Below are 72,089 nucleotides of genomic sequence, written 5' to 3'. Positions count from 1 at the left end.
GCACTCCCTGCCCCGCCAACTAAGAAACCTTACACAGGAAACCAACCCTTTTGCACAACCTGTAGACTTCACCACCCACCTCAAGTCCCATGTCGACAATGTAACCGATGTGGCCGCGTTGGCCACTCTGCTGAGTACTGTAGAGTCCCTTCCACCAATCCAATTGCGCCAACACCACCAGTCTACCCGCAGAACCCACAACCAACCTACCAAAACCCACGACCCAGATCGTGCTTTAACTGCGGTGATCCCAGTCATTTCCGGAACGCGTGCCCGAGACTACAAGTGCAAATCACACAAGCGAATCCGGTGAACCAGATTTCGAACCAAGTGACGCGTGGCCGAGCTTTTAACATAACCGCGCACCAAGCGCAAGCGAATAATGACGTAGTTAATGGTACATTTTTGCTTAACGGATTTTATGCTTCTGTACTTTTTGATACTGGCGCCGATCGAAGTTTTATTTCTCGCGCGTTTGAGCAGAAGCTTGCGCGACCGCGCAGCGATTTAAAAGAAATTTTTTCAGTTGAATTGGCTAATGGCGAAACTGTTTTAATTAACTCGGTGATTAAAAATTGCACGCTTAACCTTAACGAAAACGATTTTCTGATCGACCTCATCCCCATGCCTATTGGAAGCTTTGATGTTATTATTGGTATGGACTGGCTCTCGAATAATCGCGCCGAAGTTATTTGCGCCAAGAAGATGATTCGCATACCTAGAGAAAATGGTGATCTTCACATCTACGGCGAAAAACCCTCCAGTGGTCTTAAGCTTATGTCTTGCGCCGAAGCCCAAAGACTCATGCGGAAGAAGTGTATTGCATTTTTAGCCCATGTGGTCAAACCTGCTGAAGAAAAGAAGAAGCTTCGCGGTATCCCTGTTGTGCGTGATTTCCCTGAAGTTTTTCCTGATGATCTTCCTGGTATCCCTCCCGCTCGCGAAGTCGAGTTCCGTATTGATCTTGTCCCTGGTGCTTCCCCCGTAGCTAAATCTCCTTACCGTCTTGCGCCCGCTGAGATGCAAGAATTGGCAAGTCAACTTCAAGAGTTGACCGCTAAAGGATTCATTCGCCCTAGCTCTTCGCCCTGGGGTGCTCCGGTGTTGTTTGTTAAAAAGAAAGATGGTTCGTTTCGCATGTGTATTGATTACCGCGAGTTGAACAAGCTCACCATTAAGAACCGGTATCCCTTACCACGTATTGACGACCTCTTTGATCAACTCCAAGGTGCCTCTTGTTTCTCCAAGATTGATCTCCGCTCTGGCTATCACCAGTTGCGCATCCGCGATGAAGATGTTCCGAAGACTGCTTTTCGAACTCGCTATGGCCATTTTGAATTCTTGGTCATGTCCTTCGGTTTAACCAACGCACCCGCCGTTTTCATGGATCTAATGAATCGGGTGTGTAGGCCTTTCTTGGATAAATTCGTGATTGTGTTTATCGATGACGTTCTGATTTATTCTAAGACCAAGGCCGAGCATGAGCAACATCTTCGGTTGGTGTTGCAAAAGCTTAGAGCCGAGCAGCTCTTTGCCAAGCTCTCCAAGTGTGAATTTTGGTCGGATGAAGTACAGTTTCTTGGTCATGTTGTAAACAAGATGGGTATTCATGTCGACCCATCCAAGATTGAAGCAATCAAGAACTGGATTACGTCATCCACTCCTACCGAGATCCGTTCCTTTCTGGGCTTAGCTGGTTACTACCGGCGATTCATTTCGAACTTCTCAAAGATCGCATTGCCTTTAACAGCTTTAACGCACAAAGGTAAACCGTATATTTGGGGCTCGAAGCAAGAAGAAGTCTTTCTGACGCTCAAGCGTTTGTTGTGTGAAACTCCTGTTCTTGCGCTACCTGAGGGTAATGATGATTTTGTCGTATATTGCGATGCATCCAACCAAGGTCTCGGTTGTGTTCTTATGCAACGAGGCAAGGTTATCGCTTACGCATTAAGGCAACTCAAGGTTCATGAAAAGAATTATACAACTCACGACCTCGAACTAGGCGCAGTGGTATTTGCCTTGAAGATCTGGAGACACTACCTTTATGGTACTAAGTGTATCCTCTACGCTGACCATAAAAGCCTTCAGCACATTTTTGATCAAAAGGAACTCAACATGAGGCAACGCCGATGGAACGAACTCATCAGCGATTACGATTGTGAGATCCGATATCATCCTGGTAAGGCTAATGTGGTAGCCGATGCGCTCAGCCGCAAACCCAGCCAGCTTAACTGTATTTTGCCGCGCACGCAGCTTCACTTTGCGCCGATTCAGAGCAATCTTGAATCACGCATTCGTGACGCGCAGCGCGCATCCATCAGTAATGGTAACCTTCGCGCCGAGTTAGCGTGTGGCGCGGAAGCGCACTTTGTCCCTAATCTGAGTGGAATTCTCTGCTATCTCAATCGCATCTGGATTCCCTTTGATGAGAATCTTCGCGCTGATATCCTGAGTGAAGCGCATAAATCTCGGTATTCTATTCATCCCGGCGCTGATAAAATGTACAAGGATTTGCGCATTACTTATTGGTGGCCCGGTATGAAGAAGGATATTGCTGTGTTCGTAGCTAGATGCCTGACTTGTTCTAAAGTAAAAGCTGAACACCAACGCCCATCTGGTTTGCTCGAACAACCAGAAATTCCTACGTGTAAATGGGAAAGTATAGCGATGGACTTTATTACCAAGTTACCTTTGACAGCAAGCAAACATGATAGCATTTGGGTAATAGTGGATCGTTTGACTAAGTCTGCTCACTTTCTGCCCATTCGTGAAAACTACCGTGTTGAGCAACTCGCGCAGCTTTATGTCAAAGAGATTGTCTGCCGTCATGGTACTCCTTTGAGCATCATATCCGATCGCGATGGCCGTTTTATATCTCGCTTTTGGAAATCTCTCCAATCTGCGCTAGGAACTCGCTTGGACATGAGTACTGCATATCATCCTCAGACTGACGGACAGTCTGAGCGAACTATTCAAACTCTTGAGGATATGCTCCGATCTTGTGTTCTTGATTTTGGAGGTAATTGGGATTCGCACCTGCCTTTGATCGAGTTCTCCTATAATAACAGCTATCATTCCAGTATTGGTATGGCCCCATTTGAAGCACTTTACGGTCGTAAGTGCCGCTCCCCGATTTGTTGGAGCGAAGTGGGTGAAACTCAAATCACAGGACCCGAACTTGTTCAAGAGACAACCGATAAAATCGCCAAGATCCGTGATCATCTGCTGACTGCCAGAAGCCGACAGAAGAGTTACGCAGATCGTAGGCGAAAGCCTCTCGAATTTCAAGTTGGTGATCTTGTTCTCCTCAAAGTGTCGCCCTGGAAGGGTGTTGTCCGCTTTGGGAAGAAAGGTAAGCTTGCTCCTCGATATGTTGGACCGTTTAAGATTCTCGCGCGTGTGGGAAAAGTTGCCTACAGACTTGACCTGCCGCCCGCGCTCAGTAATGTGCATCCAACGTTCCATGTATCCAATCTCAAGAAGTGTTTAGCTGACGAGAACCTTCACATTCCACTTGATGAAGTTCAAGTTGATGAATCCATGCAATTCGTTGAGAAGCCTGTTGAGATTATGGACCTCGAGGTTAAGCAAACCAAGCGCAGTCGCATCCCTATCGTGAAAGTTCGCTGGGAGTCCAAGCGCGGAGCCGAGTTTACATGGGAAAGGGAAGATCAAATGAAGATCAAGTACCCGCACCTGTTCTCTGCGCAACCTACTTCGAGATAAATTTCGGGACGAAATTTCTTAAAGTAGGGGAGACTGTGACATCTGCCCGACCCAGGTACCCGTTTCTCCGATCCGATCTCTTTCTTTTATGATTTAATATTTATTTATACTTATACTTTATTTTCAATAATAATAATATATTTTCCTTTCCGCCTCTTCCTCTCTTTTCCTTTCCGCCGTCCCGTCCCTCTTCTCTCTTTCCGCCTTCTTTTTCTCTCTTGTCGCCGTCCCGCCCTTAAGCCTTGAACCCCTTCTTTTTTTTGTGTCCTTTGTTTCTTCCCGCCTAAGGTTGTCTGCGCAGCTCCACGCGCCAGACTCCTTACAAGGAAGCCTGCGCGAAGACCTGTTGTTCCTGCGATACGCGAGGCGAACTGTTCTCGCAGCGAACTAAGAATTGTAGTTCTTCCCGCGACGCGCTAAGAATTGTAGTTCTTCTCGCAGCGCGCTAAGAACGGTAGTTCTTCCCGCGACGCGCTAAGAATTGTAGTTCTTCTCGCAGCGCGCTAATGATAGTTCTTCCCGCGACGCGCTAAGGATTCTAGTTCTTCCCGCGGCGCGCTGTGGACTGTTCTCTGTCTGCCTTCACCCTCGCGCGTGCGCTCGAGCCTTCTCGCGCTAAACCCTTTGAATTTTCTTCTGTTTAATCTAGCCGTTTGCTTTTGTGATGTCTTATCTTCTGTGCTGTTGACCTGACCTATCTTATGTCTGAAAAGTTACTTTCGGCGCAGCATGCGCACCAACCCCATTGGTTGGCAGAAAAAGTGACTGACTATCTTTTGAGATCTGCTTTTTCCATGCTTGACCAGTACCTTTATCTGACCCGCCCATGCTTTTACTGTTCCCTGTCAGCTTTTCCTTGTCCCCTGCAGCTGCCATATCTTTTGATATCTTTTGCTTTTGGAATCTTTTACTTTTTGGAGATCTTTTCCCCTTTTTTAGGGATTGTGTTCCCTAGGGTTTCCCTATAAATAATAATGTTATCTTCTTAACACTACACACACAAACACTTAATTTAACCTCCTCCTTGCTCTCTCTGCCGCCTCCCTCTCTGCCTCCGTCTTCCTCCCTGTTCTGCCCTGCTTTTCCGGTAATATATATTATATATAATAATTTACTTATTAATTATGCTAACTGATAATCAAGACTTAAAGCAAATCGTTAAAACAATAATCTTTAATTATAGGTTAACTTGTGCTTGTTTAAAGTTGGTTCTTGCTTTATCTTTCACCGCATCGTTTATCAAGTGAGTAATCTCGTACCTAATCCCTTTTTATTTTTAATGTTTTGGGATGTTCATGTGTTCATACAAACTTAGAGTCTTAAACTTGTTTATGAACTTTAGTCGCGCAGTATCCCATGTGTTGAGGACGTTTACTTGGCTGTTTATTTGTATGTGTGTATCATTAACCGCTTTGTTCGGCCTATTCCGAAGTTTTCATGGATCCATTAGATGAACACGGGAGACCTATCGTTTACGGTTTTCTTTGTTTTACACTTGCACAGATGTTTTCTCGTTTTTGTGCTCATTTGGGAGCACGGATTGAACTATGAACTATGAGCTATGATCTATTTAGGCTTGATCACAATCTGATTGCACCCTTGTTAAACACCAGACATACACGTGTTGCGCGCAGATTTATTGTTATCTATGTATTGTATTAAACTTGATTTCTCACCAACACGCAAGTGTTTGACGTTTTATTTTAACACATGTTCAGGTTTGCTGTAGCTACATTTGGAGCTTGTGGACACGTAGGACGTTTTTACTTTTGGACCTAGATTAAAATGTATCAAGACAAGTTATTGTTGTTCGAATATTTTGCCTTATAATATATTGATTTATGTTGATTTATGTTATCTTGTGTTTACGTTGCGCGTGCGTGAATGAATATATTTATTAAATATTGACACCCAATAGTGTCACGAGTAATGAAACAATATGTGGCGCCCCGATGTATAATCCGCCTTTGGTCGGGGTGTTACACTTTCAGTCGCGTTCCTAGCAGTCTCCTTAGCCAGCCGAAGCTGTTCATTAACAGCTTGGGCAGCCTTGGAGCGAGCCTCGAGACGGGCCTGAACCTCAACTTCAAGGGCCTTGAACGCCTTCTCCTTCTCCGCAGCCGCGGCGGAAAGCCTCCTATTCTCCTCCCGGACAGCCCGCGCCTGAGCTACTTCCTGAAGGCGAGCTGCTTTTAACTTGTCGTTTTCACGACAAAGCAGCTCGACGCGCGGCTGCATCCGGGCCAGGAGAACCCGAAGCTCATTGCTCAGCCTACCCTCCTGGTAGCTAGCCATGGCTTCCCCCAACGCACCACTGGGAGCAGCGTGACTAGTCCACTCCACGCACTCTACAGGTGTGCGAAGGGTTGTTCCTCGGCGAATGTTCCATCGTGGAACATACACTTCATTGGAATCCGACACTGCAAAAAACAAATAGCAGTTAGGAAAAGATGATTGAAAAATATAAAATAGGCCAAAAGAACCCTACGCACCTGTAGGGTCAATAACAGGCCGATAGCCGCCGAACCCATCACCTGAACCCAAGGGAAATCCATCCAAGAGGTCAGGCAGATGGGAAGGTGGCAGAGTTCGGCGATACGCCCCATGCATACCTGAAGGATCGGCCGTCGTTGCCGATGACGGAGGAGGCATGGTAGCGGCCGCCGCGGTCGCCGCTGCGGAATCCGCAGCAATAGTAACCGCCGGCTCGGTGAAAGATGCTGTAAAAATAGCACTCACAGCCGGCGGTGACGTCATCACAGCTGGAACAGTCGGCTCAAAGGAGTGAGCAACTGAACCAGCGGAAGCAGGCGCAGGCGCCTGGGTCGTCGCCTCAGGTAGGCTGACCAAGCCTACCGTCATTGGCGGAGAGGTACTCCTCTGCGCTCCACCCTGGAATGCGTCAACATCCACGCCTGCGTAAAGAAGATAAGTGTTGATGATATTAAGCTATGAAGTTAAAGAAAGGAAGTTTGCACTTACGGGTTTTCTTGAGCCTAAAGGTACGGAGAGGCGGGGACGAACCCGATGGAGCCGGCCTCTTTGCGCCGCTCACCGTCGTCTTCTTGGGCTCTCCGGAGGTGACAGTCGCAGCCTCCGGAGCGGTGGTCTTATCACCACCGGGATTCCCCGCCACCTCTTCGCTCTCGGTCTCCGAATCAGACCGAGGCACCGGATCGGCAGTGGAGGCCACCTTCTCCTTCCCCTTCCCGCCGGCAGCCTTCTTCTTCCGCACCAACGGAGGACCATCTGCGGATTCCTCATCAGAACATACGATTAGAGGAATTCCAGCAGAGGTTTCAACATTGAGGGGTCGAGGGTTGAATAGCGCCTTACCTGGCCGCCTGGCGCTCAGGATCTCATGGCCTAGCGGGTAGACCTCCACGAACCGATCCGCCGTTTGTTCTAGGATGGGCAACTCGTTCTCGTCTAGAGCGCGAGTACCCATCCGAGCGGGACCGTCAGCCTCCCGCGGGTTCAGGAACGACTGCAAGTCGTTCACCTCTGAAATAAACAGGAAAAAAGTTAGAAGAAATTCAGAATCAACAAAAAGAAACAAAGCATACCGTAAGGGACAGAGTTCGAACCGTATTCGAGGACGATCGGAATCTTTCGCGCATCCGCCTCCTTCCACACCCGGCTCATCCCCAGCATCACCATCCCGGACTCCGCAAACCGGTAAACCGGAGATTGGACTTGGGATATCTTCGAAAACCATTCCGCCTCCTCGTAGTTGGAGGCGTGAAGGCTGGGAAGTGCTTGCCCGTTCTTGAATTTCATGGCAAGGGGGATGGCGCGAGCGGATATGTAGAAGAACTCCCGCTTCCACGAGCGAAGACTACGCTCGGTTGCGCAGATCTTCAAACCCTTAATCCGGGTTATCAATGTATACCACCCCTGGATGCACCTCCAAGTGTAGAAGGTCATCAGGCGGTCAACATAGGGCTCAATGCCCAGAATCCGGCACACCCACTCGAAGTGCCGAATCTTGGCAATCGCCATCGGGTACACCTTGGTCAGGTGCACACCGTGCCTCTCCAGGACACGGTAAACAAACTTTGTCAATGGGAACCTAAGATTCCCATAAACAAAGAATGCAGCATATACCCCGATCTTGCCTCTGGGGGCATCGTACACTGTCTGATGGGGTTCAGGAAACTCAGGCTCGAGAGACTCGAGCATGAACTTCCTGACGACGTACTGGTACAGATCGACAGGCAGAGCACACTGGCACTCGCCAGCAGTACTCTTGTCATCGACTGAAGACTCAAGATCACGAGACGACATCTTGCAGATGAAAGAAAACGATTTCGAGAAAAGGCTCGACTGAAAAGTTGAGTATTCACCGGAAATCGTTCTAAAGATGAAGAGAAAAGTGAAAGTGTGAATTACAAAGAACCCTCTCCCCCTTTATATACTAATCGTAATTAATGCGATGAATTTAATGCGGAGGAGAGAGAAATCGAAGGTGCAATGAAACTATGACACGTGGCAAAAAGCTAGCTGGCAACAGCTGTTGAAAGGACGCATACCATTAATTTCGCGGCTACGCGCCCGAAAAATCGGGCCCACGCGCCTGAAAAAGCGTCTGGAATGACCAGGTACTGTCACGTCACCATAACTTCCTGCACGTCCTGACACAGTCAGAAGAAACCGTCGCACGACGTTTCAGAGGTTTGGACTGTTCTTATCCTTTCACCAACTCTTCGAATTTCAAAAAAATTCAAAAAGATTCAAAAGTAAGCGGGAAAATACCCCTTACCTTGGCAACCAAGTAACCATAAGACGGGTGCGGGTACAGTGTCAAGGCAAAACCCTTCACATACTGAGCACCCGCAGGGAATTGACGCCAGGAATACCTTGGAAGTAAAGTAACCGTAAGACGAGTGCGGGTACAGTGTCAAGGCAAAACCCTTCACATACTTTAGCACTCTGCAGGGAATTCAAACCAAGAAGGATCTTCTGGGCCATGCTTGCGGAAACGGGAATAACATCCCCGCATGACGGGAACGTCGAGAACTATATTGTTTGAAACCCCATGATGGGATTGGTGGTTTTAGCATAATTGATCAATATGTTGAAAACTACCAAAACCCCATGGAGAATCCACACAAGTGGGACTCAACGCTCCTGACGTGCGAGGAGGTTACAAACCTACCCGCTTCACACCCAAAGATCAAGCAGAAAAGTCGGGAATTTCTGCGTGACATCAGGAAAACCGCGGGAAGAATCACCACGGAAAACCTAAAAACTAAACCCTTTTCAAAACCCCTTGCTAAGTCCAAAAATTCACCTCACTTATTAATAATTCATGAGAAGAACATTGGACTGGAGGGACTTGAAGAGGTAGGTCCCAGCAGAGCCCAGTTGGACCCGCAAGACTCACCTTGAACAGGGACGTCTGCGCAACGACCAACTGCTCCCGCAGGACCCACCATGCTCAAAGAACCTTACGCGCAGTACGCCAGCTGTACCCGCAGGGAAAGCCTCCCAATGGTGAAGTACCCCGCCTGTTCCCGCAGTTGCGGGTACAAGCCATCAGGGAAGGCTACCCGCACTGATAGCAAGGCTACACGCACAAGGCACTAGCTACTTCAGTAGTCACATGAAGGAATGAGCAAGGCGGGAATTCTCCCGCCTAAATGAGCCAGTCCGTATGCTTCTGGAAGATCTTTTGTACTATACCTACTAAGGTATGGGCAGAACAGACGATTTGACCAGAACAGCCCATGAACCAATCACAGGGTGACAGCTCACCGACAACAGTACGAGGAGGAGCACCCTTTAGTACTGTTTGTCACTATTAGCCGCTGCCTACTCACCAACCCTTACAATGGGACGTGCGCAGCCTACAGTTGGTGGAACAGTGCGTAGCTGGCAGTAAAGGAACAGTGTACAGCCGACCTTGTTACTGTTGGCCGTAGCCTATCCACCAACCAGCATGGCCTGTGCGTAGTCCACTGTTGGTAGAACAGGAATACTATTCAGCCGGCTGTACCTTCTAGGAAACCTACCTTCGGCTATAAATACTCCAACACCTTGGAATGGTAAGGACATCATCTGATATCTCAATCTTATCTAGCAATCTCTTAATATACACTTATATTCAGAGCAATCTAGTCTGATTCTCACGCCGGAGGGTGGTCACAAGGAGGAACCCCCCCTTCTCAGTGACGAGCTTACGGTGTCTGTTTTGCAGGTCCCCTGAAGAACAACCTTCTCTGCTGGACCTCATCCTCGTGGGAAACATTACTTAACCCCCAGATTATCTATAATCTGCCCAGGGTTCACTTAGTGTTTCTTCAAGTTTTAACGTTATTTGAAATAAACCAACCTTGGTGAAGATGCCAACACCACATTCAATTCCAACTTTGGTCAAAAACAGATCATCAGCAAGCAAGCGCTCCTTAAAGCCACTGAACTGAAGCAGCCAGCGAAAGACGGCCGACTTCTCGAGCTCCAAGTACCTCTCGACAATCACTCCGGGTATCTTCCCGGCCTGGATGGATGCGGCAATGTCCTTGGGAATACTCTCCGGAGTCCTCCCAGCTTCAGCTAATACAAGAAACGCCTCCGCTTTATTCTTCTCTTCCGCATCACCATCACCTTCGTAGTTGTTTCCTCCACCTCCACCGTTGTGGTTGTTTCCGTTTCCATTGGAATATGTGATGGTGAGTGGAATAAGTGGACGGCTGTTGAGGATGAATGGATGGGGTTTGTGGGTGAGGGGGCGGTGGAAGGTGGTGGTGGGTGGTGGGTGAGTGGATGTAGAAGGATCGGACGGTGGTGGCCACGAGGGCTAGAGAGAGAGTATAATAACCCGAACTTTGATATTGGATAATAAATATATATATATATGATAATAATAATAATAATAATAAATAATAATACTAAGACATTACCATCCAGCCGAACATATACAGGAAGAAAGAAATTGATCATCATCATCACAACCTCATTAATAATAATAATAATAATAATAATAATAATAATAATAATGGATGGGTTCAAACTCAAGACTAACCACATGTGCATTATTTTAAATTTCCATTTATCATCAAGTTGGCTTCTTCAAATTCAAACTTTCGGATATATCTGAGATGATCGATTCGTTTCTTTTTAAGCACCCTCAAACTCTATCAAATCACATCCTCCCGTTTTTAACTACCACCCATGTAAATAGCTAGAAACGACACCGGAGCCGCCACCCCTCGGACACAGATTTGCTTTCCAGGTCTGTTCGATTCATGAACCAAGTACTTAAGTTCGGTTTGTTCCCTCAAATTCATCTTCCATGAAATTTAATTCGGATGTATGTTGATTCGTTTTGGTGATCACCGAAGCCTGTGGCATTCCCGGGCTACCACGCTGTTGCCTCCTTGATTTGCTCATGTTTGACTACATATGGAGGTGATTGAATTTGGTCTTTTATTTATAGTTTTGGATTATAAGTTCTAGGATATTGATCGATTCCGGCGACAAAGTTATCATTTAATCTAAAATTGAGATGTGAAGAACATGCTAATAATTTCAATACATCAAGAATTATGTTTGTTTTCTGTTTGTTTGTTTGTCTTAAGACTTGTGATCGACACAATACGTAGGTTAACTACTATATCCATGAACTACTACTACTTTCTTGTTTACACCATGAAATCATACCCCAAGAACACTTTTAACATAAAAATAATACTAAGTTTTGAATATGAAGGATATTAATATCTAAGTTGGCTGATAAGTCAGTAAGTATATTGATTGTAGTTTTCATAACTTATAATATAATATGCTTTGTTATTGAAGAGTGAAACTATTTTATTAAGTATTCATTCAAGAGACTATTCAACAGGAGAAAAAGAAAACTTGGTATGATTTATGGAGAGCGATAACTTGTTGTATCGTATAAAAATATTAAAAGCTTTTGTCGCCGGAAAAGCAATAAGTAAACACATTAAAGTTCTATAAATCTAATTCGAACCATAAATAAAAATGTAGATTTTCAGTTTGGTTGAAGACAATTTGATTTGTTTGCTATGTGTAAGGTACGGATTCTGGTTTCTATCACTCATAGTATAAATTTTATTTTGTTACTTTGTAGTACGGTTTCTGTTTTTGTTCACTTTTAGTATTGACTCTATTCCGTTACTTTGTAGTACGGATTTTCGTTACGCGTCGGTTATATTTTGAGTTCAGTTATTTTATATAATATATTTTAGTTATACAACTTTAGTTCAGTACTCTGTTACCCGAGCATTTCTGACTTGTCGTTGGGGCGTCAACGACATGGCACTTATCGTGACAGTGCGTAATCAAAGTTCACGGCGTCTCTGAAAGTACTCATGTAGTACCTTGGCCACTTAGAGGCGTATAGATCGATCTTAGCTCCGACTCCTAACTCCTGACATGGCACTTATCGTGACAGTGCGTAATCAAAGTTCACGGCGTCTCTGAAAGTACTCATGTAGTACCTTGGCCACTTAGAGGCTTATAGATCGATCTTAGCTCCGACTTCTGACTCCTGACTCCTGACTCCTGACTTCTGTTTGAGATGGAACAATGTGTGCACGCCACCCACACCGTCTCCTTGGTGCATGGACTAGCTAGCTGTGTACCCCTCTGTTTAGGCTCTGGGTGCTTCCGTATTACACGACCTATTTATTTTAACATCATCGTCGTGTATTTTAGTAATTATATTTTGTTTCGCTATATTTCTGGTCCGTTTTGATATGTGTATATGCATTTGATTAAATTTGAGTATATTCAGATTACGTCCCGATCGTGTATCGGATTATGTTTCGCATTTAATTATAGTTCAGTTAAATGTTACACGTTATATGTTACACGTCACACATTATATGTTACAAGTTATATGTTTCTGGCTCTGGGTGTTTTTGTTATAGTTCTGATATATTTCCGCATGCGTTTGACCATGTTTTGGCCAAGTGTCGGATCATACATCCGAATTTTATTAAGTATATGTTTCGGTAAAAAGGGTTGGTTTCGAGTTTGAATTGAAGTTCGTATATTTATTATCTTACGTCTGTCCTTACCTATACTATTGTTCTTTCCGTTACTGGGCAATTTTTGGCTCAGCCGTGTTTTCTTGTTTTGTTTTTCTTATTTTGTTTTCAGGTAATCCGGGATTCGGGGAATTTAGTGATGAGAGATAAAAATGAAGTTCAAGCCTCTAAAAGTTAATTCATTTTGTTTAATAATATGACGTAGGTTGCATTAATTTTTGTTGTATTTTGGATTGTGGCGTTGATTTGATATCTGTAATAGTAACACGTTAGCCTGTTCCGGGTTGGGGTGTTACAGAGAGAGAATGGAAGAAGGAAGACAGAGTGAGTGGAGGATCCAAAGCCAAAGGTCATTCATTTTCATTACAGGTCAACCGTCGAATCTTACCCTTTCGTAGCCTATAAACCACACACACACACACACACACACATATATATATATATATATTTATTATTACGGGAAAACAATCCAAAACCCAAAAAGGCAATCAAGGAATTCTTTTTCTTTTTAACGTTCGATCTATACTAATTAATAAATAAAAGTTTTATTTGTCACATGTCCTCAAATTAGCCATCCTCAGTCACAAAATCCCGCCTAAACCTACAACCGTTTACAATGGTGCGCGGATCCTTGCTCCAACCCGTTTGTCATTTTAAACTTGAGATATACTATTAATCGTTACAGATTCACAAACCCTAAATGATTATTTCCTTTTCTTCTACACTTCTACAGAATAATTATCAAACTATTATCTCGTAAAAGAATCCGTGTTCTTGGATCTTAATTTTCATCAGGATGCATAGCTATTCCAAAACCCTAGATCATTATCCCCAGTCAATTCATGACATTAGATCAAGTGTGATTTTTCATCATCACTTATTTGTCAAAATTTGAGGCTGACATTGAAGGCTATGATTCTATGAAGCTTCAATTGCAGTTGCAGATTAAGGATCAATTTTGTGAACAAAGCCTAGCCATTTCAAAAGCTAATGTAAGTTATATCAAACATCAATTTCAAGGTACTATTATTGTAATTAGTACTAATTTCGTATGATTATGATGTGGTCATGTGACCTTAATTTTTTTTGTTTTTGCCACAAATACAACCTTAATTTAAAAACTAAGCATTAAATAAATAAATTTAGGTTTCATTCGTTGTATGTTTTACTACTTGCTAATAAATATATGTTTACATTCGCTTGCATTTAGGTTTGTTTGTTTTCGTAGCTCGGTTTAATTGATATGTGGATTGTGGAATTAAAACTTGATGTAGTTTTTTTTATATCATAGAGTATTTTTTTATCTATTTGCAATTGTCTCGGACCAAGGTGTTGTCTGAGCCCTCTTCATATGATTTGATACTCACATTCTTTAATAAAGTTAATTTTATTTCATTATAGATCATACTTGATTTTGGTTTTACTATTTCAATTTTGTGTGGTGATTTATGCTATTTCAATCCAACTGTTAGGGATTTTGCTTTTTGTTTGGCTTAGGGATTAAATAATTGTTGATATGTTACGGGTTAAGTTTTCATTATTTTGCTCTCTTTTTTAGCGATTTGACGTGTTGTAACTTAAGTTTATTTGGTTAATTAGGAAATGCATATTTTCTGCTATGAGAAAATTGCATCTCATATAGTCACTTCATTGATTCATATTGAAATTTTTAGATATTCTGCTTGGTAATATACTGTGGACTAATTCAACAAAAAATTATACTTTAAATTATTATTTTATATTGCTTTATATGAGTGATGTAGTTGAAACTGAGAGTTGGTGTCAATGTGAAGGAAGAATCGGGACTAGATGTGATTGGATTATTAAAGATCAAGCCCATGATCAGGTCATCAGAACGAATACAAGTCATGTTTTTTTGTTTTTTTACCTATGCTTCTGTTTAATAGATTTATGGGATTTGACCAATTACAAATTTTGTTCAATTCTAATGGTTATTGGGATTTGATTATATTATTCATTATTAGGTTAAGCTATAAGGTTTGAAGTTTGTGTAAATTATATTATCTTTAAGTACCTGAATATTAACAACTCCCTTCACAGTCACACAACATACACAAAGTTAGCTTTACTTAAGACATGTCCTTTTTTATCATAAAGATTTGTGTTTGGTTTCCATCTTATTGTCTTTTTGATAGTTACATTATCTTTAATGGATTGGTCAAGTTGGATTTGGTTTTTGACACCTACAACTGCAACTGTATAATGAGCAGTTAGAGGTATGTCAAGTTGGATTTGGTTTTTGATTCATGGGGTTATAATGGAAAATCTTGATGTGCATATTTTGGTTTTTGATCGACATGTATTGGTGTAGATATTGGTTTATGATTTTTGGGTTCTACCCGAACCTCCATTGTGGAAAACAACTTCATATATCAGATTTGTTTTGATAATGTGTTTGAGATGTACCATATAGACAATGTTTGATTATTATGTTCTTCTCTATATATATTTTGCATATTCTTTCTTTAACTTGTATATATGTATATAGTTATTTAATTCTCATTTATCACGAGAAAGTTAAATGTTCACCTACAACTTTGTAGCTACAAATTATTTGTTCAAGATTCTAAATTATTGGTTTGCTTTATAAATGAGCAGGAAAACACAACTAATTGGGGATTGTAAGGGACGGGATAGATGGAACCACAAGATGGAAAAATATGTCATTGTGGACTCTAATCGACCTTACAATGGCGTATACCGGTACCCACTACCCACCACCTTCAGAAAGGTAAAAAAGTCTTGGCTCACATTATACTAATTTTGGATTTGACCATGTTAACCAAAGGGGATACTAATTATCAATAGCACAAATATATGTAAATATATTAGTGTCCTTTCATTATCAGTGAAAATTTCAATCATTTATGTGAAATTAAATTATTTTGAGTTATATTTTATTGCTCATGTTTTGGATAGAGTAGAGTTTAAAAAATTAGATAGGGATGAAATTTACTCCCTCTTGTAATGCTTTAACAAAACAATGGAATGTTGTTTTGATTTGATTTCTTATAATCATGTGTTCGACTTCAACTTCAACTTCATGAATAAAGATTATTTATTAATGTGTCTATGTTTCTTTTTGACAGGTAAATCCACATACCCATTAGGTCAAGCTATTAGCTATGGTCTTTTAGAAGTGCTTTAGTAATTTTTGTATCAATATTTATTCATTAACCATTTCCTTCCTTTTGTGTTGCAAAACTAAATATTTAGATCTGTATGCAAAAATAAAATAAAACATTTAGATCTTTAATTATAACGGTAATTTAACTATGTTATTGTATAATGTAATATACAACTTTATTTATCGAGTTTTTATGTATAAAGTTCTGATTTATATATTTTAAATTGTTCAACCCGTGTAGTACACGGGTACCTAACCTAGTGTTATTTATATATGTGGGTTTATGATGCATTAACCTTTCGATTCGAAAAGGCTATACTCATCTAGAGTTACGATAGTATATTAACATAAAACTCAACTATTCAACTAGTGAATCTAAACCTCTCACCTGATGATACTAAAACTGAATTATGGAGACATGAATCGAACTTGGGTCACATAAAACATCAAGTTTCTTCCTTACCGCTTCACCATCAACTCATTGGCATTTTAGTACGTCACATCACATTAAATTCAAACTAACCTATAAAAAATTTTATTTATCCTTTGATAGTTATTACTCGTCATTGTTTTAAACCACAACCTCACCATTTTGTCCCATCACCAACTTTTCTCTTTATTTAATGTATGTTAATATATATCTTTTATAATTAATTATTTTATATTTCAGATATATTAAAGAAATTAAATAATAACAAAACACATAAAATTAAAAATAAATACTAGAAACAACACATAAATTTATTATTTTTTTTTAAAGCATTATTTCTTAACTAATATAGGACTAGGCCATGACGTTTTCTTATCGTCTCACACAACTTCTCATGCGTTGTTTTTTATTCCAGGTGCATAGTTGATTGGTTCGTTGTAAAAATTTGGTAATCTCGATTTTTAAGAAACAGAGACAATAGACCAATGAATTGTCCATGGTTTCTTCTCGTTTGTCCATGTAATGATTCATCCAAAGCTTGACGTCTCGCATTGGATCTGATTCCGATGTCTCACTCATTCTTCTTTTCCTTTTTGCCCTCACCTCCTTCACCTTCTTTTGGCCAATTGGACGAGGTGGTTCTTTGCACTCAGGTCGTGTGTCATTTTCCCCGATATCGATATTGAAATTCACCATCAAGGTCATAGTGTTAAGTGGGTCAAGGTCGACTGCATCAGAAATTGATGTGGTATAGTTGCCTGATTCCAATGTCTTCATTCTCTTTGAAACTAATGGCACTGGCGCATGCCATTTTGGAAACGTGCTCATACTTGAAGTATTGTTTGGTTTCTTATGGCCACCACCTGACCACCACCGTCACCATCACCACCACCACCCGACCACCATCGCCACCACTGTAGTCGCCTCCTCTGCCGTTACCTTTTTTTGGTAAATTTTCTTTATCTTGAGGCAAGGGCATGTTTGTCATTTGTGTTTCATTTATTCGCCTTTTTCTTGCCTACCAAATATCACAAATTAATGATTCATTCCAATCGCATTTATTAACCAAACATGACAATGAAATTGTAATGACTTCATTCCCTCTACCATTTCATTCTCATGTCAATTCCATTACTTCATATCAAACAAACCCTTCGAGTTTTGATTAGGGTTTTACGGTTTCACCCAAATTGATATTTTTGTGTAAGAGGATGCATAGAACACATTTGGTGGCATACAATGAGGAAGTATGATTACTAGTTTTGCAATATGGGTGAAGTTTTACTAAACGTTTCTATAGAATTCATAACTTGTTTAGAGAATTGTCTTAGAAAATCATTAAAAATTGCAAATCTTACTGGTGTGTACTTTTTCTTGTTAGAGCGGTGTGAAAGTTTGTTTTGTTCTAGTTTCCTCACGAAAATTTCATTTTGGACAATAAGATCACAACATGTATAGAAGTGAGTCTGTGCGGTAAGAATAAAAGGTAAAAACAAAAGTATAAATTGTATATAACTTGTTATTATCTTCCCCTCGTGATGAACTGGGAAGATATTTATGTAAAATATGTTAGTGAAAGCAAATGACAAAGCACTAACATACTCCAAAAGATATCATATTTGCGCATATAGGGCAGTTTGGCATAAAATAGTAGTAGTACATAGTAGCAGTAACAAATACGGAAAGATATCGTCATGTATTATACATAGATGACAACCAGATTGACTCGTTAAAGCAGCAAGGGCCTTAGTTAACATAACATGATAGCAGTATTAATAATCATAATAATATTATAGTATTTAACACAATTAAATTTAATATATATACATAAAGATTCGTTGAATATCAGTATTCAATAATATGTAAAACATTAACTTATTTAAATTTAAAATATTATCATTAGTGGGGGCGTGAGGTAAATCGGTATCAAGCCGGTATCGATACCCTGATTTTTTAAAAAATGGGTATCGAATGTACCGCATTTATTGATACGACGCAGGTGCTCGACTGCTCGTTACAAAAATTCGGTACTGTATGGTATTGGTATCGAAAATACCGATACCAAAATGATACAGGTTCTATATTATGTTGATATAAGTAGTGATAATTGGTACCAAATGCTTATCCTTGTAGTAAGCCGTGGTTTAATGGAATATATTTGTGAACTAAGGTGGGGGTGGGGGTGGGGGGGGGGGGGGGGACGTTCTGGATTGGGATGGCAGTTGATTTATATTTGTTAAGCTTAGTCGTTTAGTAGTAAACCACATGTTAAAATTTTGTTAATTTTGATAATGTATAATTGATATGTTTAGTCATTTAACTATTAAACCAGGCGTCAAAATTTTGCTAATTGTGATAAGACAAGTATTTGGTGGTATATGCATAAAATATAAAAGGGAAATTCTCAAAATAACCTTTTTTTGAGTGAGAATCTTTAAAATAGTCCTTTTTTCTTCAAAATTTTTTAGTATTTCACGCATTGAGAAAAGATAATAATATAGGGGTAGCAGGCCAAATTTCTAAGGAAAGTTAGGGAGGAGACCAAATTTGAGAAAATAATGAAGGGAAAGTCCAAATTATTTAAAATCTTTGAGTAAAAGTTCAGATTTTTACAAAACTTTTTTTCTCAAAAAACCGTCTTGAGAGACTGTTTTTTTATGTTTCCTACATTTTCCCTCCATATTTTCAAATTTTAGGAAAAAGAGATTTTGAAATCTCGTCTTGAGAGACGAGATTCAACCACCACCACTCACCGTTCGCCTTCTACCACCACCACCACCACCCACCGTTCGCCACCAACCACCACCATCGTCCGCCACCACCATCCATCACCACCGCCCACCGTCATCCACCACCTTCTTCTTCTTCTTCTTCTTCTTCTTCTTTGAAATTTGGTGGTGGGTGGTGATCCACCCTTCTTCTTCCTCCTCCTCCTCCTCCTCCTCCTTGATGATGATGAAATAATGTCTACAATCTTATTATATGTAACAAAATCAAAGCTACAAGCATAAAGTTGCAAGTTATAAATTTACGTTGCGGTATGTATGATAAAGTACCACTTTAGTATCGGACTATCAGTATATAGTAAATAATACTTAAACTAACATGTATCAAAACAAAAACCATAAAAACAAATATCGCGACCGCTATCAATGTTGTTTGAAGGTACTGGTTTGGTTGATTAGGTAAAAAGATTTTGTGTTACAAATAAAAGTCTATTTACAATGTTTGATTAGAAAATGTTGTATAGCATAACCAAAAAAAAAGTCATGGTATGCTCAGAAAGATAATGAGATGTATTTTACACCAAACGAAAACCATAAAAAACGAATTCTGATGCCGGTTTCGATAACATCGACACCAGTATCAATATTGTTCAGTCAATATCAGTATCGTTTCTCTATGGTATCAGTATGGTTTACTATACTAAAATAAAATTATTCGAACACAACTGTGGTTTTAATAAAATTGATATCAAAATGTTGAGAAAAAAACTAATCAGTGCTCACATATATATTTATTTAAAGTTAACGTACGCAAGTTATTAAAATAATTACGTTAAAGTCGTATATTATTTAGGATGTATGGGTGTAGTTGAAACTTTTATTGATTCACAAATATTCTAGTTTTTATAAAAAATACAAATTATTTTATGAAAACATACAATTTTTTAAAAAAATTAATTACAAACATCCTGTTATAAAATCAGATATACATATATAGTTATAAATATATTTAACAGTTATGTTCTTGTATATATATTCTTATATAATATACATCTGCTGATTGATCTGATTCAATACTATACAAAATCTCTGAATTCTCTGGTTTATTTTGTACCAGTCTATTTATTTATTCATGCAATATTATGTTGGCCCCACTGTAGTCATGAGGAGGACATCACATCACACTCGGTAATGCCTCCACCAGAGTCGAGATTACGACATCAATCATCTCGGCCCACATCCATCACATGGACCATTTGGTGTCTTCTAACTTTTGCCATATGTGGTCACTCGTTTGTAATTTTTAATTTATAGGATGGGAATTAGCCAATGAGATGAGTTTAAAACCGTATTAGTAATTTTTGATTTTTTTTCCCATGCCAAATTGTTATGTGTTGTCCTCTAACCGGTCTTATACCGATCGGGTATCTGATTACTTAATACTTGCAAGTTTAATAAAAATCATCTTACGATTCTCTAATGTATTTCTTGCTATACTATGTTTTAAACATATTATTGATCAAGGAAATTAGAAAATATAAAAAACTAATTAGTGGTTGGATTAATAGATTTCTCCACTAATGTGGGTAAAGATAAATTAAGAAAGTGTACATTAAATTTAACCTAACTTAGACACCCTAGTTTTAAGTTTATAAACCTAGACTCTTCTAATGCTAGACCACTAGACAAGCAAGTGTACTTATCGATTGTAGTAAAGCCTAATGAAGTATGGATATCGAACCCAAGACCGAAGACGCTATCTTCTTTTCCACCTCCATGCCTAGGTATTAACCCGGTTATCGAAGCAATCGGCTACCATATTGCTCTTTTTCAAAACGTTTGCAAATAAACTAGGGAAAACCTCTCTAAGAGACTCGGTGGTTATCCAAGAATCCACCCAGAACCTTACACTCGTATATGGATCAGCAAATTCGGTACTACCAATTGGTACTGGTTCAGAAATTGGTACGATTTGGTACTGTCGGTATCGAATCAGTACCAAAGTTTTGAATTTCGTATCAATTCTGGTACCGGTATTTCCCAAATTTTTTACCTTCAATACCGATAGCGTCCCAGTACCGGTACCGAACCGAAGACTTCGGTACCAGTACCAAAAATGCGATTTTCGGGACTGGGATTTTCGGTACCGATACGGTACTGATCTCATCCCTATACTCGTACATCCCCAAGGACCCTTTTGATCAAATTACACAAATTTAGGTTGGATACGGAAAGGTAATTTTCAAGCTTAGCTACGGAATTCCAGACTCCCAAAATACATGTAGCATGTAGTAAAATGAGGAACCGTGAATGGCTAGAATCACTTTTCTCCACAACGAGTCGGGTTCAGTTTTAAACCGCCACCATCACTTTGATAAAAGGGCAATATTTGCATCCTGCAATGGAGTGAGCCAAATACATGTAGACCAAATACATGCCCAACCTATTTTCATCCATCATGCATGCGCAATATAGAGTCGTGGATAGCTACTGCATCAATGTTTATTGCATCCATCGGCTGCTATATGCTATTGGCATCGCATATACATCGTTGGATCTCTTATTTAATTTAAATACTTCATTTATAAAACAAATAATTAATTAATTAATGCAATATCATATATGAATGTTTTTAAACGTGTTTTGAGTCATGGTTTAGTTACCATTTAGAATCACGCATGAATAACGTTGTCATGATTTTTAGACAAATAAACAAAATAATTAGTAAACATGTCATACAGGACCACACACAAGCCAAAACTCGAAACTCTTTAATAGTACCAAAACTAAGTTAACCCAACGAAACATAACATAATGAATTATAATAAGCCGAGCTATACAAACAAGACTCTAAACAAAACAAGACGAGCTCAAGCCATGTTCAACCGGGGTACATTAACATCTTTTTACACAAACACCATACAAATTTATGCCTCCAACAAGCCCATTACCATGTACAGTTTAGAGAAAGCACTTACATGCTCTTTAGCATAACTGTTTAGTCTCACAAAAAGAAGGATAAATTAATGAGATTAAGTCTCTAATATTGCCTTTCATTGTCCTCATGCTAGAGATGGGCAAAAAAACCGGTTGGTGAACCGGTTCAACGGTTTAAACCGAAAACCGGTTTTTACAAAAACCGGTTATTTAAAAACCGGTTTGACCGGTTTAGTAACCGCCGGTTCGTATATCGGTTACAAGTTCTAGAGAAAAAACCGGTTACTGAACCGGTTATGGAAAAAACCGGTTAATTTTAAAACCGGTTATTATGAAAAAAACCAGTTATTAACCGGTTATTTTAAAAAAAAAACCGGTTAATTAAAAAAACCGGTTATTAACCGGTTTCTAAACCGGTCCTAACCGGTTAGACCGGTCCGAGTTTTGCACCAAAAAAACCGGTTAATAAACCGGTCCGGTTATTTAAAAACCGGTTTTTTTCCAGGCCAAGAAAAACCGGTCCGGTTATTAACCGAACCGGTTTTTTTAAAAAAACCGATTTGTGCACCTCTACCTCATGCGCTCATTGATTTGACTCAATGGCTTTCTCCCAATAATCCCATCACAGATGCCCAACTTCCTCCAAATTTCCATACTGCAAAAGAGTTAACAAGTTTGACTTTCACTTTACGGATATTATTATCAACTGATGATACTCAAATAGACATGGTAATATAATGGGATTAAATTGTAATTTTGACCTTCAGATGGCCGGCCAATCCACGGTCCATTCATTACAGTCAGAATCGTGAACGCCTCACCATATTCCAAATCAGATAACAGTTTTGGAGTTAGCAAAAAGCACCTAAACACAATACACAAAAAGTCTAGTCAGCATATGCCAAACTTTGACCTAAGAAAAGTCAAAGGTAAGTGCCTTACTGTGGAGTATTGGGTTGACTTGCGGCTCGGACTAATTGCTGGAACATCTTTCTCTCATTAATAGGATCCATTCCTTACAGAATAATACATCGATATATTAAATTTATATAAAAGAAAATAATAAAAATAAAAACTCGCAAACCTTGATTTATCTCATCGACCACTCTAAATGGGCAGTTAGTAAGATCTTGAAGTGAAACAAGATAAAGAATTGTTGAAACCGAACGCTCCTAAACAAGGACAACGAAGACGAATGACAATTTATATAAAAAGAAGTGTGTGTGTGTGTGTGTGTGTGTAATTAATAGCTCATTGTCATACCCCACCAGACTGATGGTGAGCACTTAAAACTTGCAGTTCGCCTGCTTGCCTGGTAATTATTGTGAAAACAAAAGTAAATGTAAGTGTGGTTTTCAAACAGGTTTGTTATGATTATACATTTCAATAGTATATGAAATTACATAAGAAAAGAAGCATTAAAAAGAAATCACCTGAACTTCACTTTAATAAGAATTCCATAGCTATCAAACTCATTCCCGCGTTCATCTGATCACCAAAATCTAATAATTACTGTAATTGATGATTGATAAACATGCATGGGTCGGTTTTGGGATCAAACCAAAAGAAAAACCCAAAATATGGTTTTTGGAAACTGTTGGTTTCAGTTCAGTTTGATTTTTCCATTTGGGTAGAAATTTTTGGGCTGAAAAAGGAAAGTCTGAAAATAATGCACTTGTGTTTAAACCGAACCAAAAAGTAGATTTTTTGTTTCTGAAATCGTTCGTTTTCAGTTTTCAAATTAGGTTTGGTTCGGTCACGATTTTATCGAATTTGCCATTTGGGCTTGAAATTTTTGGGATGAAAAAGAAATTGTCCCAAATAATGAATTTGGGCTTAAAACTTTGAGCCTAAAATATTTTGTCAAATAATAATTAACTAATTATTACACATTGTATTTAATATTTTAAGCTACACTTTATTATTTATTTACAAAATACGTAGCATTCAAAATTAAAAATTACAAACCAAAAAATCAATACAAAAGTCGGTTTGTTTTTTTTCTGTTTTCTAGTACATGCAAAACCAAAAACCAAACCAAAAATTCTGTTTTTAAAAAACATAAAACCAAACCATCAATTTGGGGTTCGATTATTTCAGTTCTGTTATGTACTTATGTCACTTAATTCGGTTTTATGCACACCCCAATAACGTATTAGAAAATTGCTGAGGTGATGTTTAACATACCAAGCGACACCTCTCCTGCCACCGCCATTTCTTGAAAATTTTTACTGAAAGTCTCGTTTATTTGAGCAACTAGGTTTCTAAGTGTCGGAAGCCATTTCCCCTGCAGGCAGCAAAATCAAAAGATTCTATGATTTTAGCAAAAACAATGTTGTTGAACTGAAAACGAGATGAACTTCTTAACCTTCAAATTGCTCAATTCTTCTAGCCGGGCAGACAACTCTTTTTCATCTGATTCCAGTTTGACTGAAAGCTCCTCTATCTATCATGAAAATAATATTGATTGGATAAAACATAATAACATAATGTGATTATTAAATAGATACTTGAGTCAATCAGAAGTTTACTTTCTTTTGGCGTCGTTCATATTCTTCTAAAATATTGTGGTTCAGAAAGAGAATAGAATTGGCTTGAGAGGTAATATCTTGAATTGCAGCATTTAGTTCCTCAATTGTAGAAGGCATCTACAAACCACCATCAAATTTATAAAATTAATATCACCCTCTATAATTCGCATCTCAGAATGGATATTTAGATTGCACAATAAATAAAACAAGATTGATATTTAATAATTGAAAAAATAAAATCTAAAAACAAACCTGAAGAAACTCCTGTTCAAGAGCCGGAGTAATAATCGTAACTGATTCTGCAGCTCTCTTGGCGGCTGCCAATTGTTGTCTATGATCTTCCATCTCCTTTTTACCTTTATAAATTATTAAAAACAAATAAGTACCAATTGTTAAATAGAACATAAAAATAGTTGAGATGCGTAAGAAGTAACATACATCGTTCAAAATGTAAAGAAGCTTGCAATGCAAGCTTTTCTTGCTGCTTGATGAACGCTTCCATCTCTTTAATCTAACAAACATACAACAAGCATGCATTAAATCATTATGATTAAATACATGCAACGGTAAAGTAATTATGTTGCATTTGGCTCCAAGTGAACAAAATTATTTAAGATCATGTTGAAATAATTAGGCCTGTAAACCAGTGAACAGTTTGGCGGAAAGTTCGTATGTTCGTATATTTAATATACAAACGAGCATGAAAAAAATTGTTAATTTAGTCAAACAAACAAACATGAACACGTGTTTCGTTCATTTATGTTCGTGAATGTTTCGTCAGTTTATGTTCATTAATATATTTATTTATGATCTTAACAATACTTTTAACTGGTTATAGCTCAGTTATGTTCGTTCATCCATGTACTGTTAACGTTTGTGAACCGTTCGTTTATACAGTTAACGAACAAGAATAACGAACACAAACAAGAGAATTCCGTCTGTTTAATTGTTCATGTTCGATCATTCGTCAGTTAAAATTAAACAAAGAGCACGAACATGCTCGATTCGTATTTTTCAGATTAGTTTACAAGCCTACAAATAATGAAAAAATCATAAAACTTCAAAAATGTTTTACTATTCTGCATTTTTTAATTTTTAATAAAAAATTAAAACATTAAAGGAAACCTTTATCTCAAGTTCAGTAGAAGCCATGAACTTTTCAGCATAACTTTTTCTGTAACCAGTAGCTTGAGTGAGAAGTTTCTGCAAACACAAAACCAAATATTATTTTGTTATGTTGGTGAAAAAACTGTTGCTGTTAAACTTGTGGGCCCACCGATATGCTCCATGATAACCTACCTTAATCTCTATTGCGCATTTGAATCTTTGAATATTGAAGTTCTCAACATCTTGAACCAGTTTTGACATTGCAGAAGCCATGTCTTCTTCTTTTCCCATGGATTCTAATTTTAACCTTCTTTGATCTAAAACAATAATAATGTATGTTCATATGTTTGACTTTGAAGAATATAAAAGTTCATAATTCGATTAGAATGCAAAAAAGGGTTGGTTACTCACTAACTCTGATTTGAAGCTCCTTTTGTTTCCTTTTTTCAAGTTGAGCTTCGTTCACAAGGTTATCCTGCAAGAAAAAGAAATTGATGCATAACCCATAAAAGAATATGTTATGCACACATACATATATATACAAAGTGATTTCGCATGAGAAGTGTGAGAAGCAATCTAGGGTTATTATCAAATCAATTTAGTTGTTAATATTAACACGGTTGAGAAGGAAAACAAAAGAATTTGCCCTTTGTGTTGACTTTTTTATTTAAATATATTGATATATGTTTTCTTAAAAAATATACCACAAAATTGAGCCTTTTATTTTCTTTAGTAAGGGTATATTATTGCTGTATCTTTGTATAAAAAGAATGACCATATTTTAATGTGCTGTTATACCATTTACACGATGGGGTTATCTCATTTTTAACAATGAGAATACATGAGTAATAAATTTACACAGCGCGCTTGTGTGTCCATGTGTGAAATGGTATTTTGATTAAAGACAGTAGATTGCGGTAATCGAAATATGCGTTCGTAAATGAACGTAAACACCCTGTCCAGAAAACCCACATACACATATACGCGCGCACACACACACACACACATACATGCACATTGCTTCTTACACTTTTTAGGCAAAAATCACTTTGTGCAGTAGATGAAGTAATGGACTATATATACACATACACACACACATATATATACATGCATACACATACAGGGGGAGGTTCATTAGGGAACCACAAAAAAAGTGGGAAACCGGAGATCCATCGATCAAACGAACTCCGAATTAACTCATTCCAGCAGCGTTCAACCGGCTCGTCGAAGTGCATCCACCAACAGGTTCAATAGGTTCGACAAGCCAGTTTCAACGTCGCTAATCCGCAATAACGATTTCAATCAGAGTTTGTTAGATAGATGGTTCCCCACTTTTTTGTGGTTCCCCAGTGACCCCCGCCCCCCAAACCAACCACCAACACACACGTATATACACAGACACGTATGCGTGTGTGTGTGTGTGTATATAGACACATACAGAAGCATATTTATATATACACGTATAAACACAGCCATATATATACACATGCAAACACACACATAGCATACACACCTATAGATGTGTGTCTGTGTGTGTGTGTGTTAATGATGTTAATTAGCATACACGAAGTTTTCGAAGTTGAGCAGCCGAATCTTCCAACTCATTAATCTCACTCTGCATTGACTTAAGACTTGCTTCTAGACCAGAAATGGTCTCATCAAACTCTCTTTTCTTTGCCCTAAGTGTGTTCAATTCGTCACCTTCGGTATCTGAAAACAGCCGAATAAAATTATTATCCGCTAACCTTTTACGGAATTTAAAAACCCTTTAAACTTTTGAAATAGCAATTAATAATATCAGGTTCAGACTTACTGGACAAAAGAAGGCGAGTATCACTCACTGCTTCCACAGATGCTGACACATGACCACCGTATCTTGACTTCGACCATCGGTAGTGATTATCAGGAGTCCATAGATCCATTATTCCAAAACTATGTGCCTTGTCAGCGTTTTCATCACTCTTTTTAGACCCTATGTACTGGTACAATTATTCAAAGAACAAATGTTTTGGCATAAGGTTTATAATAACTACTACTGAAAACTCTAGAACATACGGGTGTGCATGAAACCAAAATAACCGAACCATAACCAAAATACCTAATCAAGCCCAACCCAAAACCGACATTCTGACTTTATATTTTCTCAAAAAACGAATTCCCGGTTCACTTTTGGACTTTGGTTTTGCATGTGCTTGTCAGCAAAAAAAACAAACCGAACCGACTTTTATAACCAAAATAACCGAACCCGTATAACTCTTAAAAATTAATTGATTACTACACATTTTTGCCTAAAATTTTGGCTATGCCATTTATTAATATTTTATAGGTTACTTAACATTCAAAAACTTTTTAATTAACAAAAAATACAGACCCAAGTTTCAAACCCAAAGTAATTATTTGAGCCTTTTTTCAGCCCAAAACTTTCGAACCCAAATGGCAAAACCGTAAAAATTAAAACCGAACCCATCATGAAAACCGAAAGCCAAAAAACTGAAACTGAACACTTTTCAAAAACCCAAAACTTTTATGGTTTTTGGTTCGTTTTGAGCCTAAAACCGACCCATGCTAGAACTCATCACGGGTTTTAATGTGTTAAACAGGATGAGAACAAGAACGCACCGAATGTTCTAGACTAGATTGGCCAATCAAAACCTCTTTGATGGCATATGGAGCATCAAAAACTTGGTCAAGTCTTGAATATAGGCCCATGGATGACATCTGCTTGTTTCATCAAACTGGAAACTAATTAGTGCCAAAAAAAATTAGAAACAAATTAAAAAAATGACATCACATGCCTGTTGAGTTATATTAAATGGCTCCGGGTGGCGGTTACCATCAGGAACATGATTAATAACTGCAACATCAAATGACTTAAGGTTCCTGAACAATAAGTCACGGTCAGTAGAATCCTGAGTAATAAACGCCTGCGTTTAAAAAAAAAGGAGGTCAGCAATATTTATAACTAAAAAAAATCTAGAGGTGAGTTTGTGAAGATACTTTTTAGACATGTCTTTTAAATCCTATACATGTTTGCAAAAAAAAAAATTGAGTGCATTTTTATACCTTAAAATGAAGACTAGAATCTGTACGTATATTTTGAACATATTACTCTACACTATAAAAAAATATTTCATATTCTTCATTAAGCAAAAAAACAAAACAAAAACAAAAGCAAAGAGAGAGAAAAAAAACATAACTTTTGCAGATTTTAAGGTACCTTCCAAATGTAATAAGGAACATGGCTCTCTAAGTATCCAGCATGAAGCTGGTTTGAGATGTTGACCTAAAGCATGATTAAAAGAAATAAGAAAATAAACAAAATATACAAAGAATATTCAAAATTCAGAAGAGAACATGAAGTAACCTCGACTAACACGGGGCCATAAACTTCCCTCTTAAATTCATTTCGGTGTGCTTGCACCCATTGATAAGCGTCAAATATTTTTTCAGCTCCAGAATTTCTTAATGCCTGTAAACGTTTATTTTTTATATTTTCCATCTCCCGTAACCTACAAAAGATGCAGGCGACAGTTGTGTGAAATCCATATAAAGAGATACTATGTGCATACAATGCTGACATTAAGGGTGTAAATGAGCCAAGCCACTCATGAGCTACTCGAGATCAGCTCACTAAAAGCTCGATTTAAACGAGCTCGAGCCTAAAAATAAGCTTTATTAAATGAGCTTTACCTTCACTTATCGATCTCGAACTGGCTCGCAAACCTAAACGAGACTGTTATTTGCATAGCTTTTGTTAAATATATATTTATACAATAGCTATTATTATAGTTCGAAAAATGATTAAAATAACTAAACAATATATATCATGTTATATATAAATAATATAACCATTAAAAAAGCTGTTCACGAGCCAAGCTCAACCTTTAGAAATAAAGCTCAAAACAAGACGAGCTCAAAGCCTCTTGTTTATATAACTTTTATTTAATATATTAAATATATAGTTATATGATAAAATTATTAATTATTTATAAAAGTATGATAAAAATAACTAAAAATATATATATTTTGTTGTGTATAAAAACTATAATGAAGATATACATAAAATTTAATTAAAAATGTATATAAACTATGAATAACAAACAAGCAAGCTCAAGCTTTGAAAACTACTCAAAAGCCAAGCTCAAGCTTTAAAAATACAGCTCGGAAAGAGCTCGAGCTAAAGCTTGGGCTTAGCTCGGCATGTTTACACCCCTAGCTGGCTAGCTGACGTGACATTAAACTCAGTATCCACCTTTCTGCAGTCTGCCTTGCGGATACTCTATTTCGGTCTAAAAGCTTCTCTTTTTCTTTCTTTTGATATCTTTTCTCTCGTGCAGAAGCTTCCAACTCCAATATTTCAGCACCTAACTTTTCCTGCAAAAGCATTTGATTTATGCAAAACAATTATCTAATAGTAAATATATATTCAATACTTAAGTGAACAAAAGTTTTGACTAACAATTTTCTCTTTAGGAGGTTCAAAAGGTGGAAGGTTTTGCAGTTCCAGCTCAGCATCCGCTAAATCTTTCTCGGCTCTTGCTATTTTTTCTTGACGCGTGTGTTCTTGCTTCTCTAAATCCTCCATATCCTTATACTTTCCGTTCACTTTAACACTCTATATAATATATTATTAAAAATCAGTAAATTATTCATACAATATTAATAAGAATGCAAGAAAGAATATAGAGGAAGCCCAATCATAAATTCACAATACCAGCTGGTTTTCTTTATCCAGCATTTGCTTAAATGAGTTTTCAATGTTATCCAAACGGTCCCTGAACTTTTTGCATTGCACATCTTGCTCCTTTTTTTCGTGTTGTAGTTTCCTACAAAAAGATTTTCGCGTTACCATATTGTAACTAAATTTTGTATATTAGATAAATGCATAAAAACTTTTCATACACGCTCGGTTCTCTAATATTATTTAACAATTTGGCTGCATCATCAAGCTTCTTCTTAGCATCCTTCTCTTGTTCTTTAGCTTCTAGAAACTCAGCCTTCTTCATGTCATATTTCAACCATGGTAATTTCTTCTTCATAAACTCAGCCTAAAAATTTTTTTAACTAATTAAAAAAATTCAATAATTATATGAGACAAAATATCATAATAAATAATAATAATAATAACCTTGGCTAACAGTTCATCCCGTTGCCTAACACGTTCAACATCTCTTTCTTGTTCAGCATTAAGTGCCTTTAACTGATTGAGAGTTTCTTTGTTTTTTTCAACAGCCTATAAAAAGTACAAAACGATAGTATTATTTGGAAAATGTATATCAGTATTCACAAATTTTATAAATTTATGAGGATTGCCTGTTCAGATCTCTGCAATTCTGCACTTTTATCAACAAGAGAACGATGCAGGACAGGAAGTTCAGGATCACCTACGGCTTTCTCGGTTTCTTCTAGAAGTCTCACTGGAGTTAGTTTCGCAAACTCGCAAACACGATCTTGTGGTAAGAACTAAAACAAGAGAAAAACAATATAATCACAAAAGAAACTGTAGTTGTAGCTGAAAAGTGTAAAATGACATGCTTGTAACTATATTTATATAACAATTTATACATGTTATTAAATCTATGTGAAATAAAAAAAATCATATAAGCAAAAAGTATTCTCTCCGCAAGCCTGCTTAAAAACTCAAATGGCAGACACAATTTATTGAAAATGACATAAAAATTAGAGCTTTCTTAAAAAAAAGTACTAACTGATGAAACAGAAAGGTAAAAGTAAATATTTGCTTATCTAGTAGCTGAATCTTATTTTGAAATCTTAACGTATTAGCTTATTGTTTTAGAGTTCTTTTGCTCCAAAATGAAGCTGATGCTTAACAGCTTGTGCTCATTTGTTTTTAAAATAAGGGGACATAACGACATTTTGCATACGCATACAAAAGTGCAAACATGCCAACCGTATCAAACAACTATATACAATGCATAAATTTAAAGCATGCTTGTAAACAATAAACCCTTAGAAACTCACTTGAGTCAGATTGTTGACTTGAATATTAAACTTTTGGATTACATCAGTTATTTCTTTCTTGGAAACCGCTCTACCTGTTATAACAAGTAACTCATAAGTCAAAAAGGCAATTTGTGTTCACAGTCAGCACTAACAATGTATAAATCAACAATGATATTATCCAATAATCCAGCATTAGAACAATCTGTAATCTGTATAAACAGCAACTCACCATTATGTAACCACTCAGACCTGTTACGCACATCTATCTTCCGCATTATAACAATCTTCGCATCAGGAGTGTTACCTCTCAAGGTAATTTTGGTATAACCAGACTCCTCCCCACGTTTAACAAACGCACCAATAGTTCCAGCCCTCCCGAGCAGCTGCATAAACACAACTTGCTCAATTACAACAAAATATCATTATCATTCACCCATAGTTGTTAAAAGCACTCGCTTCATGCGCCTAGGCCCATTCTCAGGCGACGCCCAATATGCGCACTTCTAGTTCCTGGGCCATCACTTCTTGAAGTTATCAACACCTCTATTGGTATTGATGACGGATCAAGAACAATGATCATGTGAACTTTTGCTATTTATTACTTTTTGAACATTTGTTATTCAAGTTGTGGAATTACATTCAAATTTTGACTCTTTTAGAAATGGCACTATCAGATGATATTAAATGATATATGTCGAAGCATGAAATGAATCTGACCTGATCCATGACGATGTTTCCACGGATTTCGAGATGAACGAACCACGCCTTTATCTTCTTCTCCGGTTGCTTGAGATCTGCAATGGCTTTTTGGGGGTGTGGAGGTGACTGCTAAGAAATCTCAAGGATCTCTTGTTTACAGACACAAAAATATATGATGGCAGCTCTTACTGAGCATCCCCCTCATAATAAGGAGGTGAAGACCTCCTTATATAGAGAGCCTCATGGCCACCATCATGGTACCCTAATGGGCCTAGCCCAGTTAGGGTTACCTCCACAAAACCCCCTCAGCCCAATAACATTGTATTAGTCCGTATGATAAAATAAGCCAAACATAATAAATTTAGGGTCGTAAAACCGGGTTTAGTACGATACCCCTACAAGCCCCCCAAGTCCAGTGTTGCTCCTAGGCGTGCAAGCGTTTAGGTGGAGCGCTGGACTTTATAAGGTGTGTTAGGACGTGAGGCGGTTTTTTCCCTTTTCTTCGGCCTTGTCTTTATTGTCTTTGAGTTTTGGGAGGTTTTCTCCATGATGGTGACATGTTGTGGTCCTTATGATAATGATGGTGCACTAGCATGAATAAGATATAGCACGCATCATAACAATAGTGGCGCGGGGCCTGATAAAAGATAGAGTGCGCGTCTCGATAATAATGTAATGTAACTTGCGCGCGAGGCAGCTTACGAGTTATAAAAATAATTAAGCTTGCGCGTGAGGCGACTTACGAGCTATAAAATAATAAAGCTTGCGCGCGAGGCGACTTACGAGCTATAAGAATAATTAAGCTGGCGCGTGAGGCGACTTACGAGCTATAAAATAATAAAGCTTGCGCGCGAGGCGACTTACGAGCTATAAGAATAATTAAGCTTGCGCGTGAGGCGACTTACGAGCTATAAAATAATAAAGCTTGCGCGCGAGGCGACTTACGAGCTATAAGAATAATTAAGCTGGCGCGTGAGGCGACTTACGAGCTATAAGAATAATTAAGCTGGCGCGCGAGGCGACTTACGAGCTATAAGAATAATTAAGCTTGCGCGCGAGGCGACTTACGAGCTATAAAATAATAAAGCTTGCGCGCGAGGCGACTTACGAGCTATAAGAATAATTAAGCTGGCGCGTGAGGCGACTTACGAGCTATAAGAATAATTAAGCTTGCGCGCGAGGCGACTTACGAGCTATAAGAATAATTAAGCTTGCGCGCGAGGCGACTTACGAGCTATAAAATAATAAAGCTTGCGCGCGAGGCGACTTACGAGCTATAAGAATAATTAAGCTGGCGCGTGAGGCGACTTACGAGCTATAAGAATAATTAAGCTTGCGCGCGAGGCGACTTACGAGCTATAAGAATAATTAAGCTTGCGCGCGAGGCGACTTACGAGCTATAAAATAATAAAGCTGGCGCGCGAGGCGACTTACGAGCTATAAGAATAATTAAGCTGGCGCGTGAGGCGACTTACGAGCTATAAGAATAATTAAGCTGGCGCGCGAGGCGACTTACGAGCTATAAAATAATAAAGCTTGCGCGCGAGGCGACTTACGAGCTATAAGAATAATTAAGCTGGCGCGTGAGGCGACTTACGAGCTATAAGAATAATAAAGCTGGCGCGTGAGGCGACTTACGAGCTATAGAATAATAAAGCTTGCGCGCGAGGCGACTTACGAGCTATAAGAATAATTAAGCTGGCGCGTGAGGCGACTTACGAGCTATAAGAATAATTAAGCTGGCGCGTAGCCATGTGGGATATTATTAGGCTCCCGACCTTTAAGTTTGGCGCGTGGCCATATGGGTTTATAAGGATTCCCAACCTTTGAATATGGCGTGTAGCCGTATGGGTTTGGGGATTCCCAACCTTTTGGTTTGGCGTGCGGCCTATGGGTTTATGAGGATTCCCAACCTTTAAGTTTGGCGCGTGGCCTATGGGTTTATGAGGATTCCCAACCTTTAAGTTTGGCGCGTATGTGATATGCGCCATGCGCAGATGTTTCACGCGCGGATGTGATATGCGTGAGCATACGTGATGCGTGAGCATATGCGTGAGCATATGTGATGCGTGAGCATACGTGATGCGTGAGCATATGCGTGAGCATATGCGTGAGCATACGTGATGTGTGAGCATATGCGTGACCATACGTGATGCGTGAGCATATGCGTGAGCATACGTGTAGGTTTTGGCTTTGTGTCTTCATGACATCCTGATTTTAAGCCTCGTCTATATTTTGTGGGTTGACCCGCCTCGCTCGATGTAGGGCGGGTGCATGCCCCCTTCAAGCCCCCCAGTCTAATGTGTCTTGTCTCGCGCGAGCGAGATAAGATAGATATTAGACAAGTTTGCTTTTTCAATAGGGCATGTTTTTTCTTTTTCTTTTCTTGCACGCGCGTTGCGCGTGATTCCATCCCTCTGGTGAAAACGAATCGTCAATGCACGTGGGTGGTTGGTGTTGGATCGCGGTGGTGCGGTGCTCGGCGCTAGCGCGCATGAGTGACGGCGCGCTGCTGCTTCTTTGGCGATGTATTGAATCGTGGTGGCGCATGCGTGGTGGCGATGTATTGAATCGCGGCGGCGCATGCGTGATGGCGGTACATCGAACCATGGTGGCGCATGCACGATGGCGCGCGCGTGTGCTTGTTGAATATAAGGTATGCTTACACGTTGAAATTTGAACAAGGTTGTAAGGAATTTATTAAGTACTCCTTAATAGTTGTCATATTTCAGGCTATTTTGCGATATTTTGAATATGCTGACACGTGTCTTGGCATTTCGTTATTCCTCTTTTGCGCGACGTTATCGTGCATTTATTATAGGGAATTATGAATGAGTTCTTTAGCCTTTGCGCGTCTATATTTGGCGCATCCATTATAATCCCATGCGCGGCCCCGACCTGAAACCTCAACAACTGTGTTTTGGCATGTGCTTTGCCTTAGTTGTGCTTAGGTATGTTATGGTCGAGCCGCGCAATACGCGGGATGGATGCTATGAGTAATTTGAGCTAAGGCTCATATTATTGGGCTAAGGCCCTGACGTTTTAGAGTTAAAACTCGTCAACGCGTTTGAGCTTGAAGCTGGCGCATGTATGTTTTACTTCGTTTTATTTTTAGTTTGATGTCAATATAATGTTGTCATATTGCTCAAATTAATAAAAGGAAGTGTGAAACATGTATGCAAAGATCAAAATCAGGCTTGCACATGCATGGCGGCGGAGTCGTGACTCGCGGGCGAGCATGCATGGTGGCGAAGCTTGCTCCTTGGCAGTGCGCATGCATGGCGGCGGAGCGGTGACTCGCGGGCGCGCATGTATGGCGGCGAGTCTTTTGCGCAAAACCCACATGGTGGTTTCCGCGGAGTGAGAATTCGCTGGGGCGCGTGCATGGCGGCGGGAGTCTCCGTAATCTAGATTGTAATTTTAAACCTAAAATCCATGTCTGTAATCCAGATCTAGATCTGTAAATCAGATCTAGATAGATCTGAAGCTCGGAGCGGAGAGAATTTAAAACCATCACAGATCCGGAGGTTTGATCATCCGAATCAGGTAGTTTCTTTTTTGGATCTACAAATCCTTTTCAGCTTCATTTTTGCACAGATCTGGAAGCCTCTTTTAGATCTATGGATCTTTTTGAGCTTTAATAGAACAAGTCTTGAAGCCTCTTTCTGTAAACTTCCAGATCTGGGTTTTTCTTGGGAGAGATCTGAGGACCGAGACGAAAATCGAAGGGTAGTTCGTTGCCGTCCCACGGATGGCGCCAATGTCAAAGCATGAAATGAATCTGACCTGATCCATGACGATGTTTCCACGGATTTCGAGATGAACGAACCACGCCTTTATCTTCTTCTCCGGTTGCTTGAGATCTGCAATGGCTTTTTGGGGGTGTGGAGGTGACTGCTAAGAAATCTCAAGGATCTCTTGTTTACAGACACAAAAATATATGATGGCAGCTCTTACTGAGCATCCCCCCATAATAAGGAGGTGAAGACCTCCTTATATAGAGAGCCTCATGGCCACCATCATGGTACCCTAATGGGCCTAGCCCAGTTAGGGTTACCTCCACAAAACCCCCTCAGCCCAATAACATTGTATTAGTCCGTATGATAAAATAAGCCAAACATAATAAATTTAGGGTCGTAAAACCGGGTTTAGTACCATACCCCTTATAAAGTCCAGCGCTCCACCTAACGCTTGCACGCCTAGGAGCAACACTGGACTTGGGGGGCTTGTAGGGGTATGGTACTAAACCCGGTTTTACGACCCTAAATTTATTATATTTGGCTTATTTTATCATACGGACTAATACAATGTTATTGGGCTGAGGGGGTTTTGTGGAGGTAACCCTAACTGGGCTAGGCCCATTAGGGTACCATGATGGTGGCCATGAGGCTCTCTATATAAGGAGGTCTTCACCTCCTTATTATGGGGGGATGCTCAGTAAGAGCTGCCATCATATATTTTTGTGTCTGTAAACAAGAGATCCTTGAGATTTCTTAGCAGTCACCTCCACACCCCCAAAAAGCCATTGCAGATCTCAAGCAACCGGAGAAGAAGATAAAGGCGTGGTTCGTTCATCTCGAAATCCGTGGAAACATCGTCATGGATCAGGTCAGATTCATTTCATGCTTCGACAATATATAATAGCATTTTGTTTGTTTTATATGAAAAATAGTATTGCTTTTCTAAAACAAAATATTTTAGTTTTTTTATTTATTTAAGTGCGCATTTTTTCTTAGGCCTTCACTTTTGGATAAGTATGCATTCAATACCTGAGGCTCTCCGCCTAAACCGAGTGCAATGGCGCAGACTAGGGAGCTTTTACCGGAGCCATTGGGTCCAATGACGAGGTTCAAGCGAGAACCAGGCTTACAAACCAAATGATTAAAGGTCATGAAGTTTCGAATCTCGATTTCCACTATATTCCCTGGCAGATAATCATCTTCACCCCTATTAATTAAAACAATATACTCATAGTTAGGGTTTTACATAAAACCAAAACAAAATCGCGCAAATGAAGTAATAGAGATGCAAATCTAACTAGCAATTCAAACTATTGAAGCGCTAATTATCCTGCAATTAACTATAACTAGTGCCGTAACGTGAGTGAATAATAAGTTAGGGTTTGTTTGGACTGACCTGCTGATTTTGGGGCGTTTAGCCCGTGGCTCGTTCATCGGCTAACGAGCTTGGATTGGATTGGATTGGATTGGATTGGATTGCATGAAAGCTAGGGTTTCGCAGACGGGATTGATTGAAAGAAATTGGCGCCAAAAGAGAGGCTTTTGGGAGCAATTTAATACTCCCAATGTCAAATATATCACACAGATATAGATTGATAGATAAGTAACTGTAACATTTATTTATGCCTTTGGTAAAAGAAAAGCATAGTTCGTGACTTATAGCTTTTGGTTTTGAAAAAAACCAATAAATCAATAAGCATTTTTCAAACTTAATCCCAAGTTTACCCGAAAGCTAGTTCCAAATATTGATAAAGAATAAATACGTAAACTTTAAATGAATTATTAGCTAAGTTAAAGATATGATATAAATTGATTCAATATGAAATTAAGTTGTCTCACAAGTGTTTTAAATGTTTCAATGGGTCTTGTCTAGAAAAGGATTGGGACTTAAGAGTTATTAACAAACGTATGTTTGGATATGATGTGTGTTTCCCTTAAACGGTCATAACACTTGTTATTACTCGAGTTCGAATCCCTGTGATAGTATTGCTTATATTTCGAAGCGTGCACATAAGTCAGGAATTGAACCTAAAGCCTCCAATAAGAAAACACTAAAGAAAATCTCCTAGCCACTCCCATCAAAGCAGTGATATTTGATGTCATTTGTTAGCTCAATATTAGGTTTGGTTATCACTTAACTATTTTTTTATATTTGGATTAAATGTGTTAGTTGTAATTCTGTAAGGAAAGCTCGTTAGATGGTGTTCTAATGTCTATTTTAAATAGCTACACCTAAAAGAACATGTACCGACCATCAAGTTGGTAAATGGTGAGCATCTATTGTAAGTATGTATGTCTATATGTGTAATTAGGGTCGGACCTAGAGGCTTTAGCGAGGTCTGCAACCTCGCTATTTTTCATTAAGCCCTGAGTAGACTATGATGAAATCTTGGCACCATACCTCAAAACTTTTTTACACCACACCTCATGATTTTAGCCAATAGCTTTGCCCTTAGTACTGTTTAGTTTATAAGCAAAGAACAATGGAAGACTGGAGACGATGATGTTTAACATCTAATGTTTAGGTTAACTTTTTAATATTTGACTTCCTAACAAAAGCTTGTTTGAATATCATTTTTATTGCTTTTAATTTCAGGGTTGTAAATTATAGTATATCGCAACTTAACTAAACGTTATTGTTCTTATTGACTTTTCCTACAAGATATTGTGTAGCGGGCTCACACCTCACCCCACGTATGAATCAAAATGATGTTAAGCATCATTTCTTATTAGGCGCCAATGGCTTGAAGTAATTTTGCATTTTCTATTAATGCTATTAATAGTTTTTCTATTAAAGTAGTGTAGGTTAGTTCTTTATATGTTATTAATACAACAAAAATTATTACTTGTTATTATCAATTACGAGCTAAGTGTCATTTTAGTACCTGTGGTTTGTCTAATCCGCAACTTTAGTACCGGTTTTGAATTTATTGCAGATGGCTACCTCATTTTTCTAAAACTTGCAATTTTAGTACTTTTTTTTAACCCCGTATATTTTGTCCGTTAAGTCATGGGCAAATTAGTAATTCGATTATTTTAATTATTTTCTCTTTCAGCTAAGTGTCATTTTCATACATGTGGTTTATTCAGTTACACAACTTTAGTACCTTTTTTTGAATTTATTGTATCTGGATACTTTGATTAGTTTTGGATAGATAGCAAAACAAGAGAGGCATTAAATATTACAATTAAAAGATCACCTCTAACTCTAAATGAACAGATCAACCCCCTTCCCATGCTCATTGATCCTTCAAACCCTAACCATTGTTTATCTTCAAGTTCAATGAATTACAATATATTGTTTTGTCCATGTGATTCGTCAGCCGTCATTCATCTACAAGTTCACTTGATGTAATATTAAGAGGTGCGAAGTTGTGTGATTGTTATTTGGCTTGATCCTCTGATGTGTTAAAGATATATTTTTATCATACCCGAATTTTTGAAGAAAAAAAAAATCAATGCAAATAAAGAAAATGCAATAAAAATGGCTAAGATGAACTCGAACCATAAGCTACTAGAAGTAAATTGACAATCAAGAACCAAAGGATAAAAAATTTGTTATACATTTCATGGTTATTTTTCATCTTCTATCATGTATTTAGTTATCTTTTAATTGTAATATGTAACGTCTCTTTTGGTTTGTCTATCCATCAAAAACTAATCAAAATATCGAGTTGCAATAAATTCAAAAAAATGTACTAAAGTTGCATAATTGAACAAACCATATGTATGAAAATGGCACTTAGCTCAAAAGAGAAAATAAATAAAATAATCAAAATTACTAATTTACCCCTGACTTAACGGAAAAAATAAACATGGTTAGAAAAAAGTACTAAAATTGCAAATTTTATAAAAGTGAGGTAGCCATTTGCAATAAATTCAAAACCAGTACTAAAGTTGCGTAATTGGATAAACCACAGGTACTAAAATAACACTTGACTCTATCAATGATCAACCGAGAAATAGCTTTATAAAGTACGGAAAATGCAAGTAAAACTTCGTGAATAATTGATATAAACTAAGAAATCTAGAAGAGTATATTATGATCATGAAATAAAACATGCGGATACCAATAAAAACACCACATTTTTGTAACGTGCTTGATAAATATAATTTGGTTTATAATTTATTACGTGACTTGACCCAGACCGAAACTAAAGAAAATTAACATCCAACAATAGAAATTGTTAATGATGCACCAAAAACCCAAGGGGTTAAGCATCATCTTTTTATTCTCCTTTTGTTTGTCTTTACTGATTTGAGGTGGTCGTGCAATAAACATAGACCATAAAGTAACTTTGATATCAGTGTATAGACAGGGATGCCACCCGTAAAGATGGTAATACACCAACACTTACTAAGACACTGTCATTATTAAAGAACAAAATCTAAACAACACTACATACTAAAGTATGTTTCATGCTTCGTATTTGTTACGTGTTTAAGTTTTTTATTTCCATTTTGGCTGCATGTAAGTGATGTAACGATTTAGTCTATTTCGTCGGATAGCATAGCACTGACACGTCCTTGAGTTTAGGTTATCAAGATAAAAAAAAGTGCCTGGAATTATTTATATTACAATCTTACACTTTTCTAATACCAACCCATATTCACATAGAAACACCGCTAAATTGTTATTCCAATTAATGATAAAAACGTGTTTATCTAGTAATCATAGTTTAAAGTAATAAGTTATGTTATCTTCCAACCCCTTGGTTGTGGGCTGGATCAAGTTATAAAAAAATTATACATCAATTTGATTTGGGTCAAAACCGGATCGTGCTCTGGTTAAAACATATCGTCCCAAACTTAAAAAGAAAAATACCAAAACAACACCTTGAACAACAGTTATCGTATCGTTGTATATGCATATCTTCTTCCTAATACATTTATTCAAAGTTAGTTATTTATGATCATCTTTATGAAGATTATGAAGAATGTACAATGAGGCAGAGGACAAAAATATACATACAGAATAACTTAACAGATCCAAACCAGTTGCTATGGTCACCATTTTGCTCCTCTCAAACATCTTTACCAAAAGAATCATCACAATTACATGTCCAACTTTTGTCTTCAGTTCATCAAGTGAGCTGATCTTCATCCATTTAGGTCTCTCCTACAGATCATATATAATATGTTATTTAGAGCTGACAAAGCGGTCAAAACGTGTTATGTGACGTTTAATTAACTAAAAATGTCATTCACTTAACCACTAACATAGACATGTTTTATAAGTCGGGTACATGACATGTTTGACACGGTCAAATATATTATAGAGCTAGTTCAATGACACAACTTAACACGTTGAGCACGATTATATATGCAGTTCAATAGTGCAAATGATATGATACCTAACGCCATTACTGACATGACACACTTGTCACAATTGATGGATGATATAGTATATATCACAAAGAGTTCAAGCCCATGTGGTTTGGTCCAAATTTTGGATTTCATCCCTAAAGTTTAAAAGTTGCATATTTTATTATTGCAGTTGTTGTTGTTGTTGTTGTAAGTAACTATTTTTTTTTTGTTTAGAGTATTATTATATTATTATTAATACAATCAATAATAATATATAAATATAACTTTAATTATACACATATAACCTAAGTACCTAACCATTAAAAAAATTCGAGCAAGCTTTCCATTGCTCGTGCTCAGCTCATATACAAACCGAACCAAAGCTGCTAGCTCGTTTACAACTGAGCAGAAATCAAACGAGCATTTCCTGAGTTATTTGGACAACCCTACCAGTATGTGTACATTTATCTACCAGTCATGTCATTTTAACACGTCGTGTCATAATTATAAACCGCTGACGCTATTTATAGTAAGTGTGTGTTTGTGCGCAATATAGAAACTTACTCTCATAGCAAACATCCCAAAAAAAGTAGAGTTCTTAAGGGCGCAATCATCCGATGGCGCTACATCAGAAGTTGAATTACTGATGAATAATCCGTACAACCCCATTGCAAATATCAGCATCACGGTCCCAGCAAGATAAACATCTGCATCACTCGAGTTTCTGAAAATTTAAGGGTTCATAGTTTGAATGAAGCAAAAGATATAACAAGCTAAAGTTTTGAAAAAACTTACCAATGGCTTCAACTAATCTAAGTACCATCTTTCCTGTATGAACACCTTTTGAACAATTAGTCCAGTAGACTTTATATGCATCAACAATATAAACACAGCCCTGTAATTAAATCTACAGCAGCATTAATATCATGTAATCATAAACCTAAATTGCAGCTTTGCCCATGAATCTTGATGCAAAATAAGGGTGTGCACATTTCAGTTTGGGTAAAACCAAACCAAAAACTGAAACTTTGGTTTTTAAAATTTTTAAAAACCGTTAGGTTTTGGTTTTTTTGGTTTGATGCAAATATCAAAATTTAGTGGTATGCATGGTTCGGTTTGGAGCTAAAACCTAAAACTTCGGTTTTTGAGTTTTCAAAAACTGTTTGGTTTCGGTTTTTATTACATATTTACATGTAAAACCAAAACCGAACTGTAAGTTTGGTTTTTACGAAAACATAAAACCAAACAATTGGTTTTGTTTTGTTTTGGTTCAGTTTGTTCGGTTTCATGCGCATTCCTAATCATACAAATGAGATTAAGTAGTGTTACATTTAGGAAGCATAATAAAGAGCCTGCTAATGAACCTCCAACAGCCAGAAGTGCCAAAAACCGAAAATCAAAGATCACCTGGTCAGTAGCATAACAAGAAACAAAAAAACATGATTAGAACAAATTATGATAAAATTTCATAAAAATAAGCTAGTAGTACCAAAATAAAACACCATTAATAGATTGCAATGAAGCCCAAACCTAAAAATTTTGGGACGGGTTTGGGGTCAGGTAATCGGGTATAGAACTGGGTATGAGATTACTTTTGAATTTATCCACGTGCATGAAATGGGCAAGGTATTTAACGATATACCCGTTTACCCGACACGATAACATATACTGGTTTATCCGATTATATACCCAACATGACTTTATTTTCTTTTTTATTTATATTCGGTGTATAATATACCCGATTATATTTCTAGTTCTACAAACCCAATTTATTTTTAATATAGTTTAATAAGTATATGCTGTATATAACATACCGCAACTCAATAGATACCCGGGTTTGCAACAAACTGAAGAACAAACAAACAAACCTTTTCAATTTCCAATTCGGTGGATTTGACAATCTGCAAAGCCGGATTGGTTCCGTTTGGGCTTGCGAGCGTGTAATTGAAGGCGGTATCAGGTGTTGTTGAGGAAGGTGGATTTGGCTTTGACTTTGGTTGAGGAGGCGGCGGTGACGGAGAGGCGAGGGAAGGATTGGTACGGAAAAGCGTCGGGGACGGGAGGCGGTTGGCGCGAGTATGATCGGAAGCGGCCGGCCGACGAAGGTGGATACCGACGGCAACATATTCAGAGAAGAAGAACAATAACAAGAACAAGTGTGTGTGTGTGTGTGTGTGTGTGTGTGTGTGTGTTTGACTGGTGATTGATGAGTGGTTGGTTATTGTGTATGAGGGTATGGTTTGTGGGGTCAGTGTTTTTGTGGCGGTTAATGTTTCGAAAGCAACGGCCTTATACTCTTGTTCTCTTCCGACTACAGATATTTGTTTTGTGGGTTATGATATTTTGAGTATACATATTATTCTCGAGACACGAATTTGGTCAATATCGGTTAGGTTCGTAGCATTAATAATAGCAATAAACACAAATGGGTAAACATATCAAATAATATTAGCACTCGTATAACTTATGATAAAAAAATTATATATAATTAAAGTGGCGTGTGGTCGGTCGGTAAAACTCCTACGGTACGGCTGCAGCTCTACGCGAATTTGATTGGCATTAGGTTACGGCGCCAGAACTAAACTAAAAAATAAATTTGTCAACGCACAAATACACCGTTAGAAATACTAACATATTTCAAACGAAATAAAGCTCGTGGCGAATAAAGAAAACAACAAACCTTGCACGTTGCACTGGCGAACCAATTCAAATTCGGTTGGTATCGTCGGCACTGATAATGTAAACAATTTTTACAGCTTTTAGCTATGTAGCTAACCATGAAATGAAAAACAAATGGTTTTGGAACCCTTGTGTTACACAAGAATACAAACTATCAAACAATGGTTAGAATGATTCTAACCCACAAATTAATCTTCTCAAACTATGATGAATGAATGTAAGCTAATTTAACCAGCTATTATATCAACAAGTCTATCAATTACTATCTCTAGCCTCACGCTCTAATACACAAAATCAAATTTAAACCAATTTAAGAATGAATATACTGCTGCAATTAAGGGGGTGTTAATTTATATATGCTAAGATCAATACAAACACATAGATAACTGATATTTATGTGACAGTTTAGCCGTTTAGGTGTCGTTGCTTAGAAACTCTCACTAGAGACATAAGATATTGGGACGAGGAGACTCGTCATTAGTAAGGTTCACATATGTTTTGAAAGGATTTTTAAAATTGATGGGTAGTCTAATTAAAAATTGATCCACCAACCGAATGAGTTTTATAAAACATATGAAGAAACCTTCGATTGTGAACTCTCAAGATGATGTTAGAGATTTGTTCTTGTGGAGGTAAGGTAACAAAGAACCCACATGATAACACAAGCCGTCTGCACACATGGAAGATTCCCTACGGAGAAGATATGTTTCCCATGGAAGAGATGCCATCAAGGCAGAGATAGCCATCCGCATATACGGAATATCTTCCGCATAGAAAGACATGTCCCCTGCAGAAGAAATACTTAACCCTTAGCAACCCAAGGAGGTCAGCGGAAGATACGTTGTGCTAAAAGGCAGGAGTGCAGGACACGCATGACAGGGAAGGGAAAGACCAATACAGGTCAGGATCCCTAGGCGACTGCACGATGGACCAATCAGGAAAGGCCAACGTTGTACATGCCTGCAACAATGATCTCCGTACGCCAGTTGTCCAACCAATCAGGGATTATTATCATGCTCATCCATAAGAATAGAAGGTTCTATTGAGTGGGACAATCCTTCTCCTTCCCTTCGGCTATAAATACTAGAAGAGAACTAACGATAAAGGGATCCACAATCTTATTCTCTCTAAGAATTTACTCATCACTTACCATACTGATTCTCATGTCGGAGGGTGGTTACGAGAAGACACCCCCTATTCCCCTTCTCGTAACGAGCTCACGATGTTCGGTTTTGCAGGTGATGGTTACCGGGCCTCATAACAACGACTCCTCACTCTCACTCAGCCGGACCATTAAGCTAAGCCCACCATGGGTTAGGTTAGTGTTTATCCAATCCTAGTCAAGACGTCAGGTTAAGCCTGCACAGGGTTAACTTAGTGTTTATTCAGTTATAAGATTTAAACATAGAGAACATAGACAAACATCTTAGTTAATGAGGCGGTTTGCTTTTTGATTTATGTGTGTTTATTTACTTGCTTATATCTAACAACAAAAAGAAAGTTTCTTCTTGTTATCCTTTGACATTTCATAGGTTGTAGAGGCTAACGTCTCTTGAAGATTTCTTGCTTGGTGAGGATACATTTTAGAGAATAAATATTTAGGTCTTTGTTCATCCATTTTCACCAACAACCTACTAGTGTACCACTTCCCTACAAAGGTTGTTAAAGCTAAATACCCTATGTGTGTTTTTAACTAAGTTTCAAGTAACTCGCATTTGGATCCTTGGTTGGGTTGTTTGAAAGTTTTAAAATAGCATGTCAAAACTAGCTTCCATTACAAATGATTTTATTTAAGACATGTTAAAAACCCCAACATAATAGTCTTTGAATAATTCGAACACACAAGACAGTTGTAAGTCCCACAATAAGCACAATACAAGATGCTCATACAGTTGAAGGAGATACTCCAACAAGAAGCACGATACGAGCTCTATGAAATTGTAAGCACTAGCTCGCTAGTTGTAAGTCTTAGTCACATTGTTTTAGGGGCATAACAACGCATTCCTTATAAGGTGGTGAAAACTATTTTTTTTAACCTATATGTGTTTTGTTTGGGTGAGTAATCCCCGTCAAGCGAAAACAAAGCCATGATGAGTTACTGGATTAGTTGATACGGGAGGTGTGATTCCAGGAGACAAATTCATGAATAATTAGATGAATGATAACACTAACTTTTAAAGGGCTATGTTATTCTACAAAGTGAGATAAAAATGAGAAGGATGAGAAAGATTTATAGTCACACAAAAAAAAACCATTAAAAAAATTAAAAATAAATAAATAAAAAATCATAACTCAAAATTTAATAAAAAAAACAAAAAAAAAGTAAAAACGCAAAAATGTTTCCACCGTCTTCCTCGTTCTTAAAATAAAAAAAAATCAGCCGGATGTATGGAATGGTTTTTGGGCCATGTGTTATGAGAATATCCATTTTGTCTCTTCTGCAGCCATTATAGTGGAGATCTTGGATACCGTTTCGCACGAGACCCGCTATTCAGTACAATTGTCTCCTTTGTGCGGCAGTCGCAGCAATTCCACGTTTGCATGCTTGCAGGTCGCACGACCACAATGATGTTTATTCATATACAACTCTGACACTGACGAGTGTACCTACATCTATGTGGGTATGTTTCCCTATTTTGCATTTTCCCTTCAACTACCAAACCTAAAATGTGCTGTATTAAACTTGAACAAAATCCCGTAATATATTTTCCAAAATTTATTACTTTCCAATTACTCTAAAAAAACCCAAATCTACAACTTCAATAAAAACCAACTTCAACCAATCCAACTGCAGAGGTGTCAACTTTCACAAAATAATGTCATCCTCTACGAATGGGAACCTGCTGACGTGGCAGATAACCCGATCACCCCCAATAATAATATTATTATTATCTCCTCCTCCTTCACCATCTCATTCTCCCTAATAACTAACATGGAGATATCATCAAATCAAACCCTAATTTATTCCAATTTCACCTCCAGATCTCTCGTTTCCACAAACTATGCATTCAACCTCAACTCTCCGCCGGTGCTCTGCCAACGCCGCCGTAAACTCGCCGTCGTCAAAGCCTCCGTCGCCGCCGTTGAGAAAAAAGTCGCTCTCGTTAGAATTGGCACCCGAGGGAGGTAGTGTTACTGATAATTGTTGTTTTATGTTATTTGTTTTTAATTTTTAGCTATGCAGTTAATGCGGAAAATAACTGGACTCGGTCATTTTAATATCATGCAGAATTATATATATAGCAATTTAACACTAATATTTCAGTAACCTTTTGCAACTTACAAAACACTAACACAATTGTAGCAAGTAGGAATTGATTAAGACTTAAAATTAAAATAGTAATATTAAACACTAGAATTGACAATTAAGACTTAAAAAACTGATATCTATAGGTCCGATAACTGCTATAGCACCGATATTGACCGCATAAGGTTTTTAGGTTTTGATTGAGTAATTGTTGATGAATGATGTGATGAGTTACCTGTAGGTTTTTCTGTTTTGATTTATAATCAGGGCTAATTAGAATGTTAGTGATTGTACATTGATGAATTGCTTGTTGTTGCTGTTATATGCATCCGTGAACAGTTCGATGACCGGTTTGTTTATGCTCGCTCATTTAATAAACGAGTTCGTGAACCTTTGTTTATGTTCGTTCATTTACTCTCATTTATGTTTGTTGTTTTTCGTTCAAAATTACCTGATTATCATTATCAATTTGAAATTTGTTTAAATTTGACATGTTTAATGTTATAATGATGGTATTTTAGATTCTAAGTTTGATACCTACGGTTACTCTTTAACTTGTGTTGGTTTATGTTCATTTATGTACATTTGTATATGTGAATGTGCATGAACCATTCTTTTAGGACGTTAACAAACGAGAACATAAACAAACACGAACGCGCTCATTTTCTTAACAAGCAAACATAAACTATAAAAATTCGTTTGTTCAAGTGCACGTGTCTGTTCCTTTGTTTGGCTAAAGTTAAATGAATGAACACGAACGCTCATTTACGATCTCTCATTATAATCAGTGTCCGTTTCCTGTGTACAACAGTCCATTAGCTCTCGCGCAAGCTTATGAGACACGCGATAAACTCATGGCCTCAAGTAGCGAGTTAGCAGAAGAAGGCGCGATTGAAATCGTGATAATTAAAACAACGGGCGATAAAATATTGAGTCAGCCACTTGCAGATATTGGTGGCAAGGGTTTGTTCACTAAAGAAATAGATGAGGCTCTTTTAAACAGTGAAATCGACATTGCTGTTCATTCAATGAAAGATGTTCCTACTTATCTCCCTGAAAAGACCATTTTGCCTTGCAATCTTCCACGCGAAGATGTTCGTGACGCGTTTCTTTCATTGAATGCAACTTCATTAGCCGATCTTCCAGCTGGTAGTGTTGTTGGTACTGCATCACTCAGAAGAAAGTCTCAATTGCTTCATAGATATCCATCACTATCTGTAAGTGCTCCTGTGTAAACAAAGTTTTTCTTGTAATCATTTTGATAATTTTCAAGTCAGATAATCTTTTTTGGATAATCAGTTTCATATCAGTTGCAACAATACTAAACTGATCATTTACTAACATGGGATAACCGCACAGAATTTGAGATTTTGGAAACCGTTTCGTTTCGGTTATATTGGTTCTGTTTCGGTTTTATCATCTGGGCTAGAATTTTCTGGGACGATAAAATTTTTGGCCCCAAACAATGAGTTTGGGTCTAAATCTTTTTGTTAGTTAATAATCAATTTATTATTATACATTTTGGCTAAAATTACTGGGTTACTCTTTATTAAATTCTTATAAATTGCTTAACATAAGATAAAATATGAAAATCCATAAATTTGTTTCTGTTCAGATTACATTTGGGCTTGAAAGTTTTGGGCCAGAAAAAGAATATAGTCTTCAATTTTGGGCTTAAATCTTCGTTAAATCATGTTGAATTGATTATTGTACATTTGGGCTAAAATAATCGGGTTACACTATCTATTATATTCTTATAAGTTACTTAACATTCAAAATTGAAAACGAAAATCCATAAATATGGCTCGGTTTGGTTTTCGGTTTAGATACATGCAAAACTGAAATCGAACTGAAATTTCGTTTTTTAGGAAAAGTCGAAAACCTAAAACCAAACTGTCTGTTTTTGTTTGGGTTCAGTTATTTTGGTTTCATGCATGCACCTATCACTTACAGGGCATGGAATTATCTTGATATCGTTTGTATAACAAAAATGTCATTTTGATCATTTTATCTATAATTTCTCAAATAATGAAATAATTAGATTATTCTGATTGAATCACTTGTAGGTGCTCGAAAATTTTCGAGGCAATGTGCAAACTAGATTAAAGAAACTAAATGATGGTGTTGTTAATGCAACATTATTAGCATTAGCGGGACTGAAACGATTAAATATGACTGAACACGTTTCTTCTGTTCTTCCTATCGATGACATGCTCCCGGCTGTTGCACAAGGTGCAATTGGAATTGCGTGTCGAAGTGATGATGACACAATGGTATGCTGCTTTGTTCTTTTCTGCTCTCTTTTTTAGTTTGTAACAAATGCAATTACTATAGTATTTCACATAAAATTGATTTAAAAGGCGTACTGGATTTTAATAATCCAAATTATGACTCAATGGCCGATAATAATCCATATTGGCATATTGGATAAAAACCAATTTTAGAGGTTATATTTACGAAAAAAGGCAAAATGAATTAATAATCCAAATCTTTATCATTTTACTTACTATTATTTTTTAATTGTAAGGGTATTTTAGTCATTTCACTCACGCTTAAGTGGAAAAATTAATGTCATCCTTTCCAAGGACCATCTGTGTGTACGCTTTATAAATATTGGGGAGCACACATGTAATTTCTTAGACTTAAGAACCAAACTTGCCATATGGGTTTTTATTGGTCAGTGAGTCATAATATAAATTATTAAAATCCAATTTGCCTAAAGATAGACCTTGCTTTTAACATCTTTGATAGTTATGAGATCAAATTGACTCATTTATAACTTATAAGTAAGCATGTCAAAACGGTCACCTTTGCCAAATTGTTCTATTACTTTGCAGGCTAATTACATAGCAAAGCTGAACCATGAAGAAACAAGATTAGCGGTTGCGTGTGAACGGGCTTTTCTATTAACACTTGATGGATCTTGCAGAACACCAATAGCTGGATATGCTTGTAAAGATGAAGATGGCAATTGCCTCTTTAGAGGCTTGGTAGCCTCCCCTGATGGAACCAAAGGTAATAAAAATATTAAATAAATAAATAAATAAAATGCGTAGTATATGTTTGCACAATACTTGATTACTTATGTTTTTATATTGGTTTCAGTGCTAGAAACTTCAAGAAAAGGATTGTATACATATGAAGATATGATTCTGATGGGGAAGGATGCTGGTGAGGAATTGCTCTCGCGTGCAGGTCCCGGTTTTTTTGATAGTTGAGAGGTCTTCAAAAATGCGGGTTTCTTTCGGCTAGCTTATGGTGAGTTGTTTCGATGTTTTACATTGTTTGTGTAATTTAAGAATAGGATTTGATTTGTTGTATCGGTCGATTGATTAAGACAAATAGCAGAGTGCTTAATTTCTGTATGATAGATTTCTTGATTAGATAATAAGATAGTTTGGATTGTAATTTTTTAAGTTGGTGTTTATATTATCTTTAACGGGCTAAAGTTGAAAAGGGTCAACTGTCAACGAGACAAAATAACATGACGGGTCAATTGGGTAAATTGAAACATTTAGCTAAAATGAAAATATGTAGAACGTGTTGTGTTGATCAAACATGTGAAAGGCAGCCAAAAGATATTTAGAATGTGTAAAACGTCTATTAAATTTATGTAGTGAAGATAATGAAGTATTGAGAATATAGTTTTCATTGCCATATAAATTTTGTTTAGATTCTGTTAAATAAAAGACAAAAAAGTTTCTACGGGATAGCCTAATCTCGAACCACTCATTTGATTGTGTTCGTTAATGCATTTAATTATGTAATTCTTTATCTTATGGCAGAGACGATAAGACCGGATATGTTGTAACTTGTAAGCTTGGCAAAAGCGCGTGGGTTAGGTGATAGCTCAAAACATGTTTTGAGCTAAATGAGTCGGGCTTAAAACAAGCCGGTTTAGAAAATGGCTAGATTTATTTGGGTCAAAACGGATGTTTTTAAAATGGACTCAGGTTGAAATGAGTCGTTAGGTTCAATCGACATTTCTTTGGGAGGCAATGGGTGAAGTGCCGTAGGCGGCTGCAACAATTGTGGTGTTGACGACAACTGGAAGGCGGTGGAGACAAACAATGGTTGTGACTTGTGAGTGGTGTTAATTCACTTAAATAAGAGACGCTATAAAAGTTATCAGTTTTGGCTTATCGCACAAAACTTAAATCAGAGACGCTATAATAAGCACAATAAAGCTTGAGCTTGACTCGATAGTCGTTTTTAAGCTTGGCTTTGGGCCGTTTATTATATATCAATTAATTTGTATAAGTTTTTAACTAATTTTACATACTTTATAAAAAATCTTTAACAAGCTTGGTTGTATAGTGTAAACTTTTGAAAAAAGGAAAAACTTAAAAATACGTAAGGCTGGACAAGCCTAAACAAGCTTTCCATACAAAGCTTGAACTCGATAACTAAACAAGCTTTATTTGACGACTGGGCTCTTTAATAAAAGAAAAAGAAAGAAAATTTCAAAATTACGAACTCCACGTGAACAATTTTAATAATAATAATGAGTTTTATAAAGAGAAGAAAATCGAAAACGATGTCGTGTCTTCCATCCTTTGCCTCCAATAATAAACCCCAAAACCTAAAACCCTAATAATCTTCTTCTTTCTTCCGCCCATCTATTGTGTTGTTCCAGAACAATAATAATAATAATAAGAATGGGGATATTCGAAGCTTTTCGTGCAATCGGATACATAACCAGCAGCGTCCCATTCTCCGTTCAACGATTGGGCACCGAGACCTTCGTTACCGTCAGCGTCGGCAAATCATGGCAGATTTACAACGTAATTATTATTATTATTATTATTATTAATTTCATCTTCTTCTATTGCTTCATTTTCACTGACATGCTTTAACTTCTGTTTTGACAGTGTGCGAAGCTCAATCTCGTTCTCGTAGGTATGTTAAATGATAAAAATAATAATTATATGTTGAGCTGCTGTTAACTAGTCAGGGTTTTTTTTTGTTGAAAGGAAATTAGTGGTTTAAAATGGCTCTCAAAAGTAAAGTTCTCAATTCTCATAAGGTTCTCTTAGGATCCGTACCCTGCATTTATATAGTTTTGAATAGTTACATATAAACACACTTATGCACACGTAAATACATAAACAAAACAAATCAATGACAAAACCAGGGTTTCATTGGCCTTCAAAGAATGAAAAAGAAAAAAGTAAAAAAGTACCGAAGTTGACCGACTACTCATTAGTCGCCGATTAATAATGATATTTGCAACACTGGTTTTTGCTCGGCATATATATCTTTGAAGCAATATAAACTTACATATGATAGTAACAATGTTATTATACATATTTTGGTTATACATTTTGGGCATTATAGATATAGCAACCGTCATTCTTTTGGTCTTCTCATAAAATATTTTCTTTCGCAAAATCTTGGTTGGAGTTAGATACTGGTAGACAAAGTAAAAACCATTCAGTGTAACTGTTTTATTTTTCTAATATTTGGACTTCTGTAAAGGTCCTCAACTTTCAAAGAAGATTCGGGCTCTTGCATCTTACCGTGACTACACATTTGCTGCGTATGGCAATGACATTGGTGTATTCAAGCGTGCACATCAGGTTCTTTAATCACAATTTTCATTTTGTTCAGTTTCCACTTGTTTTAAACAACTTGTTTGAAAGATGCACACAAATTTTTTATTGTGCAATGTGCATACAACAGATGGCTACATGGAGCAAACATAATTCAAAGGTTAACTTATTGCTTCTATTTGGAGAACACATTCTTAGTGTTGATGTTGAAGGAAACATGTTCATTTGGGCCTTTAAAGGAATTGAGGAAAATCTATCTCCAGTTGGACATATCATGCTTGATAGCGAATTCAAATCAAGTTGTATTATGCATCCAGATACTTACTTAAACAAGGTATCTGTTTAACTTCAAGGATTATTTTTTATATATATCCTTACAAACTTGAAAAGTATCATATATACCAACTTTAATGAATTTTTACTTAATGACCGTTCTACACTTTTCATTACATTTGTTTAAACCCTATTATTTATCTGGATTTTGATCAACATCAATGGTTTGGGAGTGAGTTGAACCGTTGACGTGTTCTTTTGTTCTTTCGATGGCAGATAATCGAACAATCAAATGGGTAAAAAACAATTTAAGCTAAAAAATTGAAGTAAAAGATGGGATATTAATGAAAATTTTAAGTTTTAGAGAAGTAAGGGTAAAGTGATTATTTATTAAAATTGTTTTTTATTAATTAGGTATATTTGATATTTTTAACAACTTTGTAAGGGCAGATATGATATTTTTCGAGTTTGTAGGGGTATATATGAAATTTTCTTCACACCAGTCTTAGGAACATTTGTTTCCTTTAATCTTATTTATTACTTATTTAACATCTGTGAACAGGTGATTCTTGGAGGTCAAGATGGTTCACTTCAACTTTGGAATATTAGCACAAAGAAAAAACTTTATGATTTTAAAGGGTGGAAATCATCTATACATTGTTGTGTTTCTTCTCCTGCTTTAGATGTCATCGCTGTTGGTTGTGCTGATGGAAAGATTCATGTGCATGATATTCGGTATGATGAAGAAAAAATTAGTTTTAGTCAATCTACACGAGGTGCTGTGACTTCTTTATCGTTTAGAACGGGTATGATCTCATGCTTCACTGCACTTGAGATTTTTTACAATTTCTTCTAGTAAATGGCAGTCTAGCATATTGTTTGTTTGGAGTAACTCTTATTTGATTTTTTTCATCCTATATTTTTGTAATATCTAGTATGCTTGACGGTTTGAGAGTTTTATAACTTCTTGTCAAGTGACAATTTCACCTTATTTTTCAGATGGCCAACCACTTCTAGCATCTGGAAGTTCATCTGGTGTTATAAGTATATGGAATCTTGAAAAAAGAAGACTCCAATCTGTTATTAAAGATGCTCATGATAGCTCTGTAATTTCGTTGCATTTTTTTGCTAATGAACCCGTGTTAATGAGTACATCTGCAGATAACTCTATAAAGGTTAAACATGAAACACTACATGCTCTATGGTCTTCTGTTATGCTGTGTTTTTATTAATTTATTAATATATTATCTTTTATTGTAGATGTGGATTTTTGATACAACTGATGGCGACCCTCGTTTGCTGAGGTTTAGAAGTGGGCATAGTGCACCTCCTCTTTGTATAAAGTAATATGATGCTATGGCAAAATTGTTTATTTTTTTTAATGTTGTAGAAGTCGCTAGGCACTAGTCGGGCAGCGGGTAGGGATTAATCGGGATTAATAGAGATTAATGGGACTGGAATTTTATATGTAATTTTTTAAATATACATACAAAATTTATATATAATATTTCAATTTTGACCCAAATTTGACCAAATTTTTAACCGAAATTTGACCAATTTTTTTTATCTATTCTGACCGATTTACCTGATTATTTAGAGCAAATTTAGAGAGATTTGGGGAAATCTCTTCGTCCAGGCACCGATTTGGGATTAATTGTTACAACCTTGTTGTTTTTGGGTGTTTTTACATCTATAATGTGAAGAGGATGCTGATTTTTTTGGGACTTCGCAGATTCTATGCTAATGGGAGACACATTCTGTCTGCTGGTCAGGATCGTGCTTTCCGCCTCTTTTCTGTTATTCAGGTTGAATATCTTTGTTAACACACTTCGTATAGTATGCATAATGTTGATAAGTTGATAGGGCTGTAAACAAAATGTGCTGGACCAAACTGAACGGCGCCTTATTCATGTTCGTTCGTTAAGCAATTATCAGATGATTCACGAACATATAGCTGGGTGGAACATTTTGTTTGTGTTAGTTCATTAAGGATATGGTTTTGTATCTGTTCGTTTGTTAAATTCATAAACCAACATAAGCAGCGAACAAAGAACACACAAATGAACATGTATTGTTTTAAAATTAAATATTAAAATTCTTAAAACTCAAGTATTAGACATATCTAAAATAAATATAGATTGAAGTGCTCAATTATGTGAAAATACTTCGACATAATAATCATAAACTCAAGTATTACAGTCCTGTTAGTGCATGCGTGGTATTTATACACATGTACATACTATTTTAATTCGAGACTTCTACTTTGAGAAATGTTTAGTTATATATCATGTGCAAGCATGTTATGGTATTTATACACATGTACATACTATTTTAATTCGAGACTTCTACTTTGAGAAATGTTTAGTTATATATCAAGTGCAAGCATGTTATGGTATTTATACACATGTACATACTATTTTAATTCGAGACTTCTACTTTGAGAAACGTTTAGTTATATATCATGTGCAAGCACATTGTATAATGTTTATTTTAGTCATATGACCATTAAACAAAGAAAAAGATAACAAACATATAACAACCTATTTGATATCACACATGTAAGTTTTCTAATAAATTGATATTTTGGAATCTTATGGTTTGCTTCTGTTGAAATTAGGATCAACAAAGTAGAGAGCTTTCTCAACGTCACGTAACAAAAAGAGCAAAGAAACTCAAATTGAAGGTATAATTATTACGAGCTAGTACTTTTGAACATACTATGTAGTATGTTACACTAACACGTTGTCTCGCATGATATCAATGCTTTCTTCTTAAATTCTCATCATTTTCTTACTTTTCAGGAAGAAGAAATCAAATTAAAGCCCGTGATTGCATTTGATGTTGGTATAATAATATGCCCAAATTTCTCTCTCTCTCTCTCTCTCTAATCACAACTTGGTATGCTTTTTTATGTTATATTTAATTTTTGGTTTAATCTTTTAGCTGAAATTAGAGAGCGGGATTGGTCCAATGTAGTCACATGTCATATGGATACACCACATGCATACGTTTGGAGACTACAAAATTTTGTTCTTGGTGAGCATATATTGACACCTACATCAGATATTCAAGCTCCTGTAAAGGTTATTATTTCGACCCAAGTATTTTGTTTTTTAGCAAATATATTTAAGAAACATGTTTTGTTAAACATATTTTATTTGATGACAGGCGTGTGCTATCAGTACATGTGGCAGTTTTGCTATAATTGGCACAGCAGCTGGGTGGATTGAAAAGTTTAATCTTCAATCAGGCATGAGCCGTGGGTCATATGTTGATGTTTTAGAAAAAAGAAACTTGGCTCATGATGGTGAGGTGGTTGGTGTTGCGTGCGATTCAACAAACTTGCTAATGATCAGTGCTGGATATAATGGGGATATAAAAGTATGTACACATTGGTTTATGTTCTCGAATTTCATGATTTATTTTTTTTGTTGTGACAATATATTAAGGTACTTGACAATATGTTCTGTTACAGATTTGGAGTTTTAAACGACGTGAGATGAGATCAAAGTTGGAAGTTGGTTGCAGTGTGGTCAAGATTATTTACAATCATTCTAATGGTAAGCTTTTTATTGTTTCTGTTTTTTTTTTAATTTTATTTTTATCGTACACATACATTAGAAGCAAAAAATGAATCTGGCAATTGTGTCAGGAAATGGGTTGAAATTGGGAAGTTTTTAGTGCGGATTGTCACATGCGGTTTGTCTTGTTTTGACTTGTAAATGCTTTTACCATTTTTAATTGAATTAAGAATACGAAAGTTTTAAAACAATATTCTAGCTTTTACTTGGAACAAAATTGATGTTTTAAGCAATTAAGTATTTGAAGTTATGGTTTTCTTACGTTTTAGTTTTGATTTGTGCCATTTTAGCCAAGTTTATATTTTTACTAGTTTGACCTAGGCTTGTAAATGAACTGGACGTTTAGTGAAGTGTTTGGCTGAAATTTTGTTTATGTTCATTCATTTAATGAACAAAATAGCAAATGAACATGAACAATTTTTTTTAGTTAGTTAAACGAACAAACATGAACAAGCGTCTCCTTCGTTTATGTTTGTGGATGTTCATTTACGTTTGTTCATGTTTGTTTGTTATATATTTTTTAACAAGTTTTTTAGCCCATTACATATTTATTAACAAATTTTTAGCTCATTACAAATTAGTCTAGTTTTATGAAATTAAATATCACCAAATACAATTTAGTCTAGGTGTATTAATTTTTTTGGTCCAACGTATTGATGTTCATATTTACCTTCAATTAGTGGTCGCTCCGTTATGTTTGCTCATTTAATGTTCAGTTATGTTTGTTAGTTTACATTCGCGAACTGTTTGCTTATACTGTTAACAAACGAATGAACATAAACAAACGAACAAGAAACTCCGTTCGATTGTTTGCTTGGCTAAAGTTATACAAACGAACATGAACATGCTCCTTGCTGTTTGTTTTGTTCGTGTACATGCCTAGTTTGACCCGTGGAGATTAAGAGCACAATCTAATTTCTCTCATTATTATAAATCTGCTAAAATTGCCACAATTAATGGCGACACTGTTTTAATGTTTCAGGTCTTTTGGCTACTGTAACGGATGATCTAATTATCCGTATCTTTGACATTGTTGCATTAAAACTAGTCAGGAAGTTTGAAGGTCACACTGACAGAATCACCGACATTTGTTTTAGCGAGGACGGAAAATGGCTGATGTCATCAAGCATGGATGGCACTCTTAGAATATGGGATGTTATTTTAGCAAGGCAGATTGATGCAATACATGTCGACGTATCTATAACCGCCTTATCCTTGTCACCAGACATGGATGTTTTGGCAACCACTCATGTTGATCAGAACGGCATCTATTTATGGTAGCCCCCTGCTTCTATTTTACATGTTCATTTTAGGGTTGCGAACGAGCCAAGCCACTCGTGAGCTACTGAGATCGGCTTGTTAAAAATCTGAACAGAGCTTAAAGGAGCCCGTGATCAAGCTAGAAAGTGTTTGTTAAACGAGCTCAAGCCTGAGCTTCACTTTTTACGCTCGAGTAAGGCCTTTGAGCCTAAACGAGCCCATTATTTGTATAGTTTATATTAGATGTGTTAAACATATTTTTGCATATTAATAATTATTATACATTATTATGATGAAAATAACCATATAATATATTATGATACATAGAATCATTTCCGAACTTACTAAAAATACAAGAACTCTAAATAGCTAGTTCATTTGTTCTATATATTCAATATTCTTTGGAGGTTGTCATTCTTTACATGTAATTTTATGATTACATATGTATGTTATTACACATATATGTAATTTGGTGATTACACATGCAATTTGGTTATTACATGTGTAAACTTGTGATTCAATATATGTAATAAAATATTGCGTATACTGAATGACAAAACTACCCTCGAATAATACTGAATTCATAAAATCGATAAATAAAATAGATAAGCTATTAGGTGTGCTTGAATTTCTTATGTATGTGTGTGTGTGATTGCATTTAGTGTTTGGCTATTATGAAACATAAAAATACTGAGAAGTTAGCGGGTCCATCCCGACCGGAATTGCTTGAGCATTTCTAAAACGGGTGTTTTCATCCAAACAATTTTGATCCGTTAGTGAACCCGCTTTTGTTGCCGTGCTGCTTGTAAAGCAAGTTAATGTCTGAATTCATTCTTTATCTTATCAGGGTAAATCAGGCAATGTTTTCTGGAGCCACAAGTATTGATTCGTATGGAAGTGGAAATCAAGTTGTGAATGTAAAGTTGCCTTCAATCTCTTCTGGAAAAGAAGCTTCTAAAGATGATGTTGATTCTGATAAGCCTGTTTTAGCCCAGGCCAAGACCCAAACCCAGACTCAGCCCATAACACTGCTGGACAAACAAATCCCGGATCTAGTCACACTTTCATTGCTTCCTAAGAGCCAGTGGCAAAGCTTGATAAACCTGGATATCATAAAGGTATTGTTTCATTAACGCGTTTAAGATATTGTTTCATGTGATAATAATTGTTTTGTATATTTCAGGAACGAAACAAGCCCATTGAGCCGCCAAAAAAGCCTGAAAAAGCACCTTTCTTTTTACCTTCTATCCCATCTTTTTCTGGAGAGATAGTATTCAAGGCGAGTGAACCAACCGATGAAGAAAAACCAATACAAGATGACAAATTTGGCAAAGTTATGGATTTGCCCTCGTCGCCTTTTGTTCAGTTTTTGCAGTCATCTGTGGAGATGAAAAACTGTAAGTGAAGAACGGGTGAATAAAGTGCGGAACACAAACTATTTAACGAATGAAGTTTTGTTGTTCGTGTTTGTGTTCGTTCGTTAAAAAAATGAACATGGTCGTGTTCATTTGCTAACAGTATAAACGAACTGTTCATGAATGTAACCGAAACTATTGAGCTAATGAGCGAACATTAATTAAAAATAAACGTGAACATCAATCTTTGAGACTTGAGACTAAAAAATTTAATAAAACATTAAAACTAGACTAAATTGTAATGGACCTAAATTTCAAATGTAAACTAACAAAACATAAACGACTGAATATCTATATGAACGCTCACTAACATAAATAAACGAATAAGACACCTTTCATGTACATTCGTTTAACTAAATGATAAAAAATGCTCGTGTTCGTTCGGTTGATTGAATGTTCAGTTGGTCTGCGAGCCTACTTACAATGATGATAACATTTGGTTGTTTTATAATATGAGATTTTTATGATTTTTGTCAATGTACAGTTGAGGCGTTTACAGATTATCTGAAAAGTTTATCTTCTTCAACATTGGATATGGAACTAAGGATGCTTCTGATTATCGATGATGAAGATGAACAAGAGCCTGAAAAGAGACCTGAGTTGATTATTCTTGAACGTTTGCTCGATTATTTCATACATGAAATCTCGCACCGAAACAACTTTGAGTTTATACAGGCTCTGATTCGGTTGTTCTTGAAGGTATGAACTTTTATTCGACTCGTTTACATATCATTGAATCAGTTTCTGTTGTGTTTATATATATTTGGTGTTTATGATTGTGGCAGATACATGGTGAAACTATAAGAAGGCAATCAAAGTTACAAGCAAAGGCTAAGAAGCTTCTAGAAGCTCAATCTGGTGTTTGGCAAAGGTTAGATGGATTGTTTCAGAGTACCAGATGCATGGTCACATTTCTTAGTAACTCACAGTTTTGATCTTGTTTACATGTATCGATTTTTGGTAGCTATATCGTTTACGATAGTTTTGTATCCTGTTTGAAGAACATAATGTAGAAATTACTCTTGATTCTTAAATTATTTACTCTCAAAATTGCAATCACTTATATTTTTTAACACCTTAACTGAGTTGTTACTAGTGGTTCAAACTCGGGCATAAGAAAACCCATACGCTACGGAGACCGAAAAAACAATTATCCGCGGCAGGACAGACGTGAGAAAATGTCCCGTCTTGCCACATTGGAAGTAGAGCTGCACAAATCGGGTACACCTTGAAAACCCGAACCGGTTCGGAACCGGTTTTTTTCAACCCGGGTAGAGAATGACACCGGTTCCAGTCAGGAACCGGTTCGGTTCCCGACCCGAACCGGTGCCCAGATATGCGAACTTTTAAGAACCGGGTAGGGTATGAACCGGAACCGGTTTTTACGTAAAAACCGGTTCCACCGGTTTTTTTTGAAATTTAAAAATTAGAGCCGTTAGGAACCGGTTCCAACGGCTATATAGCCGTTTTTGACCGTTGGAACCGGTTTTTTAACTATAAATAGGGTATTTTCTTACTAAGAATAGCAAGTTTCAAAACTATCAAACACACTCCAATTCCAAAACCATAAAACACACTACAAACCACAATTAACCTTAAACCGACCACAAATGGCATCCAATGATGACGTTGTTATGGTGATCGAAACAACAAGATGCCCCGATGTTTGGGTCCATTACGATTTGTGTCTCATGACCGACTCACATGAGTTGGCACGTTGCAAATATTGCTCGAAGTTTCTTAAAGCAGGGTCCAACTCGACATTACGAAAACATACGAATAAGTATTGTCGAGAGAAAAGAAGATTGGAAGATAAAAAAAACATAACAACGTCATCATTGGATGCCATTTGTGGTCGGTTTAAGGTTAATTGTGGTTTGTAGTGTGTTTTAATAAATAATGGTATTGTATATTGACAAATTTAAAAATATAAATTATTTGGGATAAAAGAAAGCCTTTCTGAAAAAGAAATAACAATAAAAGTAAACATCATAAATGTTATAAAAATATATTACTTCCAAAAGACATAGATATGGGTACTTGGTAGAGCATCCAAAGTTATGCCATCTTTCCGGCAAAGACTCGTGATCGCCACAACTCTGGCCCAGAGTAAAATCAGAAAATGACATATAATTGGGAATGGTGGTCACAGGATGAATGTGGCCCCAATATCACCACAAAAACTTTTGCATCTAAGCAATTGTTTATTATTATTACTTTTTTTTTCATATTTTACATAACTCATATTAGGTTGATGTGTTAAAATTTAGGGTTCACACGTTAAAAACATGAGAACCCAAACTCGACTCGTATGCTTATTCATGTCACATGGATTATCTCTTAAATTTTTGCAACCTTTGTGTTGCGGATCAACCCTTTTTAATTTTCATTTACGAATATAAGTAATGTCTTGTGACTTAGTAATCATTTAAACAATCATTTTATCCAGCTAAAATGATTTTTTGTAGCCGATGAATTGTTAATCATTTTGTTTATAATCTCTTATTCGTAATTAAAAAAATCGGGCTTATATACTTAGGTCGAGTTCAGAGAGATAAAATGGAAACGATTGAAGAACATGAACTAAAAGTAACAAATAAAGTTGTTCAAAGTTCTCCTTTTATCAATTACAGTATAAAACTTTATATATGAAATTTTAGTGAAATAGAAATATCACAATAAAATAAAAATTATGGACAATATAAATAAGTTATGCATTTGGTGTAAAGTTATATAAGTAATCAAAAAGTAATTAGGCACTAATAATTTATTAATCCCATTGTTCAAGAGTTGTAAATAACCTCACTATTGATATACTATTCGTATGTTTGTTCTTCTCCGCAAAGCTTTTAAAAACACAAGACATATAGTACAATTCTTGCAAAACCCAACAACTAGTAGGGTAATAGACTCCCGATAATTTTGTTGTTGACTTTTTGAACACGTCAAGATACTCCAACATATAACCGACTTGGACCCAAACACTTTCCGGAAACATATCGGCCTCGCGTTGTTCAACAAGATTGTTATGAAAAGCTTGTAAAGTTTGGCGTTGGGCAAAAGCACACTTTAACATATGACAAGTTGAGTTCCAACGGGTTGGAACGTCCCAACGGGCTATATTACCGTTGGAACCGGTTCCAACGGCTAGTTTGACTTTTGTTTGACCCTTGAAAAAAAACCCGTCGGAACCGGTTTTTCCGGGTACGACCCGAACCGGTTCCAAATAAGAACCGGGTAGGAACCGGGTTGGAACCGGTACTGAAATATACATAGTAGAACCGGTCCCGATTTTCGGGTACAAAAATACCCAAACCGGGTATTGTTCCAACCGGGTTGGAACTGGAACCGGTTCCGGTTCGGTTCCACCGGTTAGGTTCCGGAACCGGTTTTTTTGTGCACGTCTAATTGGAAGCATGCATTCTCTCCACCTTGCAATCACCCTGGTGATTTGTACCACACTTGTTACATACGTCCACGCTCTCCACCTACACCTTTGCCAGAGACACGGAGTTCGACTGCCTAGACTGTTTACACGAGCCAGACCATTTTCACCTTCTTGCTTCTTTCTCGGCTTTCCAACATATTGATTTTTGATCTAACATAGTTTTCACCTCAAACCTCGTGTCAAAATTGTAGAAACTAATCAACTATTTAACAACAGAATAATATAACAACAAATTAGCAAACGTACCAACGAGAAGAGACTGTCAAAAGAGAAATCAAAGCATGTCATGTTCATACTGTACATAGATAGAAAATAGACGGAGTTATCGATTTGGATGAAATTGACAACGATTAAGAAACCTGAACAAATAAAATAAAAAACTATTCATAGAATATTCTGTCAATATTTTGATATACACTATATAACTATATATTGCCTACATTATTTATATGACATGAGATTATGGTGGGGTGGTTTAGATGTGAATTAGGTAGTTCAATCTCTATAAATATTTAGCTGTTTAAAAAAATAAAATAATAAAAAAAAATTTGTAAGACATGACTTGATGTAAGTATTTGTCCAGCTCCCATTGGCGGTTTATACATTTATTGTTATGTTGTTTAAAATATATTTTAGTATAATACAAGAGCCCATTCGTTATTGAATAGGAGACAGTATTTAACCAATATACTCCACATAATTATATGTTTCTATTATTATTTTTTTTAATGGCCAACAGACATAGAATGCCTAGCTACTTCGTACGGGGTGATCCAATGGCAAAATGTCACCGTCAGCTGGCCCAACCCAGCCGTACGGAGCCCTTAAGCATCTCCAAATTATTTCCAGTTCCGGGGAAAACCCACCTGCCCGAAGGCCCACTAGTGGTAAAATCCGGACGCCCTCAAGATCGAACTGGAGATCACAAAGATCACAATCTTTCTTCATCATTGAGCCACTCATTCTATTCTTTCGTCAATTTTTTTTATTAGTTTAAATAAAACAACTATAAGAATACATATTTTTAATGGAAAAATATATACATCTGAAGGTGATAAGTTTTCCAACATGACATCAACAATTTTCACATATATAATGTATGTAATTTTTCATCATGTTTGAAATATTCTTTCCTTCCAAAGTCATTAGGTAAATGTATATAAAAACAACTTCGCACCGTTAGCCCGTCTGAAAGTGACACTTGACAAGTGCATGTGGTCCTGTATTATTATTAATACAACCAACGATTTGCCTTGGTGAGCATATATCTTGAGTCAACTTAGGACGAGTTAAGCTAGACATATATACAGTTTTATAAAATGACGTTTTTGTAAATGTAAAATATTCTTAAAAAACTAAAGTAAGTCAAAATAGTTTTATAATTTATATTACATCAATAGTTCAATAGGTGTTGGTGGCAATTTTTAGAAACTGACAAATACTGACCAATTGAGATGGAGGTAGGTCACTTGGTGGGCACTTTGGTCCATTAATGACAACTTTCTTATCATACAGCAATCGAATGGTCCACTGTAATCAATATTACTTACAATTCAATCAAAGTCACGCTATTAATTATTAGGTCACTTGGTGGACACTTTGGTCCATGACATTTTTTTTAAATTTTTTTTTAGTTTTAGTAACGTAACAAATATAAAACAGCCAACCAACAGTTAATTTTTTCTTTTTAGTTTGTTTTGATTTTGGTGCCGTAACGAACGTGAGGCTGTTCGGTTTAATGATCACGCCACAATACACGAGGTTCTAAAAGCTATTTTTATTACGTGCGAGTTTGCTAGTACGTTTCAATGTTATTTTTTTCAAGGTTTGACCCCTCCGCACACGCGAATTTATAAAACCAGTTTAAAACTAAGGGGTTGACCTTGAATTCGGAGTAATAACATTATTATGCATAACCCGTTGAACTCGACAAAATAGCTCTACATTCAAACATAAGAAACTCAAAAGTATCAAATACAAAATAAGTAAACACACATTTGTTATATAAAATTCACGGGCTATTTTACGTTCGAATCACTTTCAATAGCTGTTAATGCAACATCTTATAAAAAAATTCAAATTGAAAGGGAACGTTTAACAAAACTAAGTCACACACGAACTTTGGCACCACGACAAAAAATGTATTTTTTGTGGAAGTTGTTGAAACTTGTGGAGGCAATTTAATATTATATTATATCTATCTAGCTATAATCTATATAAACGAAACCTCTAAAATCCTATGTGTTGTGATGTGGTCGCTCCTCCCTTTTATGAAAGCCACAGATTGCTTGATTTTTAAATGGATGCCTCTCATTGATTAACCCAACTTCATAAGTATGGGTCTTACCAATCAATGGAGGCCTCTCATTGATTAAACTCTTAAACGGGTTATAACATCTCATTAAATTAAAAATTAATCTTACCAATTATTTGATATGAAAATCCTATAAAATAGGGATATACTAAAATTTAATATCCAATTTAAAAAGAAAAAATATTATTTATAATTAATAAACAATTTTATAGTAAAAAACATAAGCGGGTCATGGGTCACCAAATCCAGATAGCTTTTAAACGGGTTATAAAATATCATTTATTTATGAACCCCTTCATCATCAACCCCTAAGTATATTATTAACTTTCCTACAATAATGAAAATTAAAATCCAAAAAATAAATATTGAAAAATGAAAAATGTAAAACGACTATTCTCTCAAGCCATCAGATTGTTTTATTTGTAAATGAAGGTTTCTCACGCATTTGACCCGAATTCAGGGGTAAAGGTCTCACCAAACCCAGATAGCTCTTAATGAGTTATAACATCTCATTATATTATAAATTAATCTCATAAAATATTTGATATGAAAATCCTATAAAATAGGGATATACTAAAATTTATATATCCTATTTTATTTAAAAAAAATATTATTTGTAATTAAGAAACAATTTTATAATAAAGAAAATAAACGGGTAATGGCTATCACCAAATCCAGATAGCTTTTAAACCGGATTATAACATATCATTTATTTGTGAAACCATTTTATTATCAAACCTAAAGTATATTAATTATTAACTTTCTTACAATAAATAAAATTAAAATCTAAATAAATATATATATATATATATATATATAAATATTAAAAATCTTACAATACTAATAAAAAAAAATGTTAAAGCTTAGGTGTCAAGCACACATCTCACCTAATTTATAATCTCTCATCTCATTCATTCTAGTTATTTATGAGTCATTGGTCAAAACCATTTTGTCAAATGAGTTATAACATAGTATGAATTATATTTATTATTGAATCAAGTGTCATTTTCATACATAAGGTTTGACCAACTACACAATTTTAGTACATTTTTTTTTAAATTTCTTGCAAATCAACACCTGGTGTTTCCAAGATTATGCTATTTTAGCACTTTTCGTTAACCCTGTTTGTTTTTTCCATTAAGTCACATTAAATTAATTCGCAAGTATTTGATAATCACAACTGAAATAACTTATATTCTATACTTATTTATTCTATCAGGGTGCAAGCATGCATGGTGGTTTTCCACTCCCTCCACCAAACTCTTTAGGATTGGGATCATTTTAGTCAAAATAACCGTGAGTATGGTAAGTACGGATAAAGAGTAATGAAACTGTGTGAATCATTTTAGGCAAAGTATACCATACCATAAGTATGGTAAGAGTAATGAATGATCCGTATAAACTATACTAATTCGAGACCGTATTACATTGGATGATTGATGTTACGAATGAAGTGCAGATGATGCGAAGGTGATAAGTACTATGAATAGATAATATATACTTGTAATCAGTAGACCACTTGACAGAGCAGTTTGTACGAAAAAAGTTTCACTAATCAATATAATTGAAGAGTTATTTACGTATTGGGTTTCACTAACTTCGAATCAATTCTCTAGATTGTGCTTTTTGAATTATTGAACAAACTATTGAAAGTTAATCTTGAAACGGATCATCAAGAAAGTTTCAGGGGATAAGTGAAAATATTTAGTAAGTTTATTTAGTATGTTATTTTGAATGATAGGAAGTCGAGTTAAATAAATAAACATTGTTTCCAACATAGAATAGGTTTTATTGTTCTCCAAGTTAGAGTTTTATTATAAATAGATGGTTAGGGTTACGCAACTATGGTGTCAAAAAATTATAATAAAACATATAGAATTCATCATTTTGTTGAGATCAAATATTGTGTTCATGTTCTTGGGCCAAATTTCCAACACAAATTGTGTACGTGTGGGTGATTGAAGATTCATCGGTCTTGTACAAACCGTAACCAAGCCGACGGAGGGGGGTGTATTCCCCGCTGGCTTCCATCTGTTGGGAATATATAAGGTTGACACATACCAAAATATTATTAGAGTTGATCCAAACAAAGTCTTTTGATATTATTCTGGATATGTTGTATTTTCGATTAATCTAGATGAAGATTGGTAATCGAGATGAATGATAGATGATTTAGATGATGTGAAGATCATACAGATGAATGAAGTTGCTTCAACTGAATGAAGAATGTTGCCGGTGAATATTGAAAGTTGTGGGCGTGAACAATGACTGAAGTTAATGCGGAGCTTAAACTAGCAACTGGTCTGTTGCATATAAATAGATGAGTAAACGCTTGTAAGCGCATCACTTTAACCGATTTTGATTTCACTTCTAGGTATAAGCTTTTGACCAATACAATTAGTGTTATTTAAATATTGTGTTCATTGATTGTATGTGATTTGTGGTTAAATATTGGTCGAAAACTTAGTATGCGAGGTAATGAAATCCATGTATGGATTGATGCAAGCATCATAATGAGATGATATCATAATGCAACTACTTCATTATGAACAAGTTGGATTAATGCACCTATGACCTATCTCAAGATGAGTGGAAGCAACTAATGAAATCTTGATCTTATATAGATGACATTCTTTTGACAAGTACATATTACATAAATCAAAACATTGATCATTCATATTTTGGCATGATGGATCTCGGCATTACCTATTATGTTATAGGTGTCAAAATACACAGAGAAAGACACAATGGGACAATAGTTTCAGCCCATAACCTTTACACTATGCGGTTCCTAACATGTGTAACATGCATATATTACTCTCCTTAAGAGGCTAACGGGATAAATGAGATTATTTCCTTATGCTTCATTCTATAGAAGGCTTATGCATGTTCAAGTCTATGCTTCGACATTTATATTAATCATTTGTATGGCCCGTATGATTGTTTATCTAATTATAACTGATCCTTGACTTAAATAAATATTCAATTATAGATATTATTCGATGGACGTACGTAATGATCCAATTATCATTATTAATGTTTCCTACCGGGTGTATATATATGATATATCTCACTTATTCGTGTTAGAAAAGATGATGAACACCTTGAACCCCAACTGTGAGGGTCTCTCTCTCTCTAAAACCGTGAGACTGAAATCAATCCAATCTTTAATATCACAAAATGTTCATTTTTATTTATTAAACCCAACTATTATAAAAAAAATAAAAATTCGGGTCGTTAGATACCTAACCAGATGTTTGATGTTTTATCAAAACATATGTTTGGTTTAAGTGTTTTTATGGTTATGACCTTTGTTGACCACTACAGAACACAAAATTGTTCCTATTAAATATAAATTATCACACAGCAAAAATATAGATTCAAAGACCTGCCATTTGAAAAGTGTTTGAACAACATTGACAAAATAAAAAACGAACAGATAAGTAAGGATGGATTTCAATTAGGAACTATCAAGGACAAATGATTCCTATAAATAACCAATTCCGTAGAGGCATATTTGTGTTGCATGCGGATTCAAATTGATCAGACAAATCGAATACAAGGTTTTGTAAATCAAATTAATTATTAATTAATATATTATGGCATAATCTCCTTGTCTCCCGTCTTCAAGGTTCGTTTTTCTTCTAAAAATGCACTAAATCACATCCGTCATTCTCAACATCGAGCTTAAATTATATAAAAAAAAATGCTACAATCATTTTTCATGTATGAAAGGCTACTATTTATTCTCTACCAAATTATGTGAGTGTAAAAAATAAGAAAAATAATAAAATCAGTGTTTGTGAGTAAAATAGAGGAAATGGAATGTGACCGTTTTTTTAAGCCAAATTAGACTTTATAATCCAATTTTTGTGTGGTTGGCCATTAATAATCTCGCATGGAAATATTCATATAGGAAGTCCCACCTATTAACAATTTTTATCTCATTAGATCTTCGTTGGAAAAAACTTAACGGCATTAAGTTTGATCCGAATTTCAAATTATTGTTTTAGGGATTTTGATCGGAAGAAGAATACGAGTCGATTGATTTAAAACTTATCTCAAAACGGTGCTCCAAACTACTTGATTTTTGTTAATTAAAAAAATTCAAATACTTGAATTGAAGCATTGTTTTGAGGTATGTTTTACATCAATCGACTTGCATTTTTCTTCCGACCAAAATCACTAAAACAACAGTTTGAAATTCAGATAAACTTGATGCCATTAAGGTTTTTAGGGGGGATCGAGGTCCAATTAGACATAAATGTTCAAAAGGTGGGGTTCCCATTGAGAATATTCTCAGGTTAGATTATTACTATAGTTAAGATTATTAAAATTCAATTTGTCATATTAAAAAATAATTATTTTTGGTTAAATCATAGAGTATAATATAATGAAGCGAATGTTAAGAGCATTCCCAACAACTCATTCAAATTATGTGAGAGTGTACTCTATCTTTTAGAGTATGGTTGTTAATGGTTGTGAATGAGAGAGAGAAAATATATTATCGTTCTTGAGTAAATTTGGAGAAATAGTGTTCATACTCTATAACTTTTTAATATTTGTTAAAAATTGCTGTGAGTGAAGAAGAAATAAAATATAATAATAAATATATATAAAATATTATTTAATTAAAAGAGAAAAATATATATAGTAATATTTAATGTAATTATTATAATATAAGAGATAAAGGAACTACCAAGAATTCTCTTAATGCTCTAACATCATTTACCAGTAGTCTGACTATTTATAAGAGGAGAGAATCAACTACTCTTCGAAGTTGAAAGCTAATGGAGTTATTATAGTTTTCCTTTTCTTGGATTTCTTACAATAAGGCCCGGCAATTGAAAAAAAATTTTGGGTTGTTGGCGAAAAAATATTTTAGGCCTTAAGTAAAAGAATTATTTTGTTAGGTTTAAACTAAGCAGTTAATGCGGAAGAATATCGGATATCGTTCAAGGACCAATATTTGATATATCGGTTATCGCAATGAGATATTGGTAATTTTAATATCATGTAAAATTCATATATATTGCAATTTAACAATAATAATTTAGAATAGTCTTCTACCATTAAAAAATTAACCTTTTGCAAATTGCAAAATACTAACAATCGTAGCAAGTAGCATTGATTAAGACTTAAAACAATAACAATGAACACTAAAAGTTGATAATTAAGACTTAAAACACCGGTATCGGGAATATCGGTGATATATCAGTCATTTTTTAGTACAATATCGGTCAAATGTTGGTCAATATCGTTGATATTATCGGGGCCGATATTCTGAACCGATATTCTGATTTATATATCGTCAATGGACTGATAACCGATATATCACTGATATATCGGCGATATCGACTGCATAGGGTTTAAACAATTTAACTTTTAAATTACTTTACTTTTTTATGATTTGGGTTGTATAAAAATCTTTTATATAAAAATAGGCTAAAGCATGTATCAAATGAGACTAGAATCCACAACCTTTTGGTTGGGAGTCATATCCTTTTGCCACTAGACCATAATAATTGTTATGTAATTGAGTTTAAATATTAAATATATACATATCATTTTTCATAAAAATACATATAATTAAAAAAAAAAATCAGACGTAACGAAATGTCGGACCCGAGGCCATCGACCACCCGGCCCCCTATAGCCCGGCCCTTATGGAGAGAATTCACCTACTCTTCAAAGTTGAAAGCTAATGGAGTTGGTACAAAACATGTAACTTATAGTTTTCCTTTTCTTGGCTTTCTTACAAAACATGCAACCTATAAGTTTAATAATATATAAAAATAGAAGGTTTGAAAGCAATATGGTTTATATCAAGATATTCAAAGAAAATTACCAATAAAAATACCAAAAGTAATGGTAAGGGTTTACAAATAATGAATTTCTTCCGTGTTAAATTTTAAACTTCTATAAAAAAAGTTAACTAAATTACACAACAATAGAATTTAAATAAATGAAAATTCGCAATAAATAATTATAATAAAATAAAGGCAAATTGAAAATAAATAATCTCACATTTTGTGTAGCGGCCAATAATAATCTCACATTTCAAAATCACTACCAATGGTCCAGCATTTAAACTATTTTTGTCTCAATCGCCATTCGTTAAAAAACACTTAACGTAGTTCAATTTTTTTCGAGTTTCAAACCGATGTTTTAGGGATTTTGATTGGAAGAAGGATAACGAGCTGGCTGATGTAAAACTTATCTCGAAACTGTGATCCAAACGACGAAACAGTTTTTCAATTCGGGTGTTTGAATTTCTAATTAACCAAAATCAAGCAATTTGAACCATCGTTTCGAGATAAGTTTTACATCAGTTGACTCGTATCATTTGTCCGATCAAAAGTTCTAAAACATCGGTTTGAAACTCGTAAAAAAACTTAACGGCGTTAAGTGTTTTCTAATAGAGGACCATTGAGACAAAAAATAGTTTAAAGGTTAAACCGTTGGTAGTGATTTTTAAAGGTGGGATTATTATCGGTTAATACACAAAATGTGAGATTATTTATTTTCAATCTACCTAAAATAAATGAAGCAAATATAAAATACTAGATTGAGCCCTCGTGCTACGACGTATATTTATGTTTTTGTTTTTAATCGTTTTGCTATTTTATATTTTCAGCAGATTGGATTTTAATAATCTGAACTTAATGCAGTTGGCTGATAATAATCCTAACTTAAAAAGTAGTTGTCACCGATCCCAACTTTCGCACAATTTGTTTTCATTGGACATCCTTTAAAAAAAAAAAACTTAACGACGTTAAATTTTTTCCAAATTTCAAACTCATATTTTAGGGCTTTTGATCAAAATAAGGATATGAATCGATTGATGTAAAACTTACCTCAAAATGGTTGTCCAAACGAATAAAAGATGCTTCAATTCCGGTATTTAAACTTTTAATTAACAAAAAAAAAAAGTTGTTTGGAGAACATATATAAATATGATTTTTATTCAAGTATAAAACCAAAATTA

General features: G+C 36.2%; 4 protein-coding genes across 4 annotated transcripts; 2 read left to right on the top strand and 2 right to left on the bottom strand.

Annotated features, from left to right (window-relative positions):
• Positions 1 to 22,562: 22,562 nt before the first annotated feature.
• On the bottom strand, positions 22,563 to 37,459 carry LOC143589602 (structural maintenance of chromosomes protein 5-like). Its single transcript, XM_077070320.1, has 30 exons — positions 37,422 to 37,459; positions 37,055 to 37,232; positions 31,816 to 31,969; positions 31,605 to 31,678; positions 30,936 to 31,085; positions 30,751 to 30,855; positions 30,525 to 30,670; positions 30,337 to 30,448; positions 30,082 to 30,237; positions 29,875 to 29,996; positions 28,987 to 29,131; positions 28,840 to 28,905; positions 28,418 to 28,546; positions 28,242 to 28,340; positions 27,436 to 27,601; positions 27,187 to 27,332; positions 26,034 to 26,097; positions 25,815 to 25,939; positions 25,641 to 25,718; positions 24,954 to 25,026; positions 24,768 to 24,871; positions 24,516 to 24,632; positions 24,353 to 24,430; positions 24,172 to 24,271; positions 23,418 to 23,472; positions 23,248 to 23,296; positions 23,069 to 23,156; positions 22,927 to 22,999; positions 22,746 to 22,849; positions 22,563 to 22,639 (listed from the first exon to the last, which is right to left on the bottom strand). Exons 1-30 carry the CDS (start codon positions 37,457 to 37,459, stop codon positions 22,581 to 22,583), a joined length of 3,153 nt encoding a protein of 1,050 aa, XP_076926435.1. The 3' UTR covers positions 22,563 to 22,580.
• A 3,454-nt stretch (positions 37,460 to 40,913) lies between these two features.
• On the bottom strand, positions 40,914 to 45,026 carry LOC143589605 (uncharacterized). Its single transcript, XM_077070323.1, has 7 exons — positions 44,972 to 45,026; positions 44,013 to 44,063; positions 43,201 to 43,643; positions 42,662 to 42,739; positions 42,128 to 42,227; positions 41,897 to 42,039; positions 40,914 to 41,144 (listed from the first exon to the last, which is right to left on the bottom strand). The coding sequence occupies exons 1-7, from the start codon at positions 45,024 to 45,026 to the stop codon at positions 40,929 to 40,931; spliced, it is 1,086 nt and encodes a 361-aa protein (XP_076926438.1). The 3' UTR covers positions 40,914 to 40,928.
• Positions 45,027 to 46,943: 1,917 nt separating this feature from the next.
• On the top strand, positions 46,944 to 50,535 carry LOC143589609 (porphobilinogen deaminase, chloroplastic-like). Its single transcript, XM_077070327.1, has 5 exons — positions 46,944 to 47,137; positions 48,070 to 48,475; positions 49,325 to 49,531; positions 50,096 to 50,273; positions 50,364 to 50,535. The coding sequence occupies exons 1-5, from the start codon at positions 46,944 to 46,946 to the stop codon at positions 50,474 to 50,476; spliced, it is 1,098 nt and encodes a 365-aa protein (XP_076926442.1). The 3' UTR covers positions 50,477 to 50,535.
• A 1,347-nt stretch (positions 50,536 to 51,882) lies between these two features.
• On the top strand, positions 51,883 to 60,325 carry LOC143589601 (uncharacterized). Its single transcript, XM_077070319.1, has 18 exons — positions 51,883 to 52,042; positions 52,130 to 52,157; positions 52,737 to 52,837; positions 52,941 to 53,144; positions 53,646 to 53,889; positions 54,083 to 54,258; positions 54,344 to 54,426; positions 54,816 to 54,888; positions 55,701 to 55,766; positions 55,885 to 55,927; positions 56,027 to 56,166; positions 56,252 to 56,464; positions 56,559 to 56,643; positions 57,647 to 57,941; positions 58,772 to 59,042; positions 59,108 to 59,321; positions 59,824 to 60,038; positions 60,125 to 60,325. The coding sequence occupies exons 1-18, from the start codon at positions 51,917 to 51,919 to the stop codon at positions 60,272 to 60,274; spliced, it is 2,727 nt and encodes a 908-aa protein (XP_076926434.1). The 5' UTR covers positions 51,883 to 51,916; the 3' UTR covers positions 60,275 to 60,325.
• The last annotated feature ends 11,764 nt before the right edge of the window (positions 60,326 to 72,089 follow it).

Source organism: Bidens hawaiensis, unplaced genomic scaffold (assembly GCF_021521415.1).
Source record: "Bidens hawaiensis isolate Kalapana, Puna unplaced genomic scaffold, B.hawaiensis_p1.1 tig00037649_1, whole genome shotgun sequence".
NCBI lineage: Eukaryota > Viridiplantae > Streptophyta > Magnoliopsida > Asterales > Asteraceae > Bidens > Bidens hawaiensis.
The sequence above is the reverse complement of the archived record's forward strand: the minus strand, read 5'-3'. Positions and strand labels throughout refer to the sequence as shown.

What these genes read in the sequence shown, in the direction of transcription:
- LOC143589602 (XM_077070320.1), bottom strand. Translation starts at nt 37,459, where the DNA reads ATGAACGAGCCACGGGCTAAACGCCCCAAAATCAGCAG. An exon ending in ATGGCCCCGTGTTAGTCGAG is followed by an intron (nt 28,906 to 28,986) that starts GTTACTTCATGT and finishes ATCATGCTTTAG; the next exon opens with GTCAACATCTCAAACCAGCT. An exon ending in AATCTAGTCTAGAACATTCG is followed by an intron (nt 27,602 to 28,241) that starts GTGCGTTCTTGT and finishes TAATTGTACCAG; the next exon opens with TACATAGGGTCTAAAAAGAG.
- LOC143589605 (XM_077070323.1), bottom strand. Translation starts at nt 45,026, where the DNA reads ATGATAATAATCCCTGATTGGTTGGACAACTGGCGTACGGAGATCATT. An exon ending in TCGCCAGTGCAACGTGCAAG is followed by an intron (nt 43,644 to 44,012) that starts GTTTGTTGTTTT and finishes AAATATCTGTAG; the next exon opens with TCGGAAGAGAACAAGAGTAT. An exon ending in TTGGGATGTTTGCTATGAGA is followed by an intron (nt 41,145 to 41,896) that starts GTAAGTTTCTAT and finishes TATGATCTGTAG; the next exon opens with GAGAGACCTAAATGGATGAA.
- LOC143589609 (XM_077070327.1), top strand. Translation starts at nt 46,944, where the DNA reads ATGGAGATATCATCAAATCAAACCCTAATTTATTCCAATTTCACCTCC. An exon ending in ATAGATATCCATCACTATCT is followed by an intron (nt 48,476 to 49,324) that starts GTAAGTGCTCCT and finishes AATCACTTGTAG; the next exon opens with GTGCTCGAAAATTTTCGAGG. An exon ending in CTCCCCTGATGGAACCAAAG is followed by an intron (nt 50,274 to 50,363) that starts GTAATAAAAATA and finishes TATTGGTTTCAG; the next exon opens with TGCTAGAAACTTCAAGAAAA.
- LOC143589601 (XM_077070319.1), top strand. Translation starts at nt 51,917, where the DNA reads ATGGGGATATTCGAAGCTTTTCGTGCAATCGGATACATAACCAGCAGC. An exon ending in TATTCAAGCGTGCACATCAG is followed by an intron (nt 52,838 to 52,940) that starts GTTCTTTAATCA and finishes TGCATACAACAG; the next exon opens with ATGGCTACATGGAGCAAACA. An exon ending in ATATTCAAGCTCCTGTAAAG is followed by an intron (nt 56,167 to 56,251) that starts GTTATTATTTCG and finishes ATTTGATGACAG; the next exon opens with GCGTGTGCTATCAGTACATG.